General features: G+C 25.8%; 7 protein-coding genes and 1 pseudogene across 7 annotated transcripts; 6 read left to right on the top strand and 2 right to left on the bottom strand.

Annotated features, from left to right (window-relative positions):
- The first annotated feature begins 4,297 nt into the window (after positions 1–4,297).
- LOC145836685 (uncharacterized) lies at positions 4,298–8,098 on the top strand. The gene is made up of 6 exons (XM_082944470.1): positions 4,298–4,560; positions 4,706–4,922; positions 5,202–5,677; positions 6,800–6,940; positions 7,252–7,470; positions 7,876–8,098. Exons 1-6 carry the CDS (start codon positions 4,298–4,300, stop codon positions 8,096–8,098), a joined length of 1,539 nt encoding a protein of 512 aa, XP_082800596.1.
- A 4,967-nt stretch (positions 8,099–13,065) lies between these two features.
- LOC145836675 (histone H3-like) lies at positions 13,066–13,493 on the top strand (annotated as a pseudogene).
- A 7,717-nt stretch (positions 13,494–21,210) lies between these two features.
- On the top strand, positions 21,211–21,621 carry LOC145835116 (histone H3.3-like). The gene has a single exon (XM_082942696.1). The coding sequence runs from the start codon at positions 21,211–21,213 to the stop codon at positions 21,619–21,621; it is 411 nt and encodes a 136-aa protein (XP_082798822.1).
- A 5,880-nt stretch (positions 21,622–27,501) lies between these two features.
- LOC145837226 (histone H3.3A-like) lies at positions 27,502–27,912 on the top strand. Its single transcript, XM_082945051.1, has one exon. It carries the CDS (start codon positions 27,502–27,504, stop codon positions 27,910–27,912), a length of 411 nt encoding a protein of 136 aa, XP_082801177.1.
- Positions 27,913–33,501: 5,589 nt separating this feature from the next.
- Positions 33,502–33,912, top strand: LOC145833813 (histone H3.3-like). The gene has a single exon (XM_082941041.1). It carries the CDS (start codon positions 33,502–33,504, stop codon positions 33,910–33,912), a length of 411 nt encoding a protein of 136 aa, XP_082797167.1.
- A 2,820-nt stretch (positions 33,913–36,732) lies between these two features.
- LOC145836664 (alkaline phosphatase-like) lies at positions 36,733–49,455 on the bottom strand. Its single transcript, XM_082944453.1, has 11 exons — positions 49,324–49,455; positions 49,087–49,191; positions 47,765–47,886; positions 47,271–47,445; positions 46,730–46,905; positions 46,312–46,504; positions 45,470–45,625; positions 44,878–45,057; positions 44,529–44,687; positions 43,939–44,080; positions 36,733–36,988 (listed from the first exon to the last, which is right to left on the bottom strand). Exons 1-11 carry the CDS (start codon positions 49,412–49,414, stop codon positions 36,733–36,735), a joined length of 1,755 nt encoding a protein of 584 aa, XP_082800579.1. The 5' UTR covers positions 49,415–49,455.
- LOC145837328 (histone H3.3 type 2-like) lies at positions 39,463–39,891 on the top strand. Its single transcript, XM_082945113.1, has one exon. It carries the CDS (start codon positions 39,463–39,465, stop codon positions 39,889–39,891), a length of 429 nt encoding a protein of 142 aa, XP_082801239.1.
- Positions 49,456–57,578: 8,123 nt separating the features above from the next.
- LOC145836653 (uncharacterized) lies at positions 57,579–63,569 on the bottom strand. Its single transcript, XM_082944443.1, has 10 exons — positions 63,442–63,569; positions 63,031–63,186; positions 62,421–62,565; positions 62,165–62,300; positions 61,206–61,413; positions 59,607–59,669; positions 59,120–59,275; positions 58,724–58,868; positions 58,353–58,488; positions 57,579–57,932 (listed from the first exon to the last, which is right to left on the bottom strand). Exons 1-10 carry the CDS (start codon positions 63,543–63,545, stop codon positions 57,736–57,738), a joined length of 1,446 nt encoding a protein of 481 aa, XP_082800569.1. The 5' UTR covers positions 63,546–63,569; the 3' UTR covers positions 57,579–57,735.
- Positions 63,570–72,089: the final 8,520 nt, after the last annotated feature.

Below are 72,089 nucleotides of genomic sequence, written 5' to 3'. Positions count from 1 at the left end.
AGTTAAGAAAATTCACAGGCACTGCATTTTCAATAGCTTTTATTGTGGTATTTTGTCTTAACCGCTAACTTTTATTTATTTTTGTAAAAAAAAATTGGATACAAAATAAAGTTTTATGAATGTAAAACAAGGTAAATTTAATTTGACCAAAGTGACCAGTGGTGATTAAGAATTTTGATGATCTAATTCGCTACTTTAGTAACAGCTTTTTTTTGTGAGAAAGTAAGTTGGTAGCTAACAAACAAAAAAGTACTTATCATTTTGTTTTTAATAATTAAAGCTTTGTTATAAATAACGAACAGATTTATAAAAAACAAGTAATTAAGTTCTGTCAAATTGCAACTTCAGCTAACCATATTAAAAAAAACATACAAAAGTTTCAAAATCTTAAAAAAACTGATGTATTCAGTTTTAATTCCTTGAACCTTATCAAGCTTGGTCAGATCAGATTTTTTAGCTTGCACGAAATATTTTAGGTTGTTTTTTTCTAAACTAAAAGAAATGTAAAAACTTCGTAAAATAATTTTAAAAAATGGATAAAGCAGCACTTAGTTTTACGTGTAGGTTTAATTTCGGAATTTTGTTGCTTAAAAGTTTTAGTATTCGAGTAAAGTTGATGAAAAACAGATAAATTTTGATTTTTTATTACGTCACTTTTACATATGTTCTTGGAACATACAAGTTTTAATTTAATGTGTTTGTGTCAGTCAGTAAAAGTAAGATTTTAGTGCAAAGCTTAATAGTATGAAAAATTACTTCGTTTATTTTAAGTTCTATCATTAAAATAGAATCTTAGCAATAAAGTATGAGATGTGTCTTAGAGAACCTTTTTTCTTTAAGCTCTTCAAATAGTTTGTAAAAATTAAAATTGAGTAATAGTTTGTGTATGTATATGTTGTATAAACTAAAAACAGAAGTATTTGTAGTTTATTGGTATTAAAATATTTTTATTATATTGATTTTTATTGACAACGAATTAAAAATATCAGAGTTTTTGACAACATTTATTATAAAGATTTAATTTTGCTTACATGAAACTTTTTAGAGTAACATACTTAAAAAATTATCAAAAAAATATTTAAAACAAGTAAAACATTGAACCTTTAAATTCATAAAAACTTATTTATGGTTAAAAAAGTTTTAAGAAATTACTTTTAGTTGTGCTACAGTATTAATACAACTTTTAACTAAGCGTTTAAAGTTTTTCTAACAGCTGATAAATTAAAATCTACATTAAAAACTAAATAATTAAAATTAAAATCTTTCTACTGCATCTAAGGTACCCCAAGACATAATCTAATAAAAGAACTTTAAAAAAATAAGCTTGTTCTGTGAAAAGTTTTATTTATTTTTTTCTTGTACTTAAAACGTTATATAATAAAATAAAATTACTAGCTTAGAAATTTATGAAAAAAGTTTTAGCACTTAAGCTATTCTTTTAATCAACTTTTAAATTGTTTATAGCAAGCTCGTTAAGTGAAATTCCAATTAAAATTTAAATATGTTTGCAAGATTTTAAAATATCTTTAAGTTTCGAATAAAAATCCTTACAACTTAGTCGTAACTAATTTAATTTAAATTTAATCTTTAAGCAGTTTTTTTAAGAAGCTTTGTTATACTTTTTTGTTGATTTTTTTTTTGAAAAGTTTTAGCATATGTTTTTATCACTAAAGATATTTGTTAAGAGTTTTAAATTAATGATATGTTTACATAAAGTAGAACGAATTGCTTAACCTTTTATTTTTATGAAACTTTAGTTTGTCGTTTTTTTGAACCAGTGATACTTGAAAATTAGTAATAACAGTATTCATATTAAAATATAGTCATAAATAAGCTGCAGTTTAAAAACTTATATAAACACGTGTTTGGTCAAGTAAAACTTGATATATAATAAGACCTTAATTTAAAAAATGTTCCTTTTGTTTTGCATAACGTCTTGAACAACTTTTAAGCAAATTAACGCTAATGATTTTTTACGTTGGCACAAAAAACTGATTTACGTTTATTACGGTACTTACAAATTAACTTATTGCATAGTCGTGAAAAGACATTAACAAGAATCAAGTGTCTTTTATAAATTCTCAAAACTGTATCAAACAATTCTTTTAGGTAAATTAGTAACTTTATTAGTTTAGAAAAAAAAACTTTAAGTACTCTTTAATCCTTTTTACCTAATTGCTGGTATATAAGTTAACAGTTTTTTTTCTACAAGTACAGTAGCAGTTTTGGCTAAAGTAAAGTCAAGGTTGCTGCAATAAAATGTAATGTAGTTTTAAATCTAATGTTATCTCTGTAATAACTATTTAAAAAACTATTGTACTTGCTGTTTTACTTTTGTTTATTTTTAATAGTTGAGGTTAAACTGATAAAAACTTGAAAAATATTTTTCTTTAAATAATTTTAGTTTATTTAATTTAAAGAAGGTTTTAATTTTATATTAAAAGTTTATTGATTTTCTTTAAAAGTTTAGATAAAGAAAATAACATTAAAAGAAATATAAAAAAGCAGATGCTTGAACATTTTTTGTTTTTATTTCGTTTACAAATTGATTTAGTACAACATTTTTGTTCAAGCTTCATATATACTTAAAGTATTTTTATTCTAATTCTGTTTAAATTTGATTTATGTATTTAATTATACCAAACTATATTAAATTTGAATCTTGTTAGTGTCAAAAGAAACTATTTTAAAGGCTTTTTGTTTAACCTAGTTGTCACGAAGGCGCCCTATTAGATTAAAATAAATTGTAAAAGCTGCAATGTGCGTAAGTTTTCCAAAACTTTTCTTATACAAAAACAATATGTCAGTTGAAGTTACAATTACTTTGCGATAACAGAAGACAAAACCAAAGTTCGAAACTAAAATTCAGATTGCAAGACTTTGTTAGAATTGAGTTAATTTTTTTAATCTAGTAAGCTGTTTAATATTCATATTAAAGTATTTAAATTTTTTTAAAAGTGAACTTAAATATTGTAAAGTGTTAAACCGGTTTAACAACATTTTACAAGTTAAATAACTAAATGTACAGTTGCTAAAATGATTTCACATATGTTTTTTTTTCTAATAAACTTAAAGCTTTTCAATTAAATAAAAAATAACTTGAAAAAAAATATATTTATGGAAAAATGATGCAATAGAATTGCTCAATTGTACATCTGAAAACTCCAATTAAAAGCATGTGTCATATTTAATATGCTGATTGTTGAGTAGTTATTATGCTTCACTTGGTCACATCAAAAACAGCTTTTTAAGTAATGTAGATCGTTGTTATTTTTTCTTTTCAGTATTTAAAATTAGTCAATAAAAATAATAGTTTTTTGTACTTTTTGTAAAGATTTATTAATGCTAAAGAATTTTTTATACAATAAAAAATAAACTTTTTTTTTTTATAATGAAAATGTGTTCAATTATTGTTTAAAAAAGATTGTACGTTTTAAAACAACAACTTTATTATAGTGAACGTTTCTGTTTATTATCTTAAAGTTTAGGAGATTAAGATATATACACCAAAAGGTTTACTCAGTTGAAAAACGTAGTATTCATTGAAGTTTTGTTGACTAAAAATATGCTATTTTTGTAATCATTATAGAAAAGTTAGCTAGTATTGCAATGAATTTGTTAATAGTTGATTTTAAGGTTATGGTTTTGCTATTTATAGCCAGAAATACTTTTTATGAAGCTGTAGAAAAGTTTTATTAAGTCTTAAGCTTTATTAAATTTATGAGTCCTTATAATTTTTATGATGGTTATTATCTAGAAAGCAGTCATTATATAGGTCTTTTTATTCAAGACTACTGTTTTATTTTATCTAACATCTCTAAAGTATTATCTAAGTTAGTTTATCAAAAACATTACAACGCAAGAGCATTATTTTTTTGTTATACAAAATGGAAATTTATCTGATTTAGAATGTGTATACTACAAATACTAGCAAATTTTTGGATTATTTGCATTTATTTGGACATAAGGCTTTAAAAATTCTAGTTTGAGATGATATGTATTTTGTATACCACAGTATAATTTTGCAAATCATGATAAACATCAGGCTTTTTTCTATTAAACTTTTAACTTAAGTATTTACTTGCTTGTTTTTTATACTTAAATTTTATTTTTTGATAAATATTGGTGTTTACAAAAATCTAACTATAGTTAATTCGCTACTTATATTGGTATTTTATGTTTAATTACAACAACTTACATAAGTGTTATACTTTGTTTTGCCACCAATTAAACACTTTTTCACTTTTTATTAAGCTGTTGGATTAATAATTTTTCAAAACATACTACAGTTATTAAAATGGTGAATGAAACAGTCGCATATACTGCTAAAGTCCTAACACAACAAGATACAACTGTCTACAACTTAACAGAGAAAAATAGTTCAACATTTTTTCCTCCTGAACCATATGCTGAAGCTTATTGGCTGATAAGTGAAGCTGTGCTCATAGCTTTGACTGCATTCGCAATATACTTACTTGTATGCTTAACTAGATATGCTTTAAACTCAAAATGCAGCCCGGGTAGGGAACTGAATAACAAAAAAGGAAAGTTTCTGTACAGGTATGCTTTTGTTTAGTTTAACTACTAAGATGATAAATAATTTACAATATTTGCATTAAAAATTAAATTTTATTTTAAATAGTAGGATATTTGCTGTTAAATTTTTAAAAACTTGCTCGATACTAAAATTAGGATAAATAAACAGGTTGTGCTTGCTAAGCGTTGTAATGGCAATCTGCAGGCTGGTATCTGATCAAAGTGTGGCTTTGCTAGGTTGGAAAACAGATGAACACTGTTTAGTTGCAGTGAACACAAGCACAATATTATATGGCTTGAGCTTGTATCCTGTTTACATTTTTCTGTGGACAAGACAGTCAATATTTTACAACAATCCAGTTCTCAGCCATATTTTAAATCCCGTGGTAAGAAAATGATCATGTTTTAATACTTTAAATCTATATTAGTTTTATTTGAAAACAAAAACAGCTTAACTTTTTATCTAAAAAACTTGTTACTAACTATTAATTGGTTATATTTTTGTTAAACACTACTTATGTTCAAGACAACTGAACACAACTTATTAGACATATCTTAACCATTTTACTATTTAGTCATGAATGTTTGTAAACATTTATGCGCATATCAAACAACAAGCGTTCAAGTCTTCTTTACTAATATTTAATTTGAAATTGCTTTTCCAGGTAACTTTCATAAGTTACGCCACGCTGCTGGTGATGCTCATCAGCGGCATAGTGCTCTGCGTTCTGCACGTCATTCCCTCCGTCACTGGGTGGGACATGCGAGCCACCCAATCAGGATGCAGGGACGTCAACAGCCAGGAGTACTTCCAGCTGATCCCCCTGGTCTTCGTCTTCCTCACCGTCACCTTCCAGGTCTCCCTCCTCGCCCTCTTCCTCTACCCGCTGCTCAACAAGAAGATGTCCAATTACAGCAGCCCTCGCAGGGCGTCGAAAGCCAACAGGGAGCTGTCCAGCTCCGACTTTGGGCCGCAGCCCGTGCAGACGCTGAGGATATCTTCGTTGCCGAACATTCAGCGCCCGAGCTCCACGATCGATATGAACAACGGTCTGGTGGACCGAATCGAGGGAAAGGAGGCCGTCAGCAGTTTCAGACCGCCGCGAACTGCCGGCCACCCGAGAACTCCCACGCAGCACAGGTGACGAATCGTTTGGCGTTTTAGTTGAAAAGTGTGACTTACGTGTTGAGTCGTACTAGGTTTTTCAAACTTGGCGTTTTTTATGTTTTTTCTTTAAGTAAAGTAGGCTTAGCAGCAAAATAGCTTTTCTGTGTATTTAATAAAGCTGTATGTTAAATTTTCGTAAAGATATTACTAGTTTTGTTAAAGTAGGATTAAAAAAAGAGTGTGTATAAAATGGAAAGAGAGTTTCATGTTATTTAAATAAGTTAAGAAAAAATTCTTATGTAATTTAAGTTTTGGAACTATCTTAAGTTGTATCAAAATATGAACTGTATATGGTTTTAATGATTAGTTTTTAGCTAAAAGTTACAAATGCTTACTATAAAAAAACCAATGATTTGAATCACTGCAAAACTTTTTAGTTATTAAATGATGCCTTTTTGCAACAAGGCCTCAACTTTAAATAAACTATGATCTATCCTTTCAAGTTATAAGTGTAGTTCACATATTTAATCTTAAGATAGTATTAAAAGTTAGCTGACATTGATAATTAAATATAATAAACTTAATAGTTATTTAGGTGTTGTAAAGGTTTTGCTTTTTATTACTGATTAAAGAAACTTAGTTTATACAAAGTATTTTTCATTAAAGTTAATTCTTTACGTTGAAGAAAACTTTGAGCACTAATTTAGAAAAAAATCAAAATGTGTTTAAAATGTTTTCTGTTACATAAGATTTAAAATAGTATAGAAACTTTGTTAACTTTGGTTTAAGTATACTATGAATAGTGAAATCATCTTTACTTATGATGTAAATTTTAAACTATCGTAAATGATCAAATAAGTGCGTAAATGCTAAAGCTAATTTACACCTTTGTTTTCAATAACGTTTTTTTTTTCTTATAAATTAATTTCAATAAAAACAAACTGTATATTTTTAGAGTTTTGTTTACTTTGATGGTGCACTTAACAAAAAAAGTAGATTATGTGAAATTTTAAAGTGTTCATTTTAATCAAATACATTACTCGAAGGTATGTTTATTTTGAAGGTCAGCATAAAAGTTAAGTTAAAGTGAATAGTTTAATTCCTGTAGTTTAATTGATTCGTAATAAATGTTTTAAAAGAATGTTTTATTAAAAGGCGTGAAACAAGTGACTTCAAATCTAAGCGCTCTGTGAATCAAATGGTCAGAACTGCAACTGCCACTGACGTGAGCAAGAAAGATAGAAAAGGAAGTCAGTATTTAACTAACGAGGAAAATGACAAGAAAAAGAACAAAAGGTAAATAGCAATGTTAAAAATATTTTTAAATAACTTACCATCTCCGCAAGTAGTTAAAAAAAAGTTTGTAGTTTTAACAAATTTGATGAAACAAAACTTGATGGTTTACGTTTATTTTAAACATTTAATGAGACTTAATTTTATAAAAAGCTAAAGTCATTTTCACTTCAAAATTTTCTCCTCTAAAATTAGTAAAATAACTAAAGTTGACTAAATCCAAAACAGAAGATAGTTTTTTAACACACTTTCACTTTATAAATCATTAACTATCTACTACATTTTGTTTAACAAGGACATCTAACTATTCACAGAAAACAGCACAAGAGCGTCATCGAGTTCATCAGGAAGACGTTTTACTTGACGCTGGTGTGCGTCGTGTCCGACACGGTGATGACCATTGTTCAGTTGACTTTGGACCTTCCCGAACTTTGTTACTTTGTTCTTTTTGACGTCAACCTGGTTGTCAACATCATTTGCGTCATCATGAGCTTCAGAGACTGGCCGAAAATGGTGTTTCCTTTGTGCGCCAAGTAAGAATTTCGAGCTAAAAGTTCTAAATTAAAGTTGCAAAAATGTTAAATGTAATTTTTATTTTTTAAAAATGACTTAACCTTGTGGGATTTTAGTTCTTTATAACTTATTGTCTTTAAGAGCATTTAGAGGTTTGTATAAGTCTTGCAGTGTTTATAATTTATTTTTTACTTTTTTTAAAACAAATATCTACATTTTTTATCCAAGTAAATTGAGTTTAATTGAACTGAAAAACAAAGCTACCTTAAAAATAAATTTTACCAAGTCTTTAAATTTCAACTTAAGATATAACTTCATTTATTTTTATTGTTAATAAGTCATTTTGTCTATTTTCAATTAATTAGTGTAAAATCACTTTATTTTTTGTACAAAACCACAAATCTTAAGAATTAATATTTATCCAGAAGAATTATTATGAGAAGAAGAAAACGGTCGTCAATTTCAAGCACAAAAGGTTCAAACGGCTCTTGCAAGGACAACTTCAGAATGGACAGTAAAGTATCGAACAAGTCGACCAACAGTAACAATAACAGCGTTTCTGAAGGAAAATTAAACGAGAATGTTGTCTATAAAAACACTGTTATACCAAATAAATTCTACATTAAAGACGAAATCAAAGACTCTTAGATTTCTGAGAACTTGTTAAAAACTTGTTAAAAACAGTATAACAATGTACTGTTAGGACCGCTGAGTTTTTCAAGGTGGTAACTATGTTTGATGAAGAGTAAACTTATTTACAATTTTAAAAGCAACGAGTTCTAATTTAAATACAAAAAGATATTAGTTCAACTAGCTGTTAACATGTTTTAATTTTATACTAATCAAAGTATTTTTACTTACAAAGTATCAAATTTAGTGTCAATTTAGTAAAAAAAACCATGTTGATATGTTATGAAGTTGACAAACTCTGTCTTGTGTTATTTGTTCTAACAAAAATTAATCATTTTTATGTTTGTTTGTTAAAACTTAATGCTTTTTAGTTCGTCTAAATAGTTTTGGTACACTTTAAGGTTTTGTTTTTTGTTAGCTAAAAGCTTGAATTTTGGAGTATTTTGTTAGTCATTTTGTTTAAGTTCATTACCTATCGTATTTACACCCTTTCGTAAAGTACTTCTTTGTTTTTACATATTTAGCTAGATAAATAAAATCTTTAAATGAAAATATGTTATGTTTAAATTAAGAAATATTAAAACTGAAAAAAAAATGCTGAAACAGCATGTTTATAATTTGAATATTTTTGCAAACAACTTTTTCCGATACTAACAAAAATTGTTTAAAAAGAGAGTTTATGTCGTCAAATTTTAAATATAGTTAAGCTTTAATTACTTAACAGATGAAAATTCAATAGAAATAGTTTTCGATACTTAACCACTGTTTATAAGCTGTCTTAAAAAGTTATAAGATGTGCTCACTTTTTAACTTTAAAAAATTACAAAAAACTAAAACTTATTACTTCCAACAATTGTGTACTAAAACCCTCAGTTAGTTTATGTTAACATTTGCACATCACGAAACAGTTAGCTGACAATAAATTGAGCAATTAAAAGCGAACAAGTGCCATTATTATTACGTTTATAGAGTAAACAGTCTTGACTTCTCACGAAACTGAAGAAACTAATAATAACATAGTGAATTAGTTAAGTTTTACAGTTCTTTAGTAAATTGTAAGTTTTTAAAGCCCTTTTATAACTAGGCTTTTGGTACAACTACAAATTTTCTAATGTTTTATCTTTGTTAAAGCACATAAAAGACAGTTTTATTTAAAATTCATTTCGAGAGCTTGTTAGTGAATTTTTTAACAATAGAAAAATTTAAACTGTTTTTAAGGAAACTAAATACAACTTCAGTTCCGGTAGTTAAAAAGAAAAGCTTAGTTTTAGTTGTATAAATAGAAATTGATTAATCATATTGAAAAAAGTTCTTCTAAAGTTTGTCTTTAGTTTGTAGACTAATATTAAACTGAAAACTAAATGATGGTAAATAAAGTATTTATAGTTATAGAAATTAATACAAGACAAAACTAACTGTATAAATTAAGATGAGTAACAAAACTTACGATGCTAACCGTCTAATAGTTTCTGTATAAATTACAAATGCTAAAATTTTTCGTTAGTAAAAATAATTATAGACACAATAGTTTATAAAAAACTAATCATTTTTACAATAATACTTCAAAAGTGCTAGTTTTTTTTGCAAACTTAAACAAAAAATTGAAAAAATCATAGTTAAGATATTTAATTTGTATATGATAAATTCTACAAAAAATGTTTTAAAAAGCTGATTATATGTTTAGCTTTTTTTTTTGATGAATATTAGATTTTATTTTGCATATAATAAAAAAACCTAAATTAAAAATTAAATTATTTTGTACCTGTTTAAATTAACCAAATAAAAAATAACGGGTCAAGATGTTCTATTGTTTTGTATTAATTGAAAAAAAAATATTCTTGTATCTATTTTTTAATTATTCATGGTAATACAAGCTTGTTTGTACTGATATTTTTAACACTTTATTTAGCCTTTATAATAAAACTAGGTAAATAGAAGACAATATATACTATGGATCATTAAAAATCATTTAATTGAAAGCTGTGTAAATACACTTAAAAATTATTTTTTACTTAATGTAAGTTGCCTTGTTTGTAATACTTTTTGTAAAAAATGTTTCTAGTCAACGGAATAGACTAACAAAAAAGTATTTTTCTTTGATTTCTATTTTTATTAAAAAGGTTTTTGCGGCATCATAATTATAAATTTTACAAAAAACACTTTTAAAAACAATCAAGCAAAGGTCTGATAAAATAAAAACTTAACAAGCTGGAATGTGTACTGAAAACAAAATTTAGAGTAGAAGAACTTACTTAACTAGAATTAATCATACAAAAGTAACAAAATAGGTTTTAGCTCTTTAGTAAAAATATTTGCTTGGTTACTTTTTTTTTTGTTAGACATTAAATCTATTTAAGCTGCTAACCTATCTAAAAAACTAAGAGCCGATTGTACATTACAACCGGTGTTGAAATTTCATTTTAATTTTTTTGTTTACAACTGAATGATAATGAATAACTTTATCTAAATCAAACAGTAAGGTCAATAATAACAAAATCTGAAAAAAGCTTAAGTTTAAGTAGAGTATTAAGTTACGAAAGTTAATTGAATCAAAAAAAAAACATCATACACATACCTTTTTACTTAGGACAAAGTTAAAAACTCAACCTCAAGTTTCAGATTAAATAATTTAACTTTTTTACATTTTTTCTACAAACTTTTTAACAAAATATTTTGTGAACTTAACTTTTAATTGACAACATTTCACTGCACTAATAAAACTGAAGTCTCTTAATATTGACTTTGGACTCTCTGAGCAACTTAGATGTTGATCATGGTGAATACAAACCGTACGAATGTGTTTTTTATTGCATGAATAAAATAAACTACTAGCGAAAAACATTTTATATCAAACAACTTTATGTATCTTAGCAATAACTACTTTAACTTTCAAAATATTTTCAAAGTGTTAAATTTTTGTCTTATTTAAAATTTCCAAAAACATACAAACGCTTAACGATGTATATATATAACATATATATATATATTTACCTTTAAATTTTAATTTGTTTACTAAAATAATGATTTTTTTTCTTCAACAAATTATAAGAAAAATATTTCAATAAGTACTTGTTAAGTGTTTGGCAATTTTCATCAAGTTTCTACAAATTATAATGAGCATACTTTAAGAAACACTCTTAGTTCAAAGGTAATATCGTAAATAAGTTTTAAATTAGTGTTTAGAAAGTTTTAGAAAGTGTTTTTCTAGTCGGTAAACTGTTTAAAAACACATAACAAATATTTAAACACTATTTAAAATATATCTTAAAATAGTTTTCGTAAAAACAAGTTATCCCATCTTCTCTATTTCATAAAATCTTCATGGAAACTTTATTATTGTTTACCTAGTTAAATTAAAATTATATAGTAAGTAGGTCATTTTTTTAAATAACAAGCCTGTTAAACAAAATCTATCAATTACTAGCTTAGATTTCAAATAAATATAAATAGAAAAACAACTTTGAATTTTTTTATAATGAGGCTTTATAACTAAATGTTGTACAATATTTTACTTTAACATTTAAATTATAGCTATTTAGAAAATTATCTAGGTTATGTTTTAATTTTAATATAAAGCTCAACTTTAAGTATAAAATTTTTATTCAAATTTTAAGACATAATAAAAGTAATTGAACTTTTAATAACTATTTTGAAATAATAGCTAAAAAAAGAATGTTATTGTGAAAAAATCGTTTACCGTATTAAAGTTAATTAACCAAGTTCATATTTATCAGTTTATGTTATCTTACACTAAACCTCATTGTCTTTTTAATACTATTTTATTTTGTACAAAGTACAAATTTAGACAAACAATAATAAGCTATTCACGTTGTTAAAGTTTCTAGTTTATGTAAATATTATTAGCTACTTTAGATACTAAATACTTTACAAATGTTAAATAGACATCAACTACAGATTTACATTTGTTTTTCTTTTTTCGGTTTACATTTGTTTCAATCTATTGATTCCATAGTAAACATTTAAGTATAAATAATTCTTTAAACAAAGATAAACATTTTTTAATTAGAAATGTTTTTAATAAGGAAAATATCTTATATTTTTTTGAATTTACGCTTTAGTATGACAAAGAGCTTATTTTAAATACTAGAAGTATGTAAATAGCCATTTTAGTTCAAAATAGTATATACTGTCTAATATGTATTTCAAGCCACAAGTTTGTAATAATTAATCACAAATTTTATTTTAGATTTATATCAAAACTTAATTTAAGATATATAAATATAGGTACTGAACACACGTTTATTGTTTTAAAATAACAACAAGAATGGTTTTGTTAAATTAAAATTTTATAAGTAAATCTGTTTGAATTTAAATAGAAACATCATAAAAGTTTAACATATACATCAGGTTTATTAAAGATAACTGAACTTATTATCAAGTTTAATAGCATCAAAACATGATTAAGAAGAACTGTTAGTCAAAACAGAGTTATAGAGTTTGTTATGCTTATGACATATGAATATTTAACATTCTTTCTAAATATAAAAGTGTGGCTATTCAATGTGTCACCAAGAAATTAAATATTAAATTATGTTTAAACTTTTATCAGTCCAACTCTTTAATACTTTACCTAGCATATAAGTATATTTAATGCTTTGTTATTTACCATACAAAGTACCAATCAGTTGAACTTTTAACCATTACACTTGTGTTAGTTGATGTTAGACTTCAAGACGGTTGTTATTAGATTTATAATTGTACTTATGCGAACTTAAAAAAAATCAAATTTGCTAAAACGGTTTATTTCATTAACCAATCGTTGTGAATTGGAATTATCACTTGAGTAATTTTAATTTTAACCATTTCAAAACCTTGTTTGCATGAATGAAAATGTGTAACTTTGAAGAACAAACTATTAGCAAACGTAATTTTATTTAAAAGAGCATAAAAGTTTATTGTCATTTCTAAATTGTAGATAATTTATTCAACCTATAACACTTAACAGCGTTTTAAACAAAGTTGAAATGGCAAGAACCAAGCAAAATACCAAAACAAAACAAACAGCCCGCAAATCAACCGGAGGAAAAGCCTCTCGCAAGCAACTTGCCACCAAGGGTGCACGCAAGAGTCAACCAGCAACTGAAGGTGTCAAGAAGCCTCATCGCTACCGCCCAGGAACCGCTGCTCTTCGAGAGATCCGCAGATACCAGAAGTCAACTGAACTGTTGATCCGCAAGTTGCCTTTTCAGCGTCTCGTTCGTGAAATCGCTCAGGACTTCAAGACGGATCTGCGTTTCCAGAGCGCTGCAATCTTGCTATTCAAGGAGCCACTGAAGCTTATTTATTCGGAATTTTCGAGGACACCAACTTGTGTGCTATCCATGCAAAGAGAGTGACTATCATGCCGAAAGATATACAGCTTACTCGTCGCATTCGAGGAGAAAGATCTTGATTGGTGTGAACTGCGCTACTAACTGATGAAAGAATCATTTTCGTACTAAAGAAATTTTGATGACTGAATTAATTTTACTAAGCATCGATACTCCCGCTATAAAAAGTTAATGTATAATATTTTATAAGTCTTTCAAAATAATGTTATTTTCAAATTTTTATATTTTGGTTAATTAATTAGGTCATGATTTTATTCCACATGATAATTTTTCTTTTCAATAAATGAATTCTTTAATCGTTCATGAATAAAATTTCAATGTGATAATCTTAAGTCTTCATGTTTATTAAATGTGATGCAGCATATTTAAATTAAACTTATTTTACATTAACATTCAAGTTGAGTTTTATGTAAGTATAATGATGATTTATAATATTAATGGTTATTTTCATCTGAATTTAAGTTTTTTAAGTCTTCTTGGATATGGTAGACCGATAGATTCCAATTAAGTTTAAAGTATTTTGTTACCTTAAAATAACCGTCACTTGGGTATGTAATTAGAAATGTTAGTTTAAATATTCATAGAAATATTTAATTTCTGTTCATTTTTAAAAACTACAACTATACTTATTAAAAAAACCTAAAACAACAATCTAAACTAATTTTTATTATTTTTATTTCATTAACAAGAGTTGAAAATTATTACTTGAATTGAAAGCGAAGCAATGATAAAATTTGACAATTAATTTGTAACAACTTAAATTCATAGATTAAAAAAGTATTTCAACAACCTCAGTTAAATTGAACAAATACTGAAGTCTTTCAAACTTTAATAATTTTAAACTTGCTTTTTCGTTTTATGCTGGACAAACTACAAAAACAAAACTTTTTTTGTTAAAACAGACTAAAAACAATGACTACAACTAATTAATTCTTGAAGTAAAGACCTATTACAATAAACTAATTTTAAACTGATGTATCTATCGTATTAGTAAAATATTTTTTACTTGCAAAAACAAAGCTTATACCACAAAATGAAAATTAGAAATAAATTATACGGAAAATTATAGGTTGTTTGTAACACAAGTACTGATAACAGTAGTAAACTTAAAGCAAAGTAAGGTTCTAAAGAAGTTTAAAGGGCATTGTAATTTTTTTAAAGATCAACAACAACTGTGCTAAAGCATATCTTTTTTAGTTCATAAGATTACTAAAATTGAGCCTAGCTGAAATGCCTTAATAATATTTTAAATGATATAAAAAAGTTTATAACGTACTAGTCGTTTTATAAATTTAATCAAGTAACAGTTTTACTGAAAAAGTATTTTTGAAGTTCAAAGATAAACTGATCGTAGCATTCGAGGAAAAAGATTTTGATCGCTGTGTACTGCGCTACTAACTGTTAAAAAATCCTTTTCTTACTAAACAATGTTTTTGATTGAGTTGTTTTTAATTAGCATTGCTACCCCCGTTTTCAAATGGTTTTTTACAAACCTTTTTAAAGTAATGTTTTCTTCATTTTTTGCTACACTTTATTGTTGAAGTTATGATCTACTTTCTACATGTCAGTTTTCTTTTCAGTAAATTAAATTTCAATCGTTTCAAGAATAAAGTTGAAATGCTGTAGTCTTAAGTTTTTATGTTTATTTTATTAAAGTTTGTTAACTTTTTGCTTCACAGTGATAAATGAAATATAAAAAAATGCTAGTTAAAAGATTACTAAATAATGGAATGAAAGTTTATAACTAAAAAAAAAAATTAATTAAAATTTTACCATCTAGAACATTTTGTCGTCTTTGGGTCATTAACTAACTGTGTATTATTAAAGATAAAATGTTTTAGGAGGAAGTAGTCTTCAACTAAATTTAGTTAATTATCATCTAGTTCAATGTATCCTTCGTTTTACTAAAAGCTTTTAGTTTGAAAAAAAAGAAAAAAATGCTGATTTTTATAAAATTTTATCTAATTTATATTTTTGTTTGCCATATAACACAGTATTGAAAAATTTAATAAAGCTTGGTTACATAAATACTTAACCTACAACATGCATTTAAAAAATATTAAAAATTTGTTGATGGAAACAATTGAGCTATTAACATTTTAACAAAATGCCTAAATTTTTTTATTCGAATTAAAAAATATAAAGATTTTTATGAATATAAACAACAAGACTGAAAACTCCTAACAAAGGCAGAAGTCTGAGCAAAAAATTATGTTAAAAAAACGAATTAGAATTGAGTATCCAATCAGTTATATGTTGATATTAAGTTTTATCGTTGTTATGTTTTTTTATTTTAAATGATTAAGATTTACAGGCAGACATCTTAATAAAAGCCTTAGAAAGGTAGTATACAGTATAAAAATTTACACCTTAGTTAAAAACTTGGAGTTTATTTTTCAAAGAACTTTATTTGTATGTTACACAGATTCCTGAAATTTAACTAATTAAGCTTTTATGCATCAAATTGTTTTGTTTATCCTCCAGTATAGATAAAAAAAAATGATTGCGTAATCAAGTTTACTTAAGTTTAGAAAAATAAAAGATAATTATACAAGATAAATTGCATCTTAACGAAAAACAAAGTTTTTCCTGAGGTGATGTTCTTTTGTAATGTATAAAGTTTACTTGAGATACTAACATTTTTACAACCCTGTAAGATTTTTCAAGGAAATTCTTAAATAAAGATTAGTATTATTTGAAATAAAAGAACGAGAGTGTATAATTCAAAAAAAAAAAGAACAAGTTTGAGCAAACTATTGAGTATTTAAATCAAAAGAATAAAGAAAAATACAGCATTACATTTCAAATAAATAAAGTCAGAATGACATTATTCATTCACATAAAATCATAATTAAAATTATCTAAACAGAAAAAACGTTTCTTATAGAATTGAATATGTTTCCAGTAACATTTTATTTTTCTTCCATGCTGATGCTTGCCGAAGTGAGAGGAGACTCTGCCTTTCTTTTGATTTTGGCAAAAAACAGAAATGACATTGTAAAGAAAGCTGCGCCGAACAAGCACGCCAAAACTATCAGGAGTGTCATTACTCCGTTGACGCGTGGCACAGTCATCTGATTCCCGAGAACAGTTACGAGCTCCGTTGTTTCAGTGTCGGGACTTTTCGAGCAGCCTTGATGTTGATCGTCGTGAATACAAGTCGCGTATTAGAAACTGTGTATGTTTTATTACATTATTAAAATTTCAGTAAACAGTACCAAACATATATTTTTTTTATAGCTATTTTTTTATTCTTTGAGTTTTAGCCCTAAAATTACAATGTATTGTCCTAAATAAACTTTTGTTTCCATAAAATCGATTAAACATTTTTTTAAGTAAATGGGGAACTGAGCTTAAAATTTTAATTTTTACTAGTTTGAAATTTGCTCTTTCTGTAAATTTTAAAACGTATAAGAGTTCAAAAAAAAAAACAGATATTGTTTAAATTTTATGTATGTGAGTTATACTAACAATTTGAAGCTTCTGAAAAATACAAAACTTATAAGCCTAAATACAGACTTTAGATATTTTTTGATAATAAAGATCTTCGTTTGTAGCTTTTAAATGTAAAACTTAAAATTAAACTTAATTTAATTAGATTAAAAAAAAAGCTCTACTTTTATTTTTATTTGTTAATTTAGTGCATCACTTATTAATCGCTTTAGTTGATAAACTACCGGATCCAGAGCTGTAAGTAAAATTAAGATAAAGCCGGAACTTGATCCAATAAATAAATATGTTCAAAATATTGATTCAAAAGAGTGTGCTTTTAAATATTAACTGATTTATGCTTAATGGTCCACTTGTGTTTTTTAAGCAAATTTTTGTTGTAAATTTATTTTAATAACTCGACAAAAACATTATTTTTATTCAAACAATTAGTATTTGATCCGGTAGATCAAAATCGAGTTTTTAATAAAACTTTAAAGGCTATAACTTATTAAAAAAAACTTATAGTGAACAAAATCTATTGAATAAATAAAAATACTGTTGTGCAATCTGAGATATTTATATTATTAAATATTTATATATTTATATATATTTATCGTTTATATCATAGATTACTTTCATTTAAATTTTTAGTTATAACTTGCTTAAGCTTGGCATATCATAAGTTTCTAAAAGTTACGACTAAAGTATTACCATAACCACACGCTTAACGTGTATAAATCACTCTAATTGAATATCTTTAAATCAATAAATAACTTGGAAAAAGTTTCAATTAGCTTTTGTGTTTAGCAACTTTTACGAACTTTTATTGTTGTGCACTTTCTGAGAAACGCTCATAGCTAAATAACCTCATGTAATAAATACTTAAAATACTAAGGTTGTTGGTTTAAATGCCTAAATAGAGAATAACTAATAGTTTTCAATTAACAGAAATGAAAATTTTTAGTCAGTATTCTATATATAACTATCACAATTAAAATATCAATAATTTTAATAACTGTTTTCATAAAGTAAACTTTTTTATCAATTCACATCTTTTTAACAAAACAGTCCTATAAAAATTACTATTCTCCAATGGTTGATTTAATATATATACTGTATGTGTATTGAATACGAGTTTCTAAAAATATTAAGCTGCTAAAATAGCAAAACATGTTTTTTTGGTTGCTAATACAAGAGTTAAGTTTTTGGCTATAAGTGCACTTTATGCTTACATTTGTTTTTACGCTTTTGATCCGTTAAACAAAAAAACATTAATTAAAAAAAACTTTGAAGTATTAAAACCAAATGTTAGATGTGATTAAAAATACTAAAAGCTATATACATTCAATACCTTATTATTAAACAAAAAGTTGCTTTGATTTGACAACTATATAATATCTGTAGATTTGTAAAAAGTCATATTAGTTATAATTAAGTATTTTTGCTAACTTATTTTTGTAAGTACAAGTTAACAATTATCAATCACATATTGTGTATTTACAATTAAACAAATAGCCAGTTTGTGATATATAAATACTGTGGTTGCATGTAAATGGTAACAAGTAGATATAGTTAGTAGGATTTAAGAAGTTTAAAATTTCTGCAAAAATTAATAGTTAATCATAGAATTTACATTTTATTTTTCTTCCATGCTGATGCTTGTCGAAGTGCGAGGAGACTCTGCCTTTCTTTTGATCTTGGCAAAAAACAGAAATGACATTGTAAAGAAAGCTGCGCCGAACAAGCACGCCAAAACTATCAGGAGTGTCATTACTCCGTTGACGCGTGGCACAGTCATCTGATTCCCGAGAACAGTTACGAGCTCCGTTGTTTCAGTGTCGGGACTTTTCGAGCAGCCTTGATGTTGATCGTCGTGAATACAAGTCGCGTATTAGAAACTGTGTATGTTTTATTACATTATTAAAATTTCAGTAAACAGTACCAAACATATATTTTTTTTATAGCTATTTTTTTATTCTTTGAGTTTTAGCCCTAAAATTACAATGTATTGTCCTAAATAAACTTTTGTTTCCATAAAATCGATTAAACATTTTTTTAAGTAAATGGGGAACTGAGCTTAAAATTTTAATTTTTACTAGTTTGAAATTTGCTCTTTCTGTAAATTTTAAAACGTATAAGAGTTCAAAAAAAAAAACAGATATTGTTTAAATTTTATGTATGTGAGTTATACTAACAATTTGAAGCTTCTGAAAAATACAAAACTTATAAGCCTAAATACAGACTTTAGATATTTTTTGATAATAAAGATCTTCGTTTGTAGCTTTTAAATGTAAAACTTAAAATTAAACTTAATTTAATTAGATTAAAAAAAAAGCTCTACTTTTATTTTTATTTGTTAATTTAGTGCATCACTTATTAATCGCTTTAGTTGATAAACTACCGGATCCAGAGCTGTAAGTAAAATTAAGATAAAGCCGGAACTTGATCCAATAAATAAATATGTTCAAAATATTGATTCAAAAGAGTGTGCTTTTAAATATTAACTGATTTATGCTTAATGGTCCACTTGTGTTTTTTAAGCAAATTTTTGTTGTAAATTTATTTTAATAACTCGACAAAAACATTATTTTTATTCAAACAATTAGTATTTGATCCGGTAGATCAAAATCGAGTTTTTAATAAAACTTTAAAGGCTATAACTTATTAAAAAAAACTTATAGTGAACAAAATCTATTGAATAAATAAAAATACTGTTGTGCAATCTGAGATATTTATATTATTAAATATTTATATATTTATATATATTTATCGTTTATATCATAGATTACTTTCATTTAAATTTTTAGTTATAACTTGCTTAAGCTTGGCATATCATAAGTTTCTAAAAGTTACGACTAAAGTATTACCATAACCACACGCTTAACGTGTATAAATCACTCTAATTGAATATCTTTAAATCAATAAATAACTTGGAAAAAGTTTCAATTAGCTTTTGTGTTTAGCAACTTTTACGAACTTTTATTGTTGTGCACTTTCTGAGAAACGCTCATAGCTAAATAACCTCATGTAATAAATACTTAAAATACTAAGGTTGTTGGTTTAAATGCCTAAATAGAGAATAACTAATAGTTTTCAATTAACAGAAATGAAAATTTTTAGTCAGTATTCTATATATAACTATCACAATTAAAATATCAATAATTTTAATAACTGTTTTCATAAAGTAAACTTTTTTATCAATTCACATCTTTTTAACAAAACAGTCCTATAAAAATTACTATTCTCCAATGGTTGATTTAATATATATACTGTATGTGTATTGAATACGAGTTTCTAAAAATATTAAGCTGCTAAAATAGCAAAACATGTTTTTTTGGTTGCTAATACAAGAGTTAAGTTTTTGGCTATAAGTGCACTTTATGCTTACATTTGTTTTTACGCTTTTGATCCGTTAAACAAAAAAACATTAATTAAAAAAAACTTTGAAGTATTAAAACCAAATGTTAGATGTGATTAAAAATACTAAAAGCTATATACATTCAATACCTTATTATTAAACAAAAAGTTGCTTTGATTTGACAACTATATAATATCTGTAGATTTGTAAAAAGTCATATTAGTTATAATTAAGTATTTTTGCTAACTTATTTTTGTAAGTACAAGTTAACAATTATCAATCACATATTGTGTATTTACAATTAAACAAATAGCCAGTTTGTGATATATAAATACTGTGGTTGCATGTAAATGGTAACAAGTAGATATAGTTAGTAGGATTTAAGAAGTTTAAAATTTCTGCAAAAATTAATAGTTAATCATAGAATTTAAGAAGTTTAATCGGTGGAATTAAAATAGTTATACTGCTTATAAAGCTTTTAGCTCTAAAATAAATTTAAATATCCAGTTAATTTTATCAAGAAAAATTACTTGATTACCACAGAGTTAAGCCTTTTATAATGTGCCACTTGAAATATTAATTGCTTAGAAATGCTTTGAAAGCTGTAAACTTCTTACTATTTAATCAAGAACTATTCAAACTACCAGTTTAATCAAAAGCATTTCAAGTTTTAGTTTTTCTAATAGTCAGAATTCTTTTGATGTTTAGTCAAATTATTTAAAGTATGAAATTAATACTTGTTTTTAAAGTGATCGTTTTTTAATGAAATTTTGTGCATTTGGTTACTTTAGAAAACTTAAGAAAGTTTAAGTACTAAATTAAACTTATTAAGACCTTTAGTTTTAATTTAAAATATAAACCGTAGATTTAACTAGCATTAAATAATTTCTGATTTTTTTTTAATTAAAAAATTAGCTTTAAACACATCACTATAAAGTATGTTACATAATTAAATCTATTTCATTTTACAGCGTATAAAGAAAGTGAAAATGGCAAAAACCAAGCAGACAGCCCGCAAATCAACCGGAGGAAAAGCCCCCCGCAAGCAACTTGCAACCAAGGGTGCACGCAAGAGTGCACCAGCAACTGGAGGTGTCAAGAAGCCTCATCGCTACCGCCCAGGAACCGTTGCTCTTCGCGAGATCCGCAGATACCAGAAGTCCACTGAACTATTGATCCGCAAGTTGCCTTTCCAGCGTCTCGTTCGTGAAATCGCTCAGGACTTCAAGACGGATGTGCGTTTCCAGAGCGCTGCAATTGGTGCGCTTCAAGCAGCCGCTGAAGCTTATTTAGTGGGTCTGTTCGAGGACACCAACTTGTGTGCCATCCATGCAAAGAGAGTGACAATCATGCCAAAAGATATACAGCTTGCTCGTCGCATTCGAGGAGAAAGAGCTTGATAGGTGCGAACTGCGCTACTAACTGCTGAAAGAATCCTTTCTTACTATAGAAATTTTTATGAATGAATTAATTTTACTATGCATCGATACTCCCGTTATAAAAAGTTAAGGTATAATATTTTATAAGTCCTTTCAATATAATGTTATCTTCTAACTTTTATATTTTAGTTAATTTATTAGGTTATGATTTTATCCACATGATAAATTTTCTTTTCAACAGATGAATTCTTTAATCGTTCATGAATAAAATTGCAATGTGATAATCTTTAGTTTATGTTTATCAAATGTTATGTAGCATATTTAAATTAAACTTATTTTACATTAACATTCTAGATGAGTGTTATGTAAGTTTAATGATGATTTATAATATTAATGTATGTAGTTAGATATGTTATTTTAAATATTCATAAAGATATTAAATTTCTGTTCACTCTAAAAATTACAATAATACTTATTAGAAAGACCGAAAAACACAACTAGTTTTTTAACTTTTTTAGTTTTATTAACAAATGTTTAAAATTATTACTTAAATTAGTCACAACTTAAGTTCATAGATGAAAAAAATATTTCAACCTAAGTTTAAATGAACAATTAGTCAAGTCTTTCAAACTTAAATAATTTAAAACTTGCTTTTTCATTTTATGCTGGACAAACTACAAATACAAAACTTTATTTGTTAAAACAGACTGAAGACAATGACTACAACTATTTAATTCTTGAAATAAAAAATCTATTACAATAAACTAATTTTAAACAGTTGTATCTGTAGCATTAGTAAAATATTTTTAACTTGCAAAAACAAAGCTTATACCACAAAATGAAAATTAGAAACAAGTTCTACGGAAAATTATAGGTTGTTTGTAACACAAGTACTGATAACAGTTGTAAACTTAAAGCAAAGTAAGGCTCTAAAGAAGTTAAATGGGCATTGTAATTTTTTTTAAAGATCAACAACAACTGTGCTAAAGCATATCTTATTTAGTATATAAGAATTACTAAAATGGAGCCTAGCTTAAATGCCTTATTATTTTTTAAAATTATATAAAAAAATTAATAACGTACTTGTCTTTTTATAAATTTAAACAAGTAACATCTTTACTGAAAAAGTATTTTTAAAGTTCAAAGATAAACTGATCGTCGCATCGAGGAAAAACATTTTGATCGGAGTTTACTGCGCTACTAACTGTTAGAAAATTCTTTTCTTACTAAACAATGTTTTTGATTGAGTTGTTTTTAATTAGCATTGCTACCCCCGTTTTCAAATGGTATTTTACAAACCTTTTTAAAGTAATGTTTTCTTCATTTTTTGCTACACTTTATTGTGGAAGTTATGATCTACTTTCTACATGTCAGTTTTCTTTTTCAGTAAATTAAATTTTAATCGTTTCAAGAAAAATGTTGAAATGCTGTAGTCTTAAGTTTTTATGTTTATTTTATTAAAGTTTGTTAACTTTTTGCTTCACAGTGATAAATAAAATCTAAAAAAATGCTATTTAAAAGATTACTAAATAATGGAATGAAAGTTTATAACTAAAAAAAAATTACTTAAAATTTTACTATCTAGAACATTTTGTCGTCTTTGGGTTATTAACTAACTGTGCATTTTTAAAGATAAAATGTTTTAGGAGGAAGTAGTCTTCAGCTAAATTTAATTAATTATCATCTAGTTCAATATTTTCTTCGTTTTACTAAAAGCTTTTAGTTTGAAAAAAAGAAAAAGTTGCTAATTTTTATAAAATTTTATCTAATTTATATTTTTGTTTGCCATATAACACAGTATTGAAATATTTATTAATGCTTGATTACATAAATACTTAACCTACCACATGCATTTAAAAAAATTTAAACATTTGTTGATGGAAGCGATTAAAAATAAAATGCTAGTTATCTTTTTAGTAGCTGTCGATTTTATATTGAGTATAGGAGTTGACAGTACTGTTTTATCTAAAAACTCAAAAACTGTTGGACTACTTACAATGTAAACTTATAAACTTAATAAATGTTGATACTTCAAAGCAGGAGTCCGCAGCCTTTTTATGAAGTACAGTCCATGAAGTTGATAAAGTATTAGGTGATTTTTCTTTAAAAATTGCTCATTTGAAAGCCAATTTATGTGCTGTTAGTAAATTTTAAGAAAAATTAAATCTATATTAGGCACATTATCAAGCTTTTATATGATGTAATTTATTAACGCTTATAATTAAAAATAAAATAAAATTTTTCTTCCAAACATCTTATTAAAAGCTTTAAGGAAGTAAAAGACATCTAAACTTTTTAAGTTTAACGTAAAAAAATAAAAGTTTCTTACATTTACCTTTTAAATTAGTTTCTTTTATTTTATTACGTTTAACAGATTTTAAATTTGTAACTGTTTCAGCTTTCATGCACTTAGTTGTTTTGTTTATCCTTGAATAAAGATAAAATTTATGATTGTGTAATGAAGTTTAACATCATGAAAAAAAACAAAAAAAATCACTAGATAAATTTAATATCAACGAAAAGCTAACGTATATAAAGTTTACTTGTGCTACTAACATTTTAATGAAATATCTTAAAGTTTTTTACTCAAGTTTAAAATATTGAAGATTTTTATGAATATAAAACAACAAGACTGAAAACTCCTAACAAAGGCAAAAGTCTGAGCAAAAAATTATGTTAAAAAAACTAATTAGAATTGAGTATCCAATCAGTTATATGTTGATATTAAGTTTTATCGTTGTTACTTTTTTTATTTTAATTAATTAAGATTTACAGGCAGACATCTTATTAAAAGCCTTATAGAAGTAGTATATAGTAAAAAAAAATTACACCTTAGTTAAAAAACTTGTAGCTTATTCTTCAAAGAACTTGATTTGAATGTTACATAGATTTCTGAAATTCAACTAATTAAGCTTTCATGCATCAAATATTTTTTTTTCCTCAAATAAAGATAAAAACAATGATTGTGTAATCAAGTTTTAAAAAGAAATAAAAGAAAAATATTCAAGATAAATTTCATCTTAACAAAAAACAAAGTTTTTCCTGAGGTAATGTTCATTTGTAAAGTATAAAGTTTACTTGAGATACTAACATGTTTACAACCCTTTTAGGTTTTTCAACGAATTTCAAAAATTAAGACTTGTTTTATTCAAAATAAAAGTACGATAGTGTATTATTCTAGAAAGGGAACAAGTTTGAGCAAAATATTGAGTTATTAAATCGAATTAATAAAGAAAAGTACATCACGCTCATGATGTTTTACTTAAGACTAAAGTTAACAAACCAACATCACATTTCAGATAACTTTGAGTCAGAATGAAATTATTTATTAACAAAAAATCGTAATTAAAAATATCTAAACAGAAAATGTATTTCTTATAGAACTGAATATGTTTTCAGTAACATTTTATTTTTCTTCCATGCTGATGCTTGCCGAAGTGAGAGGAGACTCCGTCTTTCTTTTGATTTTGGAAAAGTACAGTAAGGACGTTGTCAAGAAAGCTGCGACGAATAAGCACGTCAAAACTATCAGAAGTGTCATTACTCCGTTTACGTGCGACACAGTTATCTGATTCCCGAGAACAGTTACGAGCTCCGTTGTTTCAGTGTCGGGACTTTCCGAGCAGCCTTGATGTTTATCGTCGTGAATGCAATTCGCATATATGTGAATGTTTTATTACATGATTAAAATTTCAGTGAACAGTACCATACATATGTTTTTTTGTTTTAAGCTGTTTTTTCATTCTTTGAGTTTTAGCCCTAAAATTACAAATGTAATGTTCTAAATACACTTTTGATTCTATAAAATCGATTAAAATTAGTTTTAAGTAAATGGGGAATTGAGTTTAAAGTTTCTATTTTTACTGGTTTGAAATTTGCTATTTCTGTAAATTATAAAACTTATAAGAATTCAAAAAAAAAAATCAGAAATTGTTTATAAATTATGTAGATGAGTTTTATTAACAATTTGAGGCTTCTGAAAAGTACAAAACTGATAGGCTTGTTTACAGACTTTAAATATTTTTTAATAATAAAGATCGACGTTTGTAGCTTTTAAATGCAGAACATAAAATTAAGCTTAATTTAATTAGATTAAAAAACAAAGCTCTACGTTTAAATTTATTTGTTAATTTACAGCATTATTTATTAATCGCTTTAGTTGATAATGTACCGGATCCGGACCTTTTTTCAAATTAACATAAAGCCGGAACCAGATCCAACAAATAAATATGTTCAAAATACTGATTCGAAATAGTGTGATTTTAAATAATTAGTTGTTTATGCTTAGTGGTCCATAAGTGTTTTTGAAGCAAATTTTTGTAGTAAACTTAGTTTAATATTTCAACAAAAACATTATTTTTATTCAAACAATTAGTATTTGATCCGGTAGATAAAAATCGAGTTTTTAATAAAATTTCGAAGGATTCAACTTAAAAAAAAATACTTATAGTGAACAAAATTTATTCAATAAACAAAAATACTGTTGTGCAGTCTGAGATATTTATAATAAATAAGATAATTTTTTATCGTTTATATCATAAATTACTTTTATTTAAATTTTTAGCTATAACTTGCTTAAGCTTGTCTAATCATAAACTTCTAAAAGTTACGACTAAAGTATTATTAAAATCACACGCTTAACGTGTATAAATCACTCTAATTGAATATCTTTAAATCTATAAATAACTTGGAAAAAGTTTCAGTTAGCTTTTGTGTTTAGCAACTTTTACGAACTTTTATTGCTGTGCACTTTCTGAGAAACGCTCATAGCTAAATAATTTAATATAGTATATACTTTGAATACTAAGGTTGTTGGTTTACATGGTTAGTTAGATAATAAGTAATAGTTTTTTATTAACGGAAACAAGCATATTTTTAGTCAGTATTCTTTATATAAACACGTGATAAGTATCACAATTAAAATAACAATAATTTTAATAACTGTTTTCATAAAGCATACTTTTTTATCAATTCACATCTTCTTAACAAAACAGTCCTATAAAAATTACTATTCTCCAATGGTTGATTTAAAATGTATACTGTATTGAATATGATTTTTTTTTAAATATTAAGCTGCTAAAATAGCAAAAAATGTTTTTTTGGCTGCTAATACAAGAGTTAAGTTTTTGGCTATAAGTGCTTTTTATTTTTACATTTGTTTTTATGCTTTTGATCCGTTAAAAAAAATTAATTAATAATAAACTTAGAAGTATTTAAACCAAATGTTAGATGTTTGAAATACTAAAACCTATATATAATCAATACCTTATTATTAAACAAAAAGTTGCTGTGATTTGACAACGAGATGTATCTGTAGATTTTTAAAAAGTCATATTAGTTTAAACTCAGTATTTTTGCCAACTTATTTTGTAAGTACATGTGAACAATTATCAATAACGTATTGTGTTTTTACAATGAAACAAATAGCCAGTTTGTGATATATAAATACACTTGTAGTATGATAAAGATAGTAAGTAGATAAAGTTTGTAGGGTTTAAGCAATATAATAACTCTGTACAAGTTTTTAGTAAATCATAGAATTATTAAATTTAATATGTGGAATTAAAGTAGTTATATTGCTTATAAAGTTTTTAGCACCAAAATAAATTTAGATCTCAAGTTATTTCATCAAATAAAATTATGACTATTAAGTATTAATGAAATTCTGTGTACTTGTTTACTTGAGAAAACTAAAGAATGTTTAAATATTAAATAAAACTTTTAGACCTTTAGTTTTGATTTAAAATATAACCTTAAGATTCAAATAGCATTAGGTAAATTCTAAAAACTAAGTTTTTTATTTATTTTTTGAATAAAAAAAATTAGCTTTAAACATATCACTATAAAGTATGTTAAACAATTACATTTATTTCATTTTACAGCGTATTAAGAAAAGTGAAAATGGTAAACACCAAGCAGACAGCCCGCAAATCAACCGGAGGAAAAGCCCCCCGCAAGCAACTTGTCACCAAGGCTTCACGCAAGAGTGCACCAGCAACTGTAGGTGTCAAGATGCCTTATCGCTACCGCCCAGGAACAGTTGCTCTTCGTGAGATACGCAGATACCAGAAGACAACTCAACTGTTGATCCGCAAGTTGCCTTTCCAGCGTCTCGTTCGTGAAATCGCTCAGGACTTCCAGACGGATGTGCGTTTCCAGAGTGCTGCAATTGGTGCGCTTCAAGCAGCCACTGAAGCTTATTTGGTCGGAATTTTCGAGGACACCAACTTGTGTGCCATCCATGCAAAGAGAGTGACAATCATGCCAAAAGATATACAGCTTGCCCGTCGCATTCGGGGAGAAAGATCTTGATAGGTGTGAACTGCGCCACTAACTGCTGAAAGAATCATTTTCTTACTTAAAAAATGTCCTGACTGAATTACTTTTACTAAGCATCGATACTCCCGCTTTAAAAAGTTTATGTATAATATTTTATAAGTCCTTTCAAAATAATGTTATCTTCAAATTTTTATATTTTGGTTAATTAATTATGTTATGATTTTAATCCACATGATAATTTTTCTTTTCAATAAATGAATTCTTTAATCGTTCATGAATAAAATTAAAATGTGATAATCTTTAGTCTTCATGTTTATTAAATGTGATGTAGCATATTTAAATTAAACTTATTTTACATTAACATTCTAGATGAGTTTTATGTAAGTATATTGATGATTTATAATATTAATGGTTATTTTCATCTGAATCTATGTTTTTTTTTAAGTTTTCCTGGATATGGTAGACCGATAGATTCCATTTAAGTTTAAAGTATTTTGTTACCTTAAAATAACCGTCACTTGGGTATGAAATTAGAAATAATAGTTTAAATATTCATAGAAATATTTAATTTCTGTTCATTTCTAAAAACTACAATAACAATTAATTAATTAATAGTTATTTAATATCATTAACAAGAGTTGAAAATTATTACTTAAATTGAAAGCGAAGCAACGATAAAATTTGACAATTAATTTGTAACAACTTGAATTCATAGATTAAAAAAGTATTTCAACAACCTCAGTTAAATTGAACAATTACTGAAGTCTTTTAAACTTTAATAATTTAAAACTTGCTTTTTCGTTTCATGCTGGACATACTACAAATACAAAACTTTTTTTTGTTAAAACAGACTAAAAACAATGACTACAATTATTTAATTCTTGAAGTAAAGACCTATTACAATAAACTAATTTTAAACGGATGTATCTATCGTATTAGTAAAATATTCTTTACTTGCAAAAACAAAGCCTGTACCACAAAATGAATATTAGAAATAAGTTATACGGAAAATTATAGGTTGTTTGTATCACAAGTACTGATAACAGTAGTAAACTTAAAGCAAAGTAAGGTTCTAAAGAAGTTAAATGGGCATTGTAATTTTTTTAAAGATCAACAACAACTGTGCTAATGCATATCCTTTTTAGTACATAAGATTACTATAATAAGCCTAGCTGAAATGCCTTATTAATATTTTAAATGATACAAAAAAGTTTATAACGTACTAGTCGTTTTATAAATTTAATCAAGTAACAGTTTTACTGAAAAAGTATTTTTGAAGTTCAAAGAAAAACTGATCGTCGTATTCGAGGAAAAAGACTTTGATCGGTGTGTACTGCGCTACTAACTGTTAAAAAAACCTTTTCTTACTAAACAATGTTTTTGATTGAGTTGTTTTTAATTAGCATTGCATAGAACTGAATATGCTACCCCCGTTTTCAAATGGTATTTTACAAACCTTTTTAAAGTATTTTTTTCTTCATTTTTTGCTACACTTTATTGTTGAAGTTATGATCTACTTTCTACATGTTAGTTTTTTTCTCAGTAAATTAAATCTTAATCGTTTCAAGAATAAAGTTGAAATGCTGTAGTGTTAAGTTTTTATGTTTATTTTATTAAAGTTTGTTAACTTTTTGCTTCACAGTGATAAATTAAATATAAAAAAATGCTAGTTAAAAGATTACTAAATAATGGAATGAAAGTTTATAACTAAAAAAAAAATTAATTAAAATTTTACTATCTAGAACATTTTGTCGTCTTTGGGTCATTAACTAACTGTGTATTATTAAAGATAAAATGTTTTAGGAGGAAGTAGTCTTCAGCTAAATTTAATTAATTATTATCTAGTTCAATGTATCATTCGTTTTACTAAAAGCTTTTAGTTTGAAAAAAAGAAAAAGATGCTAATTTTTATAAAATTTTATCTAATTTATATTTTTGTTTGCCATATAACACAGTTTTGAAAAATTTAATAAAGCTTGATTACATAAATACTTAACCTACCACATGCATTTATAAAATATTAAACATTTGTTGATGGAAACAATTGCGCTATTAACATTTTAACAAAATGCCTAAAATTTTTTATTCAAATTAAAAAACAATAAAGATTTTTATGAATATAAAACAACAAGACTGAAAACTCCTAACAAAGGCAGAAGTCTGAGCAAAAAATTATGTTAAAAAAAAGAATTAGAATTAAGTATCCAATCAGTTATATGTTGATATTAAGTTTTATCGTTGTTATGTTTTTTATTTTAAATAATTAAGATTTACAGGCAGACATGTTATTAAAAGCCTTAGAGAAGTAGTATATAGTATAAAAATTTACACCTTAGTTAAAAACTTGGAGTTTTTTTTTCAAACAACTTTATTTGTATGTTACACAGATTCCTGAAATTTAACTAATTAAGCTTTTATGCATCAAATTGTTTTGTTTATCCTCCAGTAAAGATAAAAAACAATGATTGCTAATCAAGTTTACTTAAGTTTAGAAAAACAAAAGATAAATATACAAGATAAATTGCATCTTAACGAAAAACAAAGTTTTTCCTGAGGTGATGTTCTTTTGTAAAGTATAAAGTTTACTTGAGATACTAACATTTTTATAACCCTTTAAGATTTTTCAAGGAAATTCTAAAATAAAGATTAGTACTATTTAAAATAAAAGAACGAGAGTGTATAATTCAAAAAAAAAAGAACAAGTTTGAGCAAACTATTGAGTATTTAAATCAAAAGAATAAAGAAAAATACAGCATTACATTTCAAATAAATAAAGTCAGAATGACATTATTTATTAACAAAAAATCGTAATTAAAAATATCTAAACAGAAAATGTATTTCTTATAGAACTGAATATGTTTTCAGTAACATTTTATTTTTCTTCCATGCTGATGCTTGCCGAAGTGAGAGGAGACTCCGTCTTTCTTTTGATTTTGGAAAAGTACAGTAAGGACGTTGTCAAGAAAGCTGCGACGAACAAGCACGTCAAAACTATCAGAAGTGTCATTACTCCGTTGACACGTGGCACAGTCATCTGATTCCCGAGAACAGTTACAAGCTCCGTTGTTTCAGTGTCGGGACTTTTCGAGCAGCTTTGATGTTGATCGTCGTGAATACAAGTCGCATACCTGTGTATGTTTTATCTCATGATTGAAACTTTACTGAACAATACCATACATATGTTTTCGTGTTTTTAGCTATTTTGATTTTTTGAGTATTAGCCCTAAAATTACAAATGTTATATTCTAAATACACTTTTGATTCTACAAAATCGATTAACATTAGTTTTAAGTTAATTGCGAAATTCAGGTTAAAGTTTATATTTTTACTAGTTTGTTTTTTTGATCTTTCTGAAAATTTTAAACCGTCAAAAAGTTAAAAAATATCTAAAAAATTCATAAGTTGTTTAACTTTTAAGTTTATGAGTTTTACTGACTTAAGCCTTCTGAAAAATACAAAACTTTATAGACTTGTTAAAAGACTTAAAGCATATTTTTAATAATAAAGATCGACGTTTGTAGCTTTAAATGTAGAACTTAAAATTAAACTAAATTCAATTCGACTTGAAAAACTAAATTCTATTTTTAGTTTTATTATTAGTTTACAGCATCACTTATCAATCGCTTGCAGTTAGTAATCCACCGGATCAAGACCTGATTCTAATATAATATAAAGTCAAACCGGATCAAAAAAATTAATATGTTCTAAAAAACTAATTCAAATAGTGTGATTTTAAATATTGACTTGTTTATGCTTAATGGTCCACTTGCGTCTTTTATCGGAACTTTTACTTTAAATTAATTTAATATTACAATAGATAAGTCGTAGTTTTTTTATTTTCATTAATCAGTATTCGGTCCGTTAGGTCAAATTGAGTTTTTAATAAAATTTTAGAGGCTATAATCTATATTATAAAAAAAAAACAACTGAAAAAAAAGTTATTCAAGAAACAAAAACACTGTTGTGCATTTAGGGATATTTTAATTATGCAAAGCTTTGTATCATCTATCATGTCATAAAATACCAGCCATGTAAACCAACAACTTTAGTTCTCAAAGTATTTATACACTTTAAGTTTGTGAGTGTTTCTAAGAAATAGCATAACAATAAAACTTCGTAAAAGTTGCTAAGTACAAAAACTTACTGAAACACTTTCCAAATTACTTATTGGTGTAAAGATATTCAATTAAAGCTATTTATACACGTTTAGCATGTGGTTATAATAATACTTCAGTCGTAATTTTTTTAGACGCTTATGATAAGACAAGCTTGAGAAAGTTAAAGCTAAAAACGAAATAAAGTTGTTGGTTTACATGGCTAGTTAGAGAATAGCTAAGAGTCTATAAATAACATGAATAAACAATTTTTTAGTCCGTTATCTTTATACAAACGCGTGATAAATATCACAAAAACAAAATTATCAATAACTTTAACAACTGTTATCATAAAGTAAACTATTTTATCAATTGACTTCTTCTTAAAATAACGGTACTATGAAAGTTACTATTTTTTGATATTTAAATTAAAAACATTTAGTGTATTGAATACTAGTTTTTTAAAATATTAAGCTGTTAAAATAGTAGAAAGTGTTTTTTCGTTGCTATTACAAGAGTTAAATTTTGGCTATAAGTGAAGTTTATGTTTAAACTTGGTTTTACGCTTTTGATCCGTTGAACCAAAAAAAATTAATTAAAAATAAACTAACAAGTTCTAAAACCAAATGTTAGATTTATTTAAAATACTAAAAGCCCTAAACAATTAATACCTTAGTATTAAAAAAACGTTGCTTTGATTTGCGACGAGATAATATCTGTTGATTTGTAAAAAGTCATACTAGTTAAAATTCAGTATTTTTGCCAATTTATTTTTGTAAGTACAAGTGAACAATTATCAATCACGTATTGTGTTTTTATAACTAAACAAATACCCAGTTTATGATATATAAATACAGTGGGTATATGTTAAGGATAACAAAAAATTGAAATTAACAGGATTAGTAGCATAAAAACTCTGCACATATTTGATAATTAATCATAGAACTATATAATTTTTTTTGGTGGAATTAAGATGACTATACTGATTATAAGATTTTCAGCTCTAAATTTAATTTAGATCTGAAACGTTCAAGTTCATTTCTTCATAAAAAAATTTGCTTACTACAGAGCTATGCCTTTAATAATATATTACTAGAAATGTTAACTTCTTAAAAATGCTTTGAAAGCTGAAACTTCTTACTATTCAATCAAGAACTATTTAAACAAGCAGTTCATTAAGAATATTTTAAAGTTTTTGTTTTTCTAATAGTCAGATTCCTTTTGATATTTAGACAAATTATTCAAAGCATGAAGTCAAGATTTGTACTAAAGGTGATCTTTTTTAATGCAATTTTGTGTATTTGATTACTTGAGAAAACTTAGGAAAGTTTAAATTTTGGAATTTAACTTACTTTGAAGTTTAGTTTTAATTTAAAATGTAACCCTAAGATTCAAACAGCATTAGGTATTTTATAAAAAAAAATATTTTTCATTTTTGAATTAAAAAAATTAGCGTTAAACACTTCACCATAAAATATGTTACACAATTAAATCTATATCATTTTACAGCGTTTTAAGCAAAGTGAATATGGCAAGAACCAAGCAGACAGCCCGCAAATCAACCGGAGGAAAAGCCCCCCGCAAGCAGCTTGCCACCAAGGGTGCACGCAAGAGTGCACCAGCAACTGGAGGTGTCAAGAAGCCTCATCGCTACCGCCCAGGAACCGTTGCTCTTCGTGAGATTCGCAAATACCAGAAGTCCACTGAACTATTGATCCGCAAGTTGCCCTTCCAGCGTCTCGTTCGTGAAATCGCTCAGGACTTCAAGACGGATCTACGTTTCCAGAGCGCTGCAATTGGTGCGCTTCAAGCAGCCGCTGAAGCTTATTTAGTCGGACTTTTCGAGGACACCAACTTGTGTGCCATCCATGCAAAGAGAGTGACTATCATGCCGAAAGATATACAGCTTGCTCGTCGTATTCGAGGAGAAAGATCTTGATAGGTGCGAACTGCGCTACTAACTGCTGAAAGAATCCTTTCTTACTAAAGAAATTTTTATGACTGAATTAATATTACTAAGCATCGATACTCCCGCTATAAAAAGTTAAATGTATAATATTTTATAAGTCATTTTCATGTAATGTTATCTTCAAATTTTTATATTTTGGTTAATTAATTATGTTATGATTTTAATCCACATGATAATTTTTCTTTTCAATAAATGAATTCTTTAATCGTTCATGAATAAAATTAAAATGTGATAATCTTAAGTCTTCATGTTTATTAAATGTGATGTAGCATATTTAAATTAAACTTATTTTACATTAACATTCTAGATGAGTTTTATGTAAGTATAATGATGATTAATAATATTAATGGTTATTTTCATCTGAATTTAAGTTTTTTTTAAGTCTTCTTGGATATGGTAGACCGATAGATTCTAATTAAGTTAAAAGTATTTTAATACCTTAAAATAACCGTCACTTGGGTATGTAATTAGAAATGTTAGTTCAAATATTCATAGAAATATTTAATTTCTGTTCATTTCTAAAAACTACAATAACAATTAATTAATTAATAGTTATTTAATATCATTAACAAGAGTTGAAAATTATTACATAAATTGAAAGCGAAGCAATGATAAGATTTGACAATTAATTTGTAACAACTTAAATTCATAGATTAAAAAAGTATTTCAACAACCTCAGTTAAATTGAACAATTACTGAAGTTTTTCAAACTTTAATAATTTAAAACTTGCTTTTTCGTTTCATGCTGGACATACTACAAATACAAAACTTTTTTTGTTAAAACAGACTAAAAACAATGACTACAACTATTTAATTCTTGAAGTAAAGACCTATTACAATAAACTAATTTTAAACGGATGTATCTATCGTATTAGTAAAATATTCTTTACTTGCAAAAACAAAGCCTGTACCACAAAATGAAAATTAGAAATAAGTTATACGGAAAATTATAGGTTGTTTGTATCACAAGTACTGATAACAGTAGTAAACTTAAAGCAAAGTAAGGTTCTAAAGAAGTTTAATGGGCATTGTAATTTTTTTAAAGATCAACAACAACTGTGCTAAAGCATATCTTTTTTAGTATATAAGATTACTAAAATAAGCCTAGCTGAAATGCCTTATTAATATTTTAAATGATACAAAAAAGTTTATAACGTACTAGTCGTTTTATGAATTTAAACAAGTAACAGTTTTACTGAAAAAGCATTTTTGAAGTTCAAAGAAAAACTGATCGTCGTATTCGAGGAAAAAGATTTTGACCGGTGTGTATTGCGCTACTAACCGTTAAAAAATCCTTTTCTTACTAAACAATGTTTTTGATTGAGTTGTTTTTAATTAGCATTGCTACCCCCGTTTTCAAATTGTTTTTTACAAACCTTTTTAAAGTAATGTTTTCTTCATTTTTTGCTACACTTTATTGTTAAAGTTATGATCTAATTTCTACATGTCAGTTTTCTTTTCAGTAAATTAAATTTTAATCGTTTCAAGAATAAAGTTGAAATGCTGTAGTCTTAAGTTTTTATGTTTATTTTATTAAAGTTTGTTAACTTTTTGCTTCACAGTGATAAATGAAATCTAAAAAAATGCTAGTTAAAAGATTACTAAATAATGGAATGAAAATTTATAACTAAAAAAAAATTACTTAAAATTTTACTATCTAGAACATTTTGTCGTCTTTGGGTCATTAACTAACTGTGTATTATTAAAGATAAAATGTTTTAGAAGGAAGTAGTCTTCAGCTAAATTTAATTAATTATCATCTAGTTCAATGTATCCTTCGTTTTACTAAAAGCTTTTAGTTTGAAAAAAAGAAAAAGATGCTAATTTTTATAAAATTTTATCTAATTTATATTTTTGTTTGCCATATAACACAGTATTAAAAAATTTAATAAAGCTTGATTACATAAATACTTAACCTACCACATGCATTTAAAAAATATTAAACATTTGTTGATGGAAACAATTGCGCTATTAAAATTTTAACAAATGCCAAAAATTTTTTATTCACATTTAAAAATAATAAAGATTTTTATGAATATAAAACAACAAGACTGAAAACTCCTAACAAAGGCAGAAGTCTGAGCAAAAATTATGTTAAAAAAACGAATTAGAATTAAGTATCCAATCAGTTATATGTTGATATTAAGTTTTATAGTTGTTATGTTTTTTATTTTAAATAATTAAGACTTACAGGTAGACATCTTAATAAAAGCCTTAGAGAAGTAGTATATAGTATAAAAATTTACACCTTAGTTAAAAACTTGGAGTTTATTTTTCAAAGAACTTTATTTGTATGTTACACAGATTCCTGAAATATAATTAATTAAGCTTTTATGCATCAAATTGTTTTGTTTATCCTCCAGTAAAGATAAAAAACAATGATTGCGTAATCAAGTTTACTTAAGTTTAGAAAAATAAAAGATAAATATACAAGATAAATTGCATCTTAACGAAAAACAAAGTTTTTCCTGAGGTGATGCTCTTTTGTAAAGTATAAAGTTTACTTGAGATACTAACATTTTTATAACCCTTTAAGATTTTTCAAGGAAATTCTAAAATAAAGATTATTATTATTTAAAATAAAAGAACGAGAGTGTATAATTCAAAAAAAAAAGAACAAGTTTGAGCAAACTATTGAGTATTTAAATCAAAAGAATAAAGAAAAATACAGCATTAAATTTCAAATAAATAAAGTCAGAATGACATTATTCATTCACATAAAATCATAATTAAAATTATCTAAACAGAAAAACCGTTTCTTATAGAATTGAATATGTTTCCAGTAACATTTTATTTTTCTTCCATGCTGATGCTTGCCGAAGTGAGAGGAGACTCCGTCTTTCTTTTGATTTTGGCAAAAAACAGAAATGACATTGTTAAGAAAGCTGCGCCGAACAAGCACGTCAAAACTATCAGAAGTGTCATTACTCCGTTGACACGTGGCACAGTCATCTCCTTCCCGAGAACAGTTACAAGCTCCGTTGTTTCAGTGTCGGGACTTTCCGAGCAGCCTTGATGTTGATCGTCGTGAATGCAGGTCGCATACCTGTGTATGTTATATTACATGATTAAAATTCAGTGAACAGTACCATACATATGTTTATGTGTTTTAAGCAATTTTTTAATTTTTTGAGTTTTAGCCCTAAAATTACAAATGTAATGTTCTAGGTACACTTTTGATTCTACAAAATCGATTAACATTAGTTTTAAGTAAATTGCGAAATTCAGTTTAAAGTTTCTATTTTTACTAGTTTGAACTTTTATTCTTTCTGAAAATTTTAAACCGTCAAAAAGTTCAAAAATGTATAAAAAAATCAGAAATTGTTTAACTTTTAAGTATATGAGTTTTACTAACAATATGTGGCTTCTGAAAAATACAAAACTTTATAGACTTGTTTACAGACTTAAAATATTTTTTTGAAATAAAGATCGACGTTTGTAGCTTTAAATGTAGAACTTAAAATTAAACTAAATTCAATTCGACATGAAAAACTAAACTCTATTTTTAGTTTTATTATTAGTTTACAGCATCACTTATCAATCGCTTGCAGTTAGTAATCCACCGGATCAAGACCTGATTTTAAAATTAAGACAAAGCTGGAACGGATCAAAAAAATAAATATGTTTGAAAATACTAATTCAAATAGTGTGATTTTAAATATTGAATTGTTTATGCTTAATGGTCCACTTGCGTCTTGTAAGGGAATTTTTGCTTTAAACTTAGTTTAATATTACAACAGATAAGTAGTAGTTTTTTATATCCATTAATTAGTACTCGATTCAGTAGATCAAATCTTTAATAAAATTTTAAAGGCTATAATCTATATTATAAAAAAACTACTAAAAAAAAGTTATTCAAGAAACAAAAACACTGTTGTGCATTTAGGGATATTTTTATTATATAAAGCTTTGTATCATCTATCATTTCATAAAATACCAGCCATGTAAACCAACAACTTTAGTATTCAAAGTATTTATACACATTAAGTTTATGAGTGTTTTTAAGAAAAAGCCTAACAATAAAACTTCGTAAAAGTTGCTAAGTACAAAAACTTACTGAAACACTTTCCAAATTACTTATTGATGTAAAGATATTCAATTAAAGCTATTTATACACGTTTAGCATGTGTTAATAATAATACTTCAGTCGTAATTTTTTAAGACGCTTATGATAAGACAAGCTTGAGAAAGTTAAAGCTAAAAACGAAATAAAGTTGTTGGTTTATATGGCTAGTTAGAGAATAGCTAACAGTTTATAAATAACATGAATAAACAATTTTTTAGTCCGTAATCTTTATACAAACACGTGATAAATATCACAAAAACAAAATTATCAATAGCTTCAACAACTGTTATCATAAAGTAAACTATTTTATCAATTGACTTCTTCTTAAACTAACGGTCCTATGAAAGTTACTATTCTTTAATATTTAAATTAAAAACATTTAGTGTATTGAATACTAGTTTTTAAAAATATTAAGCTGTTAAAATAGTAGAAAGTGTTTTTTCGTTGGTATTACAAGAGTTAAATTTTGGCTATAAGTGAAGTTTATGTTTAAACTTGGTTTTACGCTTTTGATCCGTTGAACCAAAAAAAAATAGTTAAAAATAAACTAACAAGTTCTAAAACCAAATGTTAGATGTTATTTAAAATACTAAAAGCCCTAAACAATTAATACCTTAGTATTAAAAAAACGTTGCTTTGATTTGCGACGAGATAATATCTGTATATTTTTAAAAAGTCATATTAGTTAAAATTTAGTATTTTTGCCAATTTATTTTTGTATGTACAAGTGAACAATTATCAATCACATATTGTGTTTTTATAATTAAACAAATACCCAGTTTATGATATATAAATACAGTGGGTATATGTAAAGGATAACAAGCAGATGAAATTTACAGGATTTAGTAGCATAAAAACTCTTCACATATTTGATAATTAATCATAGAACTATATAAATTTTTTAGGTGGAATTAAGATAACTATACTGATTATAAGATTTTCAGCTCTAAATTTAATTTAGATCTGAAACGTTCAAGTTCATTTTATCATAAAATAATTTGCTTACTACAGAGCTATGCCTTCAATAATATATTACTAGAAATTTTAAATTCTTAGAAATGCTTTGAAAGCTGAAACTTTTTACTATTTAAAAAAGAACTATGTAAACCAGCAGTTTTTGTTTTTCTAATAGTCTGATTCCTTTTGATATTTAGACAAACTATTTAAAGCATGAAGATAATATTTGTACTAAAAGTGATCTTTTTTAATGCAATTTTGTGTATTTGTTTACTTGAGAAAACTTGGGAAAGTTTAAATTTTAAAACTAAGCTTACTTTGACCTTTAGTTTTAATTTAAAATGTAAACCTTTGATTTAAACAGCATTAGGTAATTTCTAAAAAAAAAAAGTTTATTTTTCATTTTTGAATTAAAAAATTAGCTTTTAACTCTTCACTATAAAATATTTTACACAATTAAATCTATATCATTTTACAGCATTTTAAGCAAAGTGAAAATGGCAAGAACCAAGCAGACAGCCCGCAAATCAACCGGAGGAAAAGCCCCCCGCAAGCAGCTTGCCACCAAGGGTGCACGCAAGAGTGCACCAGCAACTGGAGGTGTCAAGAAGCCTTATCGCTACCGCCCAGGAACAGTTGCTCTTCGTGAGATCCGCAGATACCAGAAGTCCACTGAACTGTTGATCCGCAAGTTGCCCTTCCAGCGTCTCGTTCGTGAAATCGCTCAGGACTTCAAGACGGATCTACGTTTCCAGAGCGCTGCAATTGGTGCGCTTCAAGCAGCCACTGAAGCTTATTTAGTCGGAATTTTCGAGGACACCAACTTGTGTGCCATCCATGCAAAGAGAGTGACAATCATGCCAAAAGATATGCGGCTTGCTCGTCGCATTCGAGGAGAAAGAGCTATAAGTAAAGAAAGCTACTAACTGCTGAAAGAATCCTTTCTTACTAAAGAAATTTTTATGACTAAATTACTTTTACTAAGCATCAATACTCCCGCTACAAAAAGTTAATGTATAATATTTTATAAGTCATTTCAAAGTAATGTTATTTTCAAACTTTTATAGTTTGGTTTATTTAGTAGGTTTTAATTTTTATTCCACATGATAGTTTTTTCTTTTTAATAGATGAATTCTTTAATCGTTCATGAATAAAATTGCAATAAGAAAATTTTTAACCTTCTTGTTTATAATAAGTTATGTAGCATTTTTCAACTATAATCTTTTTATGTATTTACATCAAGATGAGTCTATTTGAAGTTTGATTTTGTTTTAATAAGTTAATGTTTATTTTCAAATGATTGAATCAGGGACCAAATTTGTTTTTTTGTTTAACTTACTGGATCTGGAAGATCAATACTTTAAACCGTTTTACTTTTAAGTATAGAAAAATAACGCAGAGACCGAGTTTAAATATTTTTGTGGCTTTATGTTATCAGCTACTTAAATTTGTCAGTTTTATATATTAATAAAAATATTCAATTTCTTTAAGTTTAACTTAAGTTTAAATAAGACCGTGAAATTTAACTTAGATGTTTAGTCTTTTTAACTTCATTAATGAGTTCAAAACTGTTTCAGTTTTAGTAAATCAATGATATGATTTGACGGAAATATTTCATAAATATAAAATAATACTTGAACAACCGAGTTACAAATACATTTTTTATATTTAATAAAACAAAAAGTTTATTTCTTTAATGCTGGACAGAAACTACACATATTTATTAATTTTTTTTTAACCGAAAAATTTTAAATATTTGTATCTTTTAGTAAAGTATTTTATAAGTAGCAAAAACAAAACTTAAATCACAAAAAGAAAAAAAATTACAAAAAAATTGTATGTTGTTTAGAAACAAAAGTTCTGATATTAGTAGTAAACTTGTAAAGCAAAGTAAGTTACTAGAGTAGCTTAGTACGCATTGTATTTTTTAAGATAACAATCAACTATGCTATAGTTAAAGAGTAAATAAGATTACAAAAACGAAGCCAAGTTAAAATGCTTTCTTAATATTTTAAGTGACTAGTTTATAATACGACTAGTTTATAATATACTCAATTATTTTAAACAATTCACTATTTTACTCTTTCAAAAGTATTTTTATAATTTGATCATAAATTTGAAAATTTACTTTTTTGTATTATTACTACAACTCTCAGATGATATTCAATTATTTTCATGTAAAAAGCATTTTTTTAAATCTTAAATGAATTTTTAATGGTAACTAAATGAAAACTAGAAACAAAAAATACCCCCAAAAAAAAAATAAAAATAAAAACTAAACTTATAAAAATTAAAGGTTTTTTTCCAATTCAGACTTCGAATTGTTATTGAAGAACTGAATGTGCAACTATAGAAATGAGTGATAAGGCAGTTTTCTTAAACTTTTTAACACATTGTAACTTTTATAATTATCTATTTTTTATTTCCATATACAACCGATGTTTTCAAAACAAAGTAGGGGAAAAAGATTTAAGTTTTTAAAAACAGTTTTGAGTGCAAATTACCATTCTTTATTTTTCTTATAAGTCTAGTAAAACATTTAGAATTAAAAAAGTTGAGTGGTTTTAACATTTAAAATTAAAAAAAAAAAAAAATCTTTGCATTATGTCTCCACAGTTATTATAAAATCCGCTTTACCATAACACAGTCAAAAAATTAATCGAAAAAAAGTTTTGAAAAATCATTTAGAGACTTGATAATGTAGGTAAATTTAAAACATGACTATTTTTTGCCTAAGCTAGTAGTATCAAAAACTATTTTACGTGTATGATAAAAAGTGTATGGTTATTTTGATTTTAATTACAGGTAACAAATTAATTTGAAATTATTTTTTTATATTTTTAAAACGGTTATTTTATTTAAAATGACTATGTTACTTTGTAAAGCTTAAACATACAGGTTCGAAGTTATTTCACGGCTAAAGACAGTTTAAATGAATTTTAATTAAATCTACTTCAGCTATTGCCATTAACTTTCATGCATTATTGCTCGGCATTACCAAAAAACCCCTACTTGCGGTCAACTTCTTATGCAGCATTACTGACAAATAGCCAATGGCGACAACAAAAAAGAACGCAATGCCGATAAAAACCCCAAACATCGTTTCGACTCTTTGTGACGTCATTTCTTCGCCAAATATTTTGATCGTTTTTTCGTCGTCGCTTTCTTCGTTCGGAAGACATTTTTTAACCTTCGTGTTTCTGTTCTTATTAGTTTCAATTGCTTCCGTTTCAGTAATTTTGAAGGTTGTTGTCTGTGTAGTAGTTTTTTCAACAGAACTGTTGATATTTGGTAATGTTCTGTTTGTTTTTATATTTTTAAAGTTTGGCCCTGTGCTGAAAATGTTAGAATTATTTTTTAGATAGCTTGTAACGGAACTAAAACTTTCATCTATTGAGGTTATCGGCTGCGTATTAATAAAACTTGTTGTGAGCTCGCTAATGGAAGTTTTCTGACCACTACCGAATACAATGTTCTTAGTTTCTTTGTCATTACTGACCGTAGCTTGATTATCGTTTTCTAAATCATCGCTTTCTGAATGCTCTTCAGCGCAAGGTTTTTCAATACACAGAGCAAACCTGTTGCGTTAATTTAGATTTTTTTGCAGCTCGTTACAGCTGTTTAATGAAGGACAACATCGACGATGACTGCAAGTACCAAGACCAGCACACAGTGTACAACAAGCTACAAACGGAAATAGTCCACAATACTCAATAATTTTTATTTATAAGAACTCTCATACTTGAGCAAAACTCAATTACTTACAAGTTTCAAATTTTTTTTCAAGCTTAACAACTTTAAAACAGTTTTATGTTTACAACCTGAATTTAAACTAATGACTAACCGAAAGTAAATTTTTCATATCAAGATAGATTATTTGAAGGAGTAAAAAAGCTTATATTGGTTCGAAGCTTTTTATTTTTACTGTGTTCGTCTTTTAACAGTGTAAAGTCGTTTTTTTATTTAAGTTAAATAAACTGATAAAAAGCTGTTCACTTAAATTTTTTTTCAAAACATTTAATCAACAACCTTAGTAAGCTTAGAGTTTTACATACATTGAAACATTCATGCTCAAAAATAAATACATACAGTTAGCAAATTGCAAATAACAAGCGTACAAATTTTAATATTTTCTTTATTCACTACTAGATTCAGTTTTTTTATTTTTTTTTAATACACACATCAAAGAAAATTAGGTTTTAAGAAAAACAAATTGTAGTAGAGTCTTTATTTTTTAGCTATTTGTTTGTGAAATTGACAATAAAGTTACTGCAATGAAAAATGTCAAGTTTTTTGTCCTGGACAAGGCATTGAACTGTATTCGTGGAGTATAAATTGATAACCGAATGGTTTTTTCGTACAACAGGTCCTTGGGTTAAACTTATTGAGCGTTTTCTTGTAACAAACAAACTTAAATGTGTACTTCATTTGAAACTCACTTTTCATTATGGCTTATTAAATGGACATTTTATTAAACTTTTATTTTATTATTTTTGTTTTTGACTATAAATATACTTTTTCCGCAAAGCTCGGCCCACGAAAGGATTCTTGATTATTTTAGCTCGCCAATAAAAAAACTTTCAATTACTATGTTCAAAACTATATATGTTTAAAACTTTATAAATTAGCAAAAGATCATCCTGTATTTAAATTAAAGTTTCGCAAATAGGCTTTGAATCATTTAAAAACTCACAATGTAATACTTATAATCTGTTTACATATTGTATCTAATTATAATTTTTTTTTACTAGAGTATTGGTTGCTGATTATTTGAATAGATTTTAAATCTAACTAAGTATCAAACACCTTGAAAACATCAACATGCTTATCAATACTTTTAACTTGTGTGTCTTAACGTTCTTTCGCCAAAGCAAAACGTTAACAACAATAACAGCCCTAGCTTAAGTTATGAAACTTTGATAGCTCGATAATTTAGATTTTACCGACCAACTTTTACAAACTATTTAACTCACATGATGATGTGTGCGATGTAGGATTGCTCGAATACTCCAGTCAGCAGGTGGGAGAAAGGTCCTGATGAGTAAACTCCCACATCCTCTCCTCCGTGAGTTTCACTGTCCAACGGAACCGCAGCTTGCTGGTGGTACCCATCCGCTGTTGAAAAAATATTTTATCTATATATATATTTTTTCAACATATTAATTTAAGTTTTTTCAGATACAAGCAGCCTTCATTTTGTTTAAAAATGTAAAATTTATAGCATTATATTTACTTATGTTTCATTGTTATATAGCTGAAGATTTTATTTTAGTGTTTAATGTTTTATTTTTGGTTTTTAATTGCTTATTTTATCCTTTTTCATCAGTATTTATATCCAGGCTAGTATCTTGACTTTTTAAAGAAACGCAACATTTTTTTGTTTGCAATGTTAATAGCTTGTAAATATCTTACTTATAGGTTTATACTTGCCTGACTGCTGTTATACACGCTAAATTCATTATCAAAACGAAACTCTACTATTTTAAGTTCTCCACCTAGTGTATTTTTATACTATTGAAATTGTGTGTAGCACAAATAAAATGTTTATGAACAACGACCCAACCTACAACAGTCTTGTTGTCCAGCTCCTCCCGGTCGTGGGCGCACTCCCCCGCTTGCGGGTCCGAGTTGAGCGTGTACCCGGGACCGTTCGCGTACAGGATGGTCGTGAACGGCTTCCCGTCCAAAGCGGCTTGCGGTTCGCCCTGAGAAGGAGCAAGACCTGAAATAGGTACAACTGTTTAAGAACTCGTGATGTATTTTAAATAAGTGATGCTAAAAATTTTTACAAACATTTAACAAAATGTAAAAAAACTAATCATTCTCAATAAAAACTTTATGATGTGCGAAAAAACGCAAAACTACATGTAATCGCTAACTAACCTCAATAAAAATTTAAAAACTAAAGCTACCCAGTATGTCGTTGCCGCGAACGCTGTACCCGCCCATTGCCATGGTGTGTCCGTGGTCGGCGGTGACGACGATCAGCGTGTCTTCGTCTGACGTCATTTCCTTCGCCACCTGGATGGCGTCGTCGAACGCCACCAGGTCGTGGAGGGCCAGCTTGGCCTGGCCGGCGTGGTGCGCGTGATCTGGACATTATTTTACTGTGTTTTTATTTTACTTATTATGCACTTTATTATTTTTTATTTTAGTTCAGTGTTTAGTTTTAGTATTTAGCTTTTTTGTTTGTATGCGTATAAAAAAAAGATTTAAAATTATTTTGTTGACATATGATTTGCAATTATTTTCAATTTTCAAAATTTTGTTTGGCAGACTAAACTGAAAACTTTTTGTCCATAAAGTTTTATTTTTCTCCTTTTGAAAAGTAAAGAAATGTAATTTTTCAACAATTTATAGTGTTTGTTTTGCTGTTTAAACTTATTAATGACTGATTTGGAAGGGTCAATCTTAACTGAAGTTTACAAAGTATTTAACAAAGTCAAATTTTAAGTAGACTTAAGGTTTGTTTAATATTGTAAGATTTACACATTTCGGATATACCTATTCTTCCCCCTTCAACTAGCAAAACAAATCCGTTTTTATTTTGTTGAAGAACTTCAATCGCTTTTCGAGTCATGTCAGCCAATGAGGGCTCTTCGTTTTGCGGATCATTTTTTCTGTAGTAATCGTATGACAAATGCTTGTTAGCAAACAAACCTGTTTGTATAGAGACAGTTTTATTGACTAATAAAATTTAATATTGAAAGAGTTGGCTTTTAAAAAGTTAACAAAAGAACTTATTTAATCATAAACTATCTATAGATTATCTATAAAATATTTTTTAATACAGAAATATATTGATAAAAAGATTTTTACGATAACTTTATCTATACAAATGCTTATCTTATTTCATAACCGAATATGTTCAATGTTAAGTACTTTTATAGAAGGATAAAACTAACTTTTTTAACGTTTTTACAAAACTAAAAGTTAAAAATAAATATTTTAGAAGATAAAAGTTTGTTATTTTAAAAAAAGCACAAACTATATTTTTTCTAGAGACTAAACGGTAAACAATTTATATTTAAGTATAACTAAAAACAATATAAGTACATTAAAATGTCAATAAGCTTAGATACATTTTTTTCTACTTATACTTTTAAGTTTTAAATGTTATTCACGTAAGCAAGTATTTATTATCTTTTAAATGATCTAACTTAATCTAAAAAAACTTTTAAGTATATTCTTATTGTATTTAGAGAAAAAAACCTTTAGCTTGTAGTAAAAAAAGTTGTATTAAAATTAATATTTGATATATAGTTGATTTATATTATAATGGTTTTAATTTTTTTTTTTGCTTTCAAAAACTATTTAAAGTGTTCTAAGTTTTTTTTTTAATTTACCAAACAAAGAGTCAGTAGTTTCGGCTTTGATATCGTTGAGCTCTTTTTTGTTTGTGACGTAAAACGAGTTTTTGTTTTCATCTTTTCTCTGCTGTTTCCACTCTTCAACAAGGTTCCGTTTGTCTTGTCGGTCGTATTTTTCAGGGTCGGTGTCATTCGGATACATATACCTCTGGCCACCTCCCATTATCACCTTTGTTTTTATGTTATATATGTTTTTATGTTGTGCTTTAACCATGAACAGTTTAGTTAGGTAATTTAGTATATCATTGTGATAGTTTTTATGATCAGATAAATAAAACTAACTTTACCAAAACCAAACGAGTTAGTATAAACAAAATTTAAACTTTTTAAAACACAGGCAAAATTTAACAAATAATCAAAATACTATCAAACAGGCTATTTATAAACCACCAACGTCTAGGTACTTGGACTGGCTGATCAGCTGGCTGCTGATGTCCTCGCACCCCTCCCTCTTCGCCTCCTCGCTCAGCTGCTTGTCGCTGTACCAGTTCCTCTCACTCACGTGCGCGTAACTCCCACCAGGTGTCGCATGAGCTATCTGGGTCGTCGTCACCACCCCAGACGACTTCCCTGCAGTTGAAAAAAAAACTTTTAAATATGAAAATGGTTCTATAGAGCTTTTTTGCTGTAGATAAAGTATTTACGCAAACTGTTGTATAGGGCTTCGCGGTGTGCACAATTTTTATTTTGGGGTGCACAAAAACTTGGTAAAATTTTAAAGATTAAACTAGATATTCCGGAGTTTCTGATGAAAAGCAAAAAAAGTCTTAAATATATTCTTTATAAGAGTTTTGAGTTCGGTATTCACAAATTGTTTCAGTTTTAGTTTAGTGTGTAGAGAATTATTTGTATATAATTATTCAAAAAATTTATTAAAAAAATTTTATCTTAAAATTACAAAAGTTTATCATTGAAACTTCGTGAAAAGTATTGACCTTGTTTGTTTCCCTTGATAATGAAGCTTTCCACTTCTCTTCCCACTGAGCCCTTGCACAAGCCTCTCGGCTGGTGGGCATCCAGACCGAGCATGCCGTTGTTGGTCTTCACTCCGGTCAGGTAGGCAGTTGCTGTCGCGGCGCTGTCAGCTACTTGCGAGTCTGTTGTGTATGTCTGTGGAAGAAAAAAAGTTGCATAGCAATTTGTAATTTAGTCAATATCTAGTTATGAAATCAATGATAAGAGTTCTGATCAACACACTATCACAATTTCAATTTTTTTAATCCACCAGATGTGCTACATTGAAAAATATTGTAAATTAACCACTTCAAAAAGATTTTTAGATTTTATTTACTACGTATTAATTTAACCAGATGTCTCACTCTCTGTTCTAATGAGGTCAGAAAACTAACTAGTAATAATTGAATTACATAACCATGTCTCTTCCTGATGTTTACTAAAGATTATAAGTTGCACCATCATTGAAACTTACTTTAGAAAAACCGCTGTAATGCATGGTGTCAATGGCCAACGTTGAAGCTTCGCCTTTTCTACCTTCCAGCTGACCCTTCAAAATGCGACCAGCCGTAACAGTGGTCGTTGTCATTCCATCACCTAGGTTTTTATAAGTTTTAATTAAAAAGTATCATAATTTTTTTAATACAACTAGTATGACTATAATGTAATTTTTTTCTTAATAAATATTATATAAGTTCTTGTAATTATGTAAATTTTTTGAAAAATATTAAACGATCAGAGATTAATCAAACAACCAGTTTGTTGACGGTCTGATTAATACTTAAGATATATATAGTAAACACTTAAATTATTATTTTTTAAATTATTCAAGTTGTAGACAAATAAGAACTAAGCTTTAATAGTTCAACTAACTAACAAAAAACTTGAAGTTTTATTTTAAAGTGGAAATCTATTAAAGAGTTTTGTGAAAAGTGTTTTGTACTGGTTTAATACCTATATTTTTTTAAACTTATTTTGTTCCTAACATTTAATTATAATATTTTGCTTATTTGTTAATAAAATTTTGTTCGATGTATTTACTGTGTTTTGTCATAATTTTGGGTTACGTGGTTTTTTTTGCCTCTCGTAGACACACCACGTATGGCCGATTTTAGCTAACTGCAGGACATTATCATTAGAAATATTTAAAACCAAAATAGCTGGAGAACTACATAAAGTTTCTTTAAAATAAAGCTTTAAGTAAATAAAATTGTATAAAATAAAAACTTTGATCAATTTCTAAGACACTTAATTATAGAGGTAAAATGATTTTAAAGCTTGAGTTTCATTGTACTTTTTTTCCAGCGCATTAATATTTGTTTTTATTTTTACTGACAGCAGAAAACCAAGTTTTTAGATATTTTAAAATAATTTTACTTTAAATAAGTTAAATTTCACTACATTTTCTAATAAAAACTTCTTGTTTTTTACCTACCAAATTAAAAAAAAAGTTACTGCTAAGATCAAATCTACTAACTATAAATACTAACTATGAACAAATCTTAGATTGATAAATTGTATCATGCTACATAACGAATTTTTCAATTACATTTTTGTCTATTATTTTTATAGATATATACTTAAAAGTAAAATTTAATCTTATAAGTAACAAATATCGTAAGTTTGTGTTTCTTTGGTTTAGCTTATAAGATTTAAGCTTTAATTTTTTCAATATTTTACTTTCGTAGAAACAAGTTTACATAACTATATAAAAACTTTTGCAAACGTAATTTTAATCATGAAACTTAAACAAACTAAAGTTAGTAATGATAGATAACATTAGATAAGTAATCTCACCCAAAAACAATATTGCACTTTTGGCTTTTTTGATGTTCTTTTGGTTTTTCATTATTCTTAATCGTTCTGCTTTGGACTTTTCCCTCCAAAACTCCGGATTTTTTTCTGAAAATTAAGTGTTATAAAAATTTCAAAAGCTAAGCTTCTTTTCTTATAAATATTACTTAAAGTAATTTATAATTCTGCTTTAATCAAAAATTTTACATAATTTTGTCTCATACTATAAGTAATAATTACCATTATCTATTTGAAATGGAGTTCGAATAATGTAAGATGTAACACCGAGAACAGCTAAACTTGTAATGAGGATAAAGCAATAACACTTCATTTTCGTTCGAATTATTATTGAAATGAGTAATTAGCTAAAATACTGAAAAAAAATACAAAATTAGTGTTTCTAAAGTATTTCTTTTTATTATTTATTTGTACTTCAAGCATGTATATCGTTCAAAAAGTACTCAAGTCATAATGTTTCCTTACTAATGTTTTGTTTCTAAAATATGAAGTATTTACACTTTACAGGCTTTATTAATTATATGCTCTACAAAAGTAAAGTTAAACCATTAGATACGGACCGAGATTAGAAAAAGGTTCGTTTTTTGACGTATTGTCATAATTCTGTCTTTACATGACTTTTATATCGCTTTAATTTTTCTATTATTTTTTTTATCTAAGTAGATAAATGTAAACTTTAAAAGTTATACTTCTTCAAATAGTCCTTGAGTCACTACTCGTAATTATAGAGATAGTTTCAACCCTGACTTTGTCAAATTTGATTCAAAAACAGAGCGACAACAAGTAGAGCCTCCATAAACTTAGCAGCTATAAGTTTTATACTTTTTGCATTTAATTCATCAATGTTAGACGAATGACAGTTTGAGTAGCAGAAATTATGTCATATTAAACCTTTAAACTGACAAAAACCTAAGTTATTCCAACTCTGCTGATGACAGTGATAATATTTACCTGTTTAACACATAAAGAGTCAAATAAAAGTGGACTTGTTTTAGTTTTATCGACTTTTAAAAACAATCTTTTTTTGTAAAATATATTAATACTAAAATTAGTTTTGCAATAAATATAAAATTTTTAAATAGTAAAATTTTTAAACTATAAAAATATAAATACTATATTGTATTATTTTTTAAAACCTAATAAAACTTAAAAAAATCGATCAAGTTTTTTAACAATTTTTATTCAAACTAGTATGTTTTTCAATAACTAAAAATCATTCAAGTATGTTCGAAGAATAAAAAAAAAGTCCATATTGTTTTGTTCAGATGTAAATCAAAACAGTTTAAAAAACAAATAGCATACATAATATAAATACAATGGTACATACTTATGGTGACTTTATATCGCTAAGTTATATAACTACAATAATAATGCATAATTAGAACAAAAAATTTAAAGTTGAATGAAACTGTCATAAACTTAAAGCTATAAAGACAAACATTTATTATAACGAAAGATAACAAAAATAGTGGTGGTTAAGTTAGCTTTAAAATGTGAATTGTACTAATTTATTAGCTTTATCGTTTCCTTAAATAAAAGCAGTAACTTGAATAGTTGTGATTGAACTTTTTTAAAGTGCATTTATACTTAAAATGGAACTTTTAAAATGGAAAAAAAAATATTTTACTGATTTTTTCTAACATAGCTTCTCTAATTTTATAAATCTATATAAAAAATGTGTTAAACTATTTTTACATTTGAACTGTTTTAAACGTTGTATCGTATTAGTTTTTAAATTTTTTGATATCAAAATATTCTGAAAGAAATTTGATTAAATTGAGCAAAAGTTGTTCAAACTAGAACACAACTGTTCAAAAAAAATCTTATAAAAAGCATTAAAATTTAATTTTAGCATTAAAGTAAAGAAAAAGCATACGTATAGTTTCTATAAAACTATTCTCTGCCGTAAACTCAAGAAAGGTTTATAAAGCTCTAAATGAACAAGCTAGAACTCTTTTTAATACAGTAAATAAAGCTTGTAACATAAATGTAAAAGTTTTTGTATCAAAATTAGTATACAGCACAAAATTGTGTAAAGCAAGCAACACCTTTGTAATACAAAATAAACAAAATTATTTAAAATACGATCTTATAAATTTTTACCTACTTACCTATAATATTACTTTATTATATAATATTATTGATTACATCGTTTACCAAATGTATTTTTAAAGTTACAACAATTTAGTTTTAAAACCTAATTCACACAAAAAAGCTTATTTAAATTGAATAAAAAAATAATTTTGGTATTTAACTACACTTTTACAAGGTAGTCACTTACAAACTTTAGTTTTTATAAGATTAAGTAATAAAAGTTTAGCAAAACAAGACTATAAAAAAATATTAGTTTTAAAGCTCTATTTAATTCTGAAGGCTTGTTAAAATGAATTTGCCAAAAAATTGTTATAACTTTTTTTAAATGTCAAAAAATATACAAAAAAAAGTCTACCTTTTGTATCGCCTATTTGAAATTAAAACTAACAGTATCTTTTTAATTTGTACATCTTCTAACTTTAAAAAATAACTCAAACTTATTTGTTGTGTTTAAACAGAAGCTTATATTGTTTTTGTTATAAGAAAAAAAATTACAAACTAACATACAAATTGCTATATCTCACTGCTCTCAATTGCTTAAAAGCTTTACAATATTTTGTTTGAAAAACTGTTTATTTAGAAATGTTAAATTAATATAACCATCAAGCTATTAACTTGATACTATTTTAAATAGATACTTTAAAGCCATTAATTCTTTTATAGTATTAATTAAAATGTAATTAGCTTTTCTGTGTAACTGCTTTTTTATCTTAAAGACTATTAATTTGAAAAATAATATTATAAATTTAATACTACAATTTTACTAACACTTTTTATTGTCATGTTTAAAAAAATAGCATCTAAACTTAGTACTTTAGTATCTTCTATAAAAATATAGTTGCAGTATACCTAACATATTTTTACATAAATATACACAAAAAAATCTTTAATTCGATCAAACAATTTCTTACTTTTCTGTTAAAAAAAAGAAGTCTAAAATATATAAATTTATCAATATAGAATTATCTCTTTAAAAAAAATTACAAGTTTTTTTTAAAACTTAAATTAAAATATAATTTACTTTTCTAACACTAATTGATAATACTATTAAATAAATATTGTACTATGTAGGTATCTTTAAGCACTCAACCTGTATCAAACTAGAAGACATAAATTACTTAAATGTACTATTTTTTTTGGTTTAAAAATTAAATAAAAAAAGTTTTCTACAAAAAAATTTGATATATTTTACTTTTATTTGAGTATTAAGAAAAATTTAGGGCAAGAATGTTTGCATAACCTTGTTGCGTTTTTTTGTTTTTGTAAACTTAAGCATGCGTAAAAAATTAAAAAAATAAAGATTCAGTCTAAGTTTTGTAATGAAGTTGTTTTTGTTCATACTTAGTTTTCTAATTTATCTTTAACTTTTTTTAACTCGATAAAAGGTTAAATATGCCAACTGAATACCGTTTTAAATGAATAAATCTGTATTTAACACTTTCAAGGTTTATGTTTTGTAACACTTCAGTAATATACTTCATGTTTGGTTCCGCATAAATGTAAATTTTAGTAAAAATCAATAAATTTAGATCATTATACTTCAAGTTTTTAAAAGCAACTTTCGGTGTTACCATTTAGAATAACCTTCTATATTGTTCATTCTGTATTTTTATTTAGCGATGCGCTTATTTTGAGAGTTTTTAAAGAAAGTGTGATGATTTTTTAAACAATACTTTAAATTAAGTCAAACTCGTTACATATAAATCAAAAAATTGAAAAATGAGACAACTTATAAATTTGTACAAATATTTTATGTGAACATTATGTCAGAAGATAATTTAAAGTTAGTTAAAATTCAACAAAATTAATTGCATGGTTTTTAAATTGTAGTTAAAGAAAATCTAATCGTAAAAGTTTATTTCAACTTCTATTTGCCAACTTTTAAAGCAGAACCAGTAATCAAATTACATATTTTTTATCTATTTTCTAATAAATACTCAGTACATACACTACAGAGCAATTGTCTACTTAAAATTTCAAGTGAAAGAAAAATCTTACTTAGTCTTTTCCGATTTGCATTATTCAAGTATGCTTTATAACCAGAAGAAACATTTCTGCTGTTTTAAATAATTAAAACGAAACAAGTTCAACTACAAACAGTTTTTTTATGCATTTATTTTCACGTTTAAGCAATTAACCTTTTTTTATAGTAAGCAAAAACTCGAATTTAAAGTATTTATAGCATTCTATGTATTTAATGTCTGAAAAAAGTAATACTTTATGTTGAAAAGGTTTATATTGTTAAGTCTACGTAGCTTAAAGCGTAAAAGAACAATATTGTAAATTTTAAACGCAACTTAAGCATCTATTTTCAAAAAACTTGAAAAAAATATAAATCTAGTAAAAGGGTTATTTAAAAATCGTTGACCCTTTTTTTATTATATATCTAAAAAAAGTTAATACTATAAAACTAAGTTAAAAGCTAAAATAGTAGTTTGGTTTTACTTCTATGATGCATAAATACAGCTATGCTTAAATAACAGCAAATTTAGCATTGAAAAATAAATAAACGATGTTTGTAAACTTAAAATAAAAGTGATTTTAAGAAATTGTATTTGTAAAACGAAAATCACCGCTAACTAATTAGATGTTTAAAAAATAACCTAAAATGATAAAACAGGATACTTTTATAACTAAAACTCCCTTCAAACTATAAAGTTTAAGGTTTAATTTTAGGCAATTGAGATTAAGTTGTGTAGATTAAACATAGGAAATTGTTGAATGTTCGATCAAAACTTTGCTAGTAATCGACTCCTTTTACAACTAGATAATAACTTATCTAAAACTTAAGTGGCTACAACTGCTATTTACTTAATGAAAAAATTTAAAAGTACTATTTTTCAATAGTTTATTTAACAAACCTTTTTATATAATTTTTTTTAATTTAAAGCAAGTTTTCAGGACATTGATTAAAATAATAAAACATAAAATAAAAAGTATGTACACAAGAACAAAAGTAAGACAAAAGTAAGTCATAATTATACGTTACCTTTTAATTACTAATTAAAGAAATATTAGTTTTTTTTTAACTAACATGTATCAACTGAAACAAAAGTATAGTTTTTAATTCAAAGTATTTATAAATTTCAAAAAAAATTTTGTTATTTTTAAAATTAGTTTTAGAACAAAGAAACCATAAGAAATATAATTTTTTTAGTTAATTTATAATAGTTGTAAAAGAAAAAAAATACCGAATACTTTTATTTTCTTGTACTATCGTTGTTTTATTACATAGCGTCAAAAACAATAAAAAAATTACTCGTTAAATTAGTTGTATGAAATTTTTAGTAATGAAATTTTTGGAATTTTAAAATGAGTTTAATACTTAAATATCTTAATTTACAAATCAATATTTTAAAGGGTATTTTATAGCAAATGAAAATGCTATATACATGTTGGAATCTTTTAGAAATTTGTTTTTGCACACGAACTTTTTAGATTTAATACAATTAGTTTTATTAATATCTTCTTTATTAAAGACTTGACTGAATTCCAAGTACAGTGTATAATACTACTAATGACTAATAAAAAGTTTCTAAACTATCAGGACAGTTTGTAAAAGTCAACTTGATAGTCTGCGAATATAACAAGAAAAAAAAAACTAAGTTTACGTCCAAAAAAAAAACTACAAAAAACTTATGAAATTTGTTTTTAGCAGTTTTGTCAAAATATTTTTATTATTAATTAAAAAATCACTGATTAAAACATTTGTCTCTTTATTCACAAAAAAAATTAAGGTATTTGTATTTACAGTTTGTTACAAAAAGCTATATAAAGAAACTAGGAACTGAGACATATTAAGTTAGTCTATAATACAATTTTAAAACTAAAATAAGAGTGTTTTTTTTCAAACTTGGTTTAATTTTTAGTACTACTTAATTACAATATATCACAAAAATTGTTTTTATAAATATCTGTATAAGTATATTTTTCCAATCAAAAATTTCAACAAAATTTTTAAATCTGTTTTAATCCGTGCAAATTTCATTTTATTTTTAGCTGTATGTCTTGTGAACGAATACATAAAGTAAAGCGTCATAAATTGAACTGTTTAAGCTAACAAAAAACATAATTGTTGTTTTTTGTACTAAGTTTTGACTTCTAAACTATCTTCTTATTTGAAAAACTAACCTTACTCGTAGCTAGTTAAATAAAAAACTCTAAGTTCTTGAGACAACTTAAAGTTTAAAAAACTAATACTATGTATACATGAAAAATAATTTCTTTATGTAGGCAGCTTTGATTTAACTACTGTAAATTATAAACAACAACTCTATAAATAGCTAAAGTTATACTGGAAAAGTTAAACTCTTTACAGTAGCTGTATCTATAAAAAAAAATCTAAGAAGTATAACGTTGATGAAATATAAACATAGTCTAAATAACATTAAAAACTCTATTTTCTTCTTTTAATAATTTCTAATAATCTTTATAAAAATAGTTTTATTACTTTAAACAGCTGTACAATAGCTTATTTAACTAATGAGCTCGTGTAGTAGTTTAAAGGTAGGTGCAGTAAAATTATTTTCTTTCTGTCACTCTCTCCTAACAAACTCTTTGTTTTAAACTACTTAATTAAAAAACAAGTTTTAAAGTATTTTCAAATTATACAGTTATGTTTATAGAACTATTAAAATCATTGTTATATATTTAAACCACAAGGTGAAACGTAGTAAACAGCAAAATATAAATGTTTTAATTACTTAGATATGATTCTAAAACTGACAAACTTATTAAAAAACCACAAGGTTTTATAAATTTTTATTTATGCTTTAACTCATATATTAACTAAAAATAAGGCATAGAAATAAAGCTTGTTCACTAATTTAATTTAAATTTTTCAAATTTGAATGTTGTTAAGAGTAAACCAATAATTTAAAACAATGGTGAAAGATAATATAGAGTTAGATACAATGAAGTAGTTGTATAATTATTTTTAATTTTATATGCTATTTAACTAGATAAAAAACTTAATTAATAGTGATATTAAAAAAAACATTCTAAAATTGATTTGTTTTTTTTATAAAAATTAAGCTTTCTATATCATAGCTAATAAGGTAATCAAACTTAAATAACATTGTTTTAATACGCCGAAAAGTTTCATGAATAAGTTTCACTTTTACTTATTGCTATATTTTGTTAATTGTTGTACTTATTAAAACTATATTATAGATTTACATAATTCTGAAACTTTTACATAAAATAAAAAAATTATGCTACAGTTTTCAAAACATTTATAAAATGAATAGTTGTAATAAACTTTCTGTTTACTTTTAATATGTATATACATTGTTTTTTGTCGTTGTGTTTTAGGTTGTGGATCTTTTTTTTTTTTGCAATTTTTTGCTTTTTTAAGTGCAATAAAAAAGTATTGCTGTATAAGTTAATAGTTTTCATTTAAGACTCGTTTATAGTCTTTTTACTTCTTAGATTTTTGTCTCATTTAAATCGGTATAAAACTTTATAGCCTAACTTTTTTAAAGCACAAATATATTCATGCGTAAGTATATTGTATAGTGTTCTTTAAACTTTACTAGAATCAAAAATTTTTTTTCTAAATAAAGCAAAACCATAATTAAAATCAGAAATGTTTCTTTGAAAATCATAATTAGCTTTATAGATTTTGATGACTTTAAAAAAATGCTTGATTATCAATAAAAAAACAGAAGCTTGTTTTTATGTATGCATCTAACCAATTCAACTGTTCATATATCTATATATACAATCTATTTATGTTATGAACTAATCTATAAGAACGACTAAGATGCTGTTTAAAAAAATTGAAAAAAAAAGTGAACAACCGTTTATAAACTTTGTAAATAATGTAAAAAATTATGTTAAAACTAATACTAGGTTTGAATCTTTATTGTTTTAAATTAGGTACTTAAAATATTTTGATTGAAACTAAAATATTTGAATATAACAATTAAATCATCAGTCATAAAACAAGTACACATTTTGCTAGTTTTTACTGTAAGTTCTCTTGATTGGTCTTTATCACTTAGTTATTTGGAATTTACGCAAAAGTTTCTAAGTCGAAAAAGTACAAAAAATATGCGAACTAATAGTTTAACAGAATATTAGTGTTACAAAATAGTTTTTATTGAATATAAAACTAATACAAAAACTAATTTTAAATTTTGTAGTTTTAAATTTTTATTTCGTTTCTGGTTTAAAAATTACTAAAACAAAGTATTAAAGAAAAATTCTTGTTAAAATTTGTATGTAATGTGTAAAAATTTTTCACCATCTTTATTTCTTTTAAGTAATGCTTTAAATATTAGTTAGTTGTATGTTAGTTGTATATGTATATATACATACAGTTGTACTAGCAGAAAAACAAACTACACAAAATGTTTTAGAAATTTATTATCAGTGAAAAATATGTTTTTTGGTCTGAATTCAAATTAACTTACTATTTACTTAAATATAACAAAAAAAAAATATTATATCAAATAGTACTAGTTATTTAATATTATTCATTTTCAGCTGCGTTATAAGAAAAAAAAATATAGTACTAATTTTGTGCCCTTATTTTTCCTACTGAAGTCTTGACTCATATACTGCTTTAATAGCTTCCAATCCTTTTTTGTTGACTTCTTCGAAATAAGGAAGAGTTTTGATTCGTTTCAGCCAACTTCTCACCTTGTCTCCTCCTTTGTGCTTGAAAAACTCCTCCAAGTTGTCGGCATCCGTGCAAATTCCGTACAAAAAGAATGGAGTTGCGACGAAAAAGTCTGATATTAAATGTATCAAATAAAACTTTTTTAATTATGAATATTTTTTATACCTTTTTTTATAGAGTTTTATCAACCATTTAAATAATAAAAAACTAATAAGCATCAAGTAAAATAAAATGTATAGTAGATTTTTAAAATTGGTAAAAGAAAACAGTAAAAGAATAATAAACTCAAAATTCTTTCGTACTATACTTTTTTAAAGTTATACAGTGCTTAATGTGTACTGTTTTTTAATTTTTATTGAAATAAATATCTATGTACTATATTTAATACATTTATACTTTTTCTACTGATAGTTTTAAGTACTATTGAAAAAAATGCTACTGACAGTATATAAACCGTTATAAAAATTATTTTTATATATAGTTAAATGTAAAAGGGAAAGACTGGTTTATAATTAAGTTTAAATATTCTAACCAGCTATGGTCATGTTATCACCAGTAAGCCATTGACTAGTGCCAAGTTCGGTTGCTACCATATCAATTGCCTTGACCGCTTCGTCCATTTGGTCTCTATCGGGTTTCTGCCCTCCAAACAAAACTCCGAACAAATTCTGAATAAAACATTTTTTTTTCTATAATGGCATTGACTCATAATCAAATTTATTTAAAGCTAAATAGACTAATCTTTTTCCATAAGTCTTCTTTTCACTAAGTTTTCAGAAAGTATAACTAATTCTATCTTTTTAAACGTAGTTTTAATATTTAAAAAAATAAAATTATTAGTTTGTTAACAGTAAGTTATGCATAGAATTTAAAACTTTCAACAATATTTCACATAAAACTAACAATTTGTTTATTGATCTGGCCCATCACTCCATCAGCCATGATGAGGAGGCGGTCAACTTCTGCTCTTTTCATTGGTTCTCTCGGGTACAAGCGCTTGGATGCTGCTGTGTCGAACTTGTTGCACACGAAACATGCGATTGCTTTACTAAAAAAAATTGGTTTATGATACTTTGAAACAGTTAAAATTTAAAAAAGTAGAGGTTTTAATTTACAAACTAAAACATATAACTTATTATTTAGCAAACCAAACACAAATAAGTATTTATAAGTTTAGTTTCAATCAATTATTTATTACAATTTCTGCTATATTTCAATACATGTAGCATGATTTTCTAGTGACAGATGATATTTGATTGTAGAGGTTAAAAAGACAAATTGTTATAAAACTAGTCTAACCTTTCATTTAAAGTAAAGTTTCCCATCTTGATAGCTGGTACTTTACCGAGTGGGTTGATTTTCAAGTATGCCTCTGATTTGTTTTCTCCTTTGAAAAGATCAATTTGTTTGTCGACGTACTTTTCGTTTAGAGCTTTGAATGTCATAATAACGCATCTAAATAATTTAACAGATAAAAATTTTGTTACATCGGAAAATTTGTATAAATTTAGAGTTTTTGTGTTAGACTAAGTAAATAGTCGTCATTAATCAAAATTTTTTATTTTAAAGTAAGCTTTTTTGCTTAAAGACTAGACTTTAAGAACTAGTTGATAATATGTTCCAACATAAGGCTAAAATAGTGGCTTCTTTGAAGATTATTAGTTGGGTATTAGTTAAAAACACCAAACAATAATTAAATATATCATTATAACTTTTAAGCACAAAAAACGACTTAAATTTAAAGTTACTCAAAATCTTGTTTACTAATACAGAACAGAATTATAACCTGGACGGTGGACTTCTGTAGTCCCACCACACTTCAATTTGTCCCTGGTCTTTTGCAGCTGTGCTTGGTTTTGAGCCCATTTTTTAATATTTACAATTTGGTTTTTAAAATAAATTAGATTCTATAAGTATAATCTAAAAACCATTTTAACATTTCTTAAAACAAAGTACTAAATTATTAAAGTTTTATAATACTAGTTATTAATGATGCTAAAACTATTATTACATTAACAAAAAGTTATGATATATGTTATTTTGTAGTAATTGATCAATTCTTGGAATTAAACTACATTAATTGTAACATTTTATATTATTAAAACATCATTATAATTACTATTATCTAATTTCTGTAGAGACAAACTTTTATCATTCATTCTGTAGTTATTTAATTGTAAATAGAATTTTCTCTTGGAACTATAAATTAATTTCATAAGATTTGATTCAAAAACTTTATAAATCATAACTGATATTATAATTACTAGTTTTTGATTTTTTTGCTGAAAAGAAAAGTCTTTGCATTGTCAAAATTCTAAATCAACTTCGTTTACATGTATTAAAAAACATATTAAAAAAGTAATAATAATCTCCGTAAGACAGTGTTTAATCGAATTCTTATAATTTATTTTCTTTTGCAGTTTTTATATCATTGATTTTTTAAAAATATTGAGTTATATTCCTATTTCTACTACTTTTTACTCTTACACTTTAGATTATTTTAAATTGTTTCATTGCTATAAACAACATATGTTTAGATATAGAGTCAGAATCTAAATAAATATTATGTTGGACTTTTTATACTATGAAATGGATATGACTTTTTTTGAAAATAAAAATTACTTTTGTTGTCTTATACAGATAAAAATAACTGATAGTTTCATGTTTATAATAACTTGTACTTTCACTTTAACTAAAATTTTTACTTGTTTCTAAATTAGAAAAAAACAAACCAATAGAATTGCTCATTTGTAAATACGAAGAAGTTCAAAGTGTAATAAGTTAGTAGTTTGGTCGTATGCTTTAAAAAACTAATTAATTACTTGAGAAAACATTTAGAAAATTAAACACTTTAAATTTAAAAAATGTAAATTAGATTTTAAATCAAAACTATATTCAAAATGTACTAAACTTTCTAACTCACTAAAGCTAAGATAAGCAATATAAAATAAGATAGTTTATGTTTTACTATTTTCTTGTATTGAGACATATTAAGTATATCGAAAATTAACTAAAACTCACAACTTTAGCTGTACTAAATCTACAATGATTACTTATCATTACTTTTTACTTGTTTATTTTAGAGCACTTTTAACAACTAAAAAAAAATTTTTTATTATAAATAATAAATAAGTACTTTCTTTAAAGTTTACATGCTGTTTTATTTTCCAAATTAGTTCAAATTATAAAATACACATGCATCAAACCTAAAACTTTTATTGGCAAAATCTACAAAACAACTAAAAATAAAGAGGTAACATTTTAAGAGTAATTCAATTAAAAGTTTACCAAGTTCTTTAAAAACACAGTAAATCGTTTTAAGTCACCTAAAACACAAAATAAAATGACTTATTAAGTTGTTTCTTAAAATTCAAAAAGTTATTTTTAGTCCTCAAGAGCTTTAAGCTTCGACTTGTACAATGCACCAAGCTGTTCCGTTCCCTCCTTGTTGACTTCATCGAAATAAGGCAACGCCCTGATTCTTCCCATCCAAGCGATAACAGCTTCAGCTCCCTCGTAGGTGTGATACTTTTCCACTGTTTCAACGTCCGTGCACATCTTGTACAGTATGAAAGGCATGGCCATGAAAAAATCTGTGAAATAAAAATTTTTGTTCATTCTACTTACTTGCACATTTTTCTGTTATTTAAGTTCTACTGTAATACAATATATAATAACACAGTTGGTTTTAAATTTTTCATCGTAGAAAAAACATTTTTTAATCTTTCATACTTTTTTTCATAAAAGTATAGACTAAAAAACATATTTTAAAATTATCTATATATAAGTTATATTAGTTTGTTGTATAAGTGAAAACATTTCATAATAAACTAGAGCTTAAAACTTGTTTTTACTTACTAACTTAATCAAATTGCAGAATTTTAATTTTTGTATAAATACAAAGTTTTATAGCCGTGATATATGTTATCTAGCTACCTACCTTTTTATCTTTGTACAAGTACTTAGAATAGAATTAATACTTAAAATAGTATTTTGGACAAACTTTGATAAATTTGAGCAAGTAGACTTAAAAACAAACTACAAAGTAGTAAATAATTTATGTCCTTTGTTATTACTAGTTGTATTCATTTTTTGAAAAAATAAACTTTTTTTTATTAAATAAAACATCATTTGTGCTTTAAAAACCACATTTACTAAGTACTCTGTCGTATAGGTAAATATTTACTAAAAGTTGGTGAGTGTTTAATATTTACTGTTTGCTTAACTTTTACAAACACTTATGATAACCAAAAGTTTCTCTTAAAAAAAAAACCAATTTGTTACTTAATAAAACATATGAAACAACCAAGCTACGAGTGTTAAGTATTAAGACACAAAACAAACCAGCAATGGTGACGCTGTCTCCAGCCACAAACTTATTTCCTTTCAAGCAATCCGCAACTATTTTCATTGCCTTCGCCGCTTCTTCTATTTCGTCCGGGTTTTGACCTTCTCCTCGGAACATCACTCCGATAAGGTTCTATAATTTTATAAAATCGTTTTTGAAAGATAAATATTTTTCAATAGCTTAAATAAAAATTATCAACGAAAAGACACTAAAAGTTATAAATTTGCTCAGAGTTTAAATCAAGGTACGAACAATTTGTTTCATGACTGCGTTGTTAACTTCGTCGCTAAGCAACAGCAGCTTGTCCACTTTGGCCCTCTTGGCTGCGTCGCGCGGATACAAAGATTTCGATGCAGCTGACTGTTTGGTATTGCACAAGTACATCGCTATTGCTCGACTGATAATAGTATATTAATATAAACGTATTCTATTCTGATCAAAAAAAACTTTTGTTGTGTGTAAAATGTTTAAATATATAATGTTTTGATAGTAGCGTTATATAACTCATCAAACTTAATAAACTAACTTTTTAAAGTTATTAAGTATCAAAAACTTTTTTAACTACTTAAAACTATTTTATGGTTAAAGTGTAAAGAATCACCAGCTTAGTTGATTAAATATCATATGTAAGTGTTTTACCATTTTAACAAAAATATTAAAAACGAATCTTTATTAAGCAAAAACACTGATAACTATATAGTTAGTACTTAATATGAACTTAAATGAGCAAAATAGATATTTTATAACAGTTTAAATTTACAACAAATCATTAATTAATGTCAATTATTTATTGTATATTTTTCAGCTTTGACAAAAAGTTGTTTTATTTAAGTAATCAGTACACTTAAAACCTTGTTATTACCTTTCTCCCAACGAGAAACTTCCGTGCTTGATTGCTGGTACCTTTCCTTCGGGGTTTATTTTCAGAAACTCCGGGCTCTTGTGTTCCCCTTTGAACAAGTCAAGCTTTTTTTCAACAAAAGGCTCTCCCAGGGCTTTAAGCACCATGTGAACGCACCTAAAAACAGTATCATTTTTTAAACAACGTTTACTATTTTTTGTGAAATATTAAAAAAAATTTTAAGCAACAAATAATGTTAACTTAACTCAAATGTATATCTTAAAACTAAAACTAAACTTAATAACCAAAAATAAAAGTGATTTTTTTTTGTATTATATGCTACTCAATAAGCAAAAAGTGTTTTAATTTACTAATTTATTAACACAAATATACTTTTATATACTTTACTATTATTTTTGTACTTTTTTTTACCTTGATGGCGGACTGCGTTGGTCCCAATAAAATTCTACGTCTCCCTTTGTAGAAGAGCTGACATCTACATCACTTTTCTTTGCTGAACTTGGCTTTGATCCCATGTTTAAAAAAAACTTTTAAGAACTAGTTTGAATTTATAGTTTATTTATTTTATTGAATTTAGTTTCAAAATAATAAAAACATAAAAAGGTTTACATAAACAACAAACTATTTCTTTAAAAAACAAGCAAATTAATTAGATCAACTATCAAACATCAAACTGCATGCAAATAAAAAAATTAAAAAAATAACAAAACTTTAATATTGTCTAATGTTGTACGTTATAAAAAAGAAATTTAAAAATGTTGTTTCTAACCATCTAAAACAAAATAAAACTCAAAATAACAATTCTGAGCTGTCACTTCAAGGCATCAAAACGCAATAATGACACTAAATTATTAAATGCTGGCAATTATACATTTGTTTAATCAAATAAAAACTACGCCCAGGTTGCTGTGGCTACATTTTTGTTTAAAACGCGCGCTGGCATGACTTGGCAAACATGATGAATTTAGAAAAAAAAAGTATTTGTTTTCATTTGAGTTTGTAGTGTCCATAGAAAACTGGTTAGAACAAACAAAGAAGCTATGATCGCTTGTGGCCATTGTTACTAAGTTTTCAACCTGTCGTTTCTTTATTTTTTTAGCATGAAATGTGACGTGGCTAAAATTTCCCATTTGTAGTTGTAAGGCGTTTAAATCAAAATACAGCGGAAAGAAGTTGTTTGCCATTTCGTAATTTATTTAGTTTATAAAGCTCTTTTATAATAAAATTAATACATGCATAACTTTAGTAGTATTATAATTTCAATAAATTTTTAAAGAGCAGTTTGCAAGTGCACAAATTTCATTGAAAAAACATACTATATATATTTATACATTAAAAACTTGTATAAACATAAACAGTATTAAAACCAACATGAAAATTTAAGTGGTGTTTGCTTAATTGTGAACGACTTTAGTACACTTTTTTTTTAAAGATAAAAAACTAACCAAGTTTTATTATTTAAACAAATAACTTCCAGTTCATTATAAATTTAAAATATTAAAAATTAAGAAATTTTTAAAGAAAATTATTTAATTACAACATGAAAGTAAAGATAAATGTTAATTCTTACAAAAATAATAGTTGATAACTTTTAAACTTAAACTTTTTTTCATATTAGAATTTTAATACAAAAGTGAGAGATATATTTTACTTAAAACATTTTAAAAATTTTAATGAAATATAAGCTGAACATTCTGAAGTAAAACAAATTTAAATAAGTATTAAAAAAAACTTAATAAATAAACTAAAAAAACCTTACCTTGTTAAAGCTATCTTCTTATTATAAGTTTTTTTTTCATAGATCTTACATTTTGTAAAAATTCTTAGAACTTTTTATAACACTTCGTTTTTAAATAAGTGTTTTAAAGGTTTTTTCTTCATGTAAACTAACTGTTATGTTTATAAACCTTGACAGTTAGTTACAAATTAAAACCTTAACAAGCATAGTTTTCTAAATTTAGCTGTATGCGAACTTATATGAAGAAATTAAGTAATACTCGTTTTAGCTAAAAAGTAAATTGAAAAAACTGTTAAAACTTTGAAAAAAAGTGTTTATTTTAAAATGTTTTAAATTTGAAAGTTTTTACTAAAAAATACATTTTTGTAGCTAAATGATTACAAAAGATTTTGGGGAATTTCCGCAAAATTAATGCAAATATTTTTTATTGTTATAAAATTTTTGATAATTGTAATGTTTATTTTTTATTACGGTGTGTAACTATTTTGATCTGATATCTACACAAACTTTTATGCAGTTTTTACAAACTTTTATTTTGTGTTAAATCACATTTTAGGTTAAAAAACATTAAACATTTATATTTGTACTGACATAAAAGTGTATGCTAATTTACAAAAAACTAATTTTTGTTTTCAGTTATTACTTAAGTTTGTTGAAACATAGTTAGTTTTTAAACATTTTCATAGTTTTATTTTCTTAGAACACTTAGAGTATGTAGTGGGCAATATAAGGCCCATCCGTTAAGCAGAATTTCTAGCATGCGACTTTTTTTTTTGTTTAAAGTATCTTTTGCAAAACAAATAAAATTGAGATTTTTTATTAAAATAAAAAGTAGTTATTATGAAATAATCATTTCAATACATTTTTGCTTTTAAGGACTTTGTTTGTTAGATGTCATAAATTTTAAAAATTACTCAGTCAACAAAGACCTGTACTTAGCGAATTCAGCCCAAAACATAAAAACGATTGCTGTAAATCTAACCGGCCTTACTAAAATTGCTCTACCCTAAAGCATTCACAACAAACTTTGTTAAGCACCTTTGTGGTCAAAGCTGTATACCTGCAAGTACCTTTAAATCTCGAAGATTTTTTTCTTTTGTAAAAGTCAAAAAGGTATATTAAAAACTAATATTAAAAAAATGTAATTACCTCTTTACATTTAATAATTACGCTAAATTGTGTTGAACATAACATTTCAGGGCGAAAAATTGAGATAGGGTTCGGCAAGTTTTTTTTATTTAGCGCAAAACACCAGAAAAGTGTTAGCGGGCATCATTTTGAAAAACTAAGCTAAAAAACCTTTAAAAACAAAATTAAAATAATGGGATCGTTTAGTATGAATTGAAAATCTGAAAGCAAATTTAAATAAAATTGTTAAAAAACAGCTTAAGTTTATTTATTTTGCACAAAACTTTATCAAGCCAATTAATACGTCGTGGGCCATGTATTTCTACTTAGTTATTTGGCTATTATTTCTTAATCAAAGCTAAGTGCAAATTTGAAACATATTTACGGTTTTTAAAAACAAACCTCAATGTTCAGTTTAATAGTATATTACTTTATAACTATAAGTACCCGACGGCTTAAAAATCTATATTACAGCTATAAGTTAAATCAAGAGCTGCTTTAAAAGTTAAGTTCTATAAAATTTTTAGAGACGAACTAACAAAAGTATCTGCTTACTTTAGAAAAGTTAGTTGGTTGTCTCAGTTTTACATAAAATTTTAAGTTATTTTATATGGAAATATAAGCCTCAAAAAGTTTTATGACTCATTTTTATCAATAAAAACTAACATGAGTTTCAAAAGTAAGAGTTAATTAAAGTGTAGTAAGCTTTTGAATACAAAAATAAAGACTACTTCTCTACTAAATAAATTTAAACTAGTCATAAAACAACTTTTAGCGAGGTTGTTCAATAGCTTATGGTGGTTTTAAGTATTTTTAAGTTATTAAACATTGTTAAATATATTAAATGGTAACTGCTTACTTAAGTTTTTTGTAAAAAAATACATTTTTCTTATTTCTTAGTCATCTAAAAGCACTTTTAACTATTAGCATGTTTTGTTTTACAAAATTAACAGCTTTACGGCAGATTTTGTTTGCCTTAAGATCAAATCGTACTACATTAGAACTTAAAGTCTTTTTACGACTTGGTAGTTAAACCTTTAACTAACTGCAAAAATCCACGTCAAACTAACCTGATAACTAGTTAAGTGTAGGTTAACTGCTTACTTAAAATCATTTACTTATAATAGTTCATGCAAAAATGTTTTAATATTAACTTAAATATATTATATATTAATAAAAAAACAGAGTAAAGTTATTGTGTGCTTTTAAAAAATCTTCAGAGGTATTATGCAGTTTTGAAAAACTAACCTTACTTTTAAAACAAATCTAATAAAAACTTTTCGAAGTTGGTTTATTTGGTCATGTTAAACAAGTTTTTTTAAATATTTAAAGTTAGAATACAAGTTTAGTCAAACAACATTAGATTAATTTAAAGCTAAAAGCTCTAATAAAGCATTTAGCACATAAAGACCTTGTTCATAAGTAAAACAAGTCTGTGGCACAAAAAACCGAGAAAATGTAGTCAATTTATACTTATATGAATTTAATTTTAGTACACATTTATAAATATAAAACTACTCTGCTAAGTAGTGAAATTTTGAAAAAAAAATTAAATAATATATTAACTAGAGTTTGTTTTATTTACTCGTGAAAAGAAGTTTTGCTTATTTTCCTTGTTTAATTGGAAAATCAAACTCTTATTTTAAACAACGGACTAAATGTTTGATATACTTTTTAATATATGTTTGTTTAAAACTAGCAATGCAAACAAAGTACAAAAAATATTATTTCAAATTTATTAGTTATGAATAGTTAAAAAAAAATTCTATTATTTTATGTGATTTTACTAGTTCTTTTACAGTTTTTGTAACTAAAGGTATTAGTTACATAGCACAGTTAAAACAAAACAAAAAAATAAGTGTATGTTTTTGACTATCTCCTTTTAGAAAGAATTATAAGATAATCTAGTGTTCTAATATGTCGAAAAGTATACATGCATTCAATTAAAGGTTTTAACTACATCTAACATTTTAATGATAAATGACCTAGAAGTAATGACTTACAAAAAGAAAAAATATATAATTACAAGTACCTAGTTTTTTATTTGATATATAATATACTTGCTCCATTCCATAATTCACCACACTCGTTGTCCTTACTAAATTTATTATACTGAATAAAACTTAATACAGATTCTGTAAAATATTGCATGAACAATAAATGAAAAGGAGATAAAGCAAAGATAAAAAAGTAAACTTTAACAAATACTTATCATTTAAGTATATCAAATGAATAACATAAAATTGTAAAAATTATATTTAAAATATATAAGATAAATTAACTTGACTAATTGCTAAAACTCTTTTGTCCTCTTCATTCTTCTAAAATACTTCTTCTCCCTTTTACGAAATTTCTCGCTAATGAGCAATCGGTATACTGATATTTCCATCCCACGCGCAATTCTACCCCGAATTATTTCCTACCCAAATCAAGTTCAATCTGATTAACTCCAACCCGAATCAATTCCCACCCGATCAATTACAACCCAAATCAACTCCCACCCGCCCAATTCCCACCTGCATCATTTCCCATCCAATCATTTCCAATCAAAACAATTCCCACCCGATCAAATCCACCCGAATCATTTTCCACTCGATTAATTCCCAACCTAATCAATTACCACCCGATTCATTTTCCACCAGCTAAATTCCAACCCGGATCGGTTCCCACACGAATCAATTTCCACCCGATCACTTTCCACCTGACGAATACACACCCGATTAAATCCCACCTGAATCAATTCTAAATCAACTATCAAATTTGAATTAATTTATTTTTGTGAAAGTTAAAATTTTAATACGAAAATAACTCACATTAAACTTATTCTTAAACAATTCAAAAAATTGATACAAAATTAACTCAAAATAAAACTTTAGTTTAACTCTTCATAAAAATAATCAAAGAACAAATTTATTAATGTAAAGCATAATTCTTTAAATTAAAGTTTTCGAAAATAAAATTGTTATTATTACTAGTTTTATCATGTATTTAGTCTAATGTAGGTTTTCCTTGCTAAATAATTACGGCTCGCGGGCAGCAGAAAATTGGTCTGTTACTTGTGAAAGGTTTTTATGACTATCAAAATTAAATCTAGACTTTGAATAAAGCACATTTTAATTTTTTACTATCGGAACTATTTTTTATAATGATAACTGATTTATGTCCGAATAAATCTACTTTTATACGAGTTGGAACAATTGACACTAAATAAAGTTTTAGTTTTTATTATTCAATTAAACAAAAAATAATTTAGTACTGTACAACACAGCTTTCTTTAATGAAAGTTATGGAACTTAATTGCTTATTTTGTTATACTCTTGATCTAAATTATTTTTTTTCTGATTACTAAATTAAATTTTTGTTAATAACGGCTGACAAGCAGCTTTTCATAGGAAAATCGGCCAGCTTTTTGTAAAAGGCTTTGTTAGATACTTGTATAAAATTCAGACAAGGTTTTAAGCAAATTCAAGTTTTTTAATATCCGAACTATTTTTTATAAAAAAAATTCTATGGTATACATTTGTGTCCGATCAAATCTACTTTTGTAACAAGTATAGAAATTGTTGTTAATAATTTTCTTAAGTGGAATTTTGTTAACTGAAAATGTTATTGTTGCTTCAAATTTCTTGTTTATAACAATATTTATTTTGTTGATTTCCACGATCAGCTTATTATAAGAAAATGGTCTTTTACTAGTAAATTCTTACTAAACACTGTTACCAACCAAAACTAAACAATAGTATAGTAATTGATAAATTAAAATTGCTTTACATGATTATTTATTGCATTATTTTGATAATAGTTCTTACTGTTGTTATATTTTTGTAAAACTTTGTATTCTTAACATCCACCTTTCTAATTATGTATATATATCAAGATTCATTAAAAAAATATTTAACACTGTGTTAAAGTTTTCAAACTAAAATAAATAATTTTATTTATGTATAAAGTTTACCTTTGCAAGGCAGTTAAAGTTCTTTTCCCACTACTTTTCACAGGTATAGAAGCTAACACTTGGATTTTTTTTTTTTTTTTTACAAAAAAAATATAAGTAACCTCCATAGCAAGCAACAAAGTTATTTTTCTGGTTTTTTGTAAACTCAATTGACATATTTGTATTTTATTTATGAAAATAAATTAAGGTGGTTGAACTATGATTTTGTTAAATTATCAGTGTTTCCAAAAAAAAAGCTGTAAATTTTAAAATTTTATTGTTCTAACTCTAACTTCTTTTAGTAAGTAGCAGGTATATCATATAACTGCTCTGTGTTTCCAGAAGAGCTAACTTTAAACCTACAGAACGTTGACTTCATTATGGTTAGTTATATTATTTCTGCCTCCAAGACAACAAACTGTACCTTATATTACGAAGTTATATGATTAAAAGTGAAATTTTTATTATATATAAATTTTTGTCGTTTAAAAACTACTTTAATTTATGTAAAAGACGAATTGCCTTTAATGAATTACTTACTACCAGTGTTGCAAAAGTCATATATTTGTTATACAACCTGAAAACTAAGTACCTAATAAACGTTTGCCGATTTGTTTGTATATGTTAAAAATTCACGCTTAATTAGGTTTAGCGTTAATTTGTAAATTTAGCATTTTTTCAACAAGTATGCTCTTTATTATTTTAATGTGTTCTGACCAGTTTAATTTATTATCTATAATTACTCTGAAATACTTTATCATTTTAACAACTGTCATATCTATTTTGATAACAAGCACTTTTTTTTTTTTTAATTATTTTAACTGTTACAGTTTGCTTCTAATTCTATCTATTGTTACAGCATTTGGTTGTTAAAGCATACTTAATACTCGTTATATCAACATTTAAAATTTTTGAAAGAAAACACAAGCAAATCTGCTAAAACAAGTAAACATGAGTAAACAACGTTTTTAATTGATAAAAGTTTCCTTTTTCGTCTTTTTTTCAGGGTCGCACAGACTCCAGGAAACTAATCTGAACACCTCCCTGCGGTTGAGTTCAGCTTATTGAAGATAAAAGTGTATAATTTATTTAATTAATATTTCTACTAATTATAAGTCATTTGAAAATATTTAAAAACTGTTTAGCGTTATCAAAGAAAACTCATTTGATCGAAACATAGAATGTGAATGAACTAATGTAGAAATTTTGATTAAAAACACAGTAACCTGCCAACTAGGTTCGCACTTTGAAAACTACGCAAAAGTGCGTACCGAACCGGCAGTGCGTACCTAGGAAATTTTGGTCTTTAATTACCGATCTTAAACCTAATACAAATATGTAAAAAACCACTAAAGTTTAAAAGTAATTAATAAAGCAAAACCCCACAAACAAAAAATTTCATCATAAAAACAAAACATATTTGCTTAACATTTATTATAAGTTTAAAGTATTTATCTATTATATGTATTTATAATTACATTAAACCTACAAAATTTGTTAACATGTCTTATTTTTTTCTTAAACGTTAAAATTTGCATAGTCCATATAAATATAAAATAATTTTAAACAAATAAAGATTTATTTTAACTTCGATCATGCTTATATTAAATTTTGTTTATTTAAAAAAGCTAGTTGAGGATTATAAAACTTTACTTCTGCTTACTTGTTATTTAGCTTTTTTTTACGTGTATGTTACAATCATGAGGTAAGTAAATGTAAATTTCACTGTTCATTATGTTTTTTACCTAAGTTTTATTAAACCTTTGTGTTTTAATAATTGGATATTTAAATGATAGTTGCACTAACAGTTTTTTTGTTTATCTAAAAGTTGTATTACTTTTTAAGTATTTTTATTCCAATGTTTTAATCATGGCGTATGTAAATTTAAATTGCACTGTTTGTTTTTTTTTCGTTAATTAAACTGATATATCTGTTTTAAAGTGAAATGATCTGAAATTTGTGAGTTCATAACTTACATTTATTGGTTCATTTTGTTTTAATTTATTTAAATTTTATACAGTACAATTTTTTTTTTTTTATGAAATATAATACTTTTATTTTACTACTTTTTTATTTAAATTAATCATTTTTAGGCTAAAAAGTGCGTACCATACTGGCAGTTAGTAACTAGAAAGTGCGTACCTAGTTGAAAGGTTACTATATATAGAATTTGACTTAAAATTAAAATTAATCTTTCTCATTAGTTTTACACGAACAAAAAATTATTGGATTAAAATTCATGCGTAAACTTTTGATTTG

This window comes from Thalia democratica, chromosome 1 (assembly GCF_965202585.1).
Source record: "Thalia democratica chromosome 1, ktThaDemo2.hap1.1, whole genome shotgun sequence".
In the NCBI taxonomy this organism is placed as follows: Eukaryota; Metazoa; Chordata; class Thaliacea; order Salpida; family Salpidae; genus Thalia; species Thalia democratica.
The sequence above is the reverse complement of the archived record's forward strand: the minus strand, read 5'-3'. Positions and strand labels throughout refer to the sequence as shown.

Bases quoted from the DNA above. Each gene is read 5' to 3' on its own strand.
- LOC145837328 (XM_082945113.1), top strand. From the start codon at position 39,463: ATGGCAAGAACCAAGCAGACAGCCCGCAAATCAACCGGAGGAAAAGCC.
- LOC145836685 (XM_082944470.1), top strand. From the start codon at position 4,298: ATGGTGAATGAAACAGTCGCATATACTGCTAAAGTCCTAACACAACAA. The intron at 4,561-4,705 runs GTATGCTTTTGT...ATAAATAAACAG, and splicing joins AAAGGAAAGTTTCTGTACAG to GTTGTGCTTGCTAAGCGTTG. The intron at 7,471-7,875 runs GTAAGAATTTCG...ATATTTATCCAG, and splicing joins GTGTTTCCTTTGTGCGCCAA to AAGAATTATTATGAGAAGAA.
- LOC145836653 (XM_082944443.1), bottom strand. From the start codon at position 63,545: ATGGGATCAAAGCCAAGTTCAGCAAAGAAAAGTGATGTAGATGTCAGC. The intron at 62,566-63,030 runs GTAATAACAAGG...TACTATTATCAG, and splicing joins AGTTTCTCGTTGGGAGAAAG to TCGAGCAATAGCGATGTACT. The intron at 57,933-58,352 runs GTTAGAATATTT...ATTTAATATCAG, and splicing joins TGATAACATGACCATAGCTG to ACTTTTTCGTCGCAACTCCA.
- LOC145836664 (XM_082944453.1), bottom strand. From the start codon at position 49,414: ATGAAGTGTTATTGCTTTATCCTCATTACAAGTTTAGCTGTTCTCGGT. The intron at 46,505-46,729 runs GTTGGTGGTTTA...ATAAAAACAAAG, and splicing joins GCCAGTCCAAGTACCTAGAC to GTGATAATGGGAGGTGGCCA. The intron at 44,688-44,877 runs GTAGCTTTAGTT...TACCTATTTCAG, and splicing joins TCGCGGCAACGACATACTGG to GTCTTGCTCCTTCTCAGGGC.
- LOC145833813 (XM_082941041.1), top strand. From the start codon at position 33,502: ATGGCAAGAACCAAGCAGACAGCCCGCAAATCAACCGGAGGAAAAGCC.
- LOC145835116 (XM_082942696.1), top strand. From the start codon at position 21,211: ATGGCAAAAACCAAGCAGACAGCCCGCAAATCAACCGGAGGAAAAGCC.
- LOC145837226 (XM_082945051.1), top strand. From the start codon at position 27,502: ATGGTAAACACCAAGCAGACAGCCCGCAAATCAACCGGAGGAAAAGCC.